At 46.6% G+C, this 68,444-nt stretch overlaps 2 protein-coding genes and 1 long non-coding RNA gene across 3 annotated transcripts in view; 1 reads left to right on the forward strand and 2 right to left on the reverse strand.

The window, feature by feature from the left end:
* The window catches only part of LOC133141633 (fibrillin-2-like), a 115,497-nt gene extending 101,859 nt beyond the window's left edge, over positions 1-13,638 (reverse strand). Inside the window, 5 exon segments of the mRNA XM_061262197.1 lie at positions 6,995-7,090; positions 8,154-8,249; positions 9,031-9,129; positions 11,987-12,069; positions 13,583-13,638. Of these exon segments, the coding sequence (XP_061118181.1) occupies positions 6,995-7,090; positions 8,154-8,249; positions 9,031-9,129; positions 11,987-12,069; positions 13,583-13,617 (409 nt within the window). The 5' untranslated portion in view covers positions 13,618-13,638.
* A 10,094-nt stretch (positions 13,639-23,732) lies between these two features.
* On the forward strand, positions 23,733-31,159 carry hint1 (histidine triad nucleotide binding protein 1). The gene is made up of 3 exons (XM_061263519.1): positions 23,733-23,886; positions 25,737-25,841; positions 30,400-31,159. Exons 1-3 carry the CDS (start codon positions 23,776-23,778, stop codon positions 30,562-30,564), a joined length of 381 nt encoding a protein of 126 aa, XP_061119503.1. The 5' UTR covers positions 23,733-23,775; the 3' UTR covers positions 30,565-31,159.
* Positions 31,160-42,955: 11,796 nt separating this feature from the next.
* LOC133141670 (uncharacterized) lies at positions 42,956-56,323 on the reverse strand. The gene is made up of 3 exons (XR_009710116.1): positions 56,225-56,323; positions 44,171-44,279; positions 42,956-43,125 (listed from the first exon to the last, which is right to left on the reverse strand). It is a non-coding gene; the product is annotated as an uncharacterized LOC133141670 (long non-coding RNA).
* Between the last annotated feature and the right edge of the window lie 12,121 nt (positions 56,324-68,444).

Here is a 68,444-nt window from a genome sequence, read left to right on the forward strand (position 1 = left end):
GATTAGGCTGATTGGAGAGTCTAAATTGCCCATAGGTATGAGTGTGTGAGTGATTGGTGTGTGTGCCCTGCGATGGACTGGCGACCTGTCCAGGGTGTATTCCTGCCTTTCGCCCCAATGTATGCTGGGATAGGCTCCAGCCCCCCTATGACCCTCTTCAGGATAAGCGGGTGAAGATAATGGATGGAATGGAATGGATGGATTCCATTTAGTTTGCTACCAACGCATTTTTTTTATACAAATGGATGTGGTGGAGGCCTAACAATGTCAGCTAGCTCATCAGCTGCATACCTGGGTAAGAACATATTACACTGATTAAATATGATTGATTTACTACATTGATTAATAGAAGAATATTACATGGATTTAAGTGCATTATAACAGCCAACTGCCAACTCTTAGCACCATCCCTGTCGACAGCCATCTTCGTTCACCGCGCACTACCTTTACAGACCGTTAGAAAATGTTAGCTAACGTTTGTAGCAAAACAGAAGAGCTCGAATATGTTGGTGAACATTAGCATCTTGAATGCACATCAGGCTACGTACACAATACATACCCTGCCGTTCATGTGTAATCTAATGCAGCACTGCCTTTGAGTAAACGAGTAAAGCACTTAACCTGAATTTCTCCAGTAAATAAGTGTCTCTATAAATGGACCATTTGTAAAATGAGTCAAGCTGCCTGTGTAATTTGCTTTGGACAAGAAAGAAAAAAATGCCCAAAAAACAAACATCATGGAATAATCGTCCAACAAATTTAGCTAAATCTAATATTGGGAAATCTAATATTGCTGCAAACAGGGCCAGACACTGAAGCCCTCATTGTGGAGTTTGAGGTCAGATCCTGGAGTTCAGCTTCTCAGACCACAGCAGGGCCGGGACTGAGGATCAGAAGGTCTGCATTTTAACAGTAAATTAATAAATAAATTAAACATAAATAACCTCCACTAACAAACCTTCACTCAGCTCCACCATTCCAGAGCAGGGGCGTCACATGAATTTTAGGCAGTTGCAAATAGTTTCTGGGACGTTTATTTGATTCATGATTCAGAGAAGTCTGAATCATGTCTTCACTCATTGAAAACACATTAGTGAACGCATGGTTACACAAACTGGTTGAAACAGTTTTGTGATTAATCTCAGGGATGTTGTCTGGTAACAACATCCAGGTGAGACACAGCTGGAAGCTACAAGCATACCTCCTCACACACACACACACACACACACACACACACAGGCATGAACACACATGCAGATGCACATAATTACATACATACGCACATACACACACCGCTCTGCTGTACTGCATTTATAGCAAGATGTTTAATACAAAAGTACTTATAAATAGCATATTTTCCATATTCATTAAAGCCAAATAGTGTACAATTTAGGACTTAGATCAAAGGTCCTATGGAAAACCTGGCCTACTGCACAGAAATGGTGTGATAGTGTGATCGCATCAGACCGTACACATCTACCAGAATACCACGGCCCTGCACCTCCCATGTGTTCACCATAATCACCATCTATCCATATTCAAATCCAAAAGTCATAAATTACTGCATTGAAATAAACATAACCAACGTCACACCAGCAGAAAACAAACTATAACGGTCACCGAATTTGACAATAATCGAAAGAGAACATACAGGATTAGTGTATAATGAAGCAAACAAAGAAAGAGAGGGGGGCATTATCCTCTCGGTACCGGGGGGGGGGGGGGGGGGGTGTTGGGGGGGAGCGTATCTTGGCGTACGCCGATTGCCATGTGCCCTCGCAGCCCCTCCAGAGAAAACAAACAAGGCACAGAATGTCCTCTTAGGCGGGCGCCCATTAACACAAGTATCAGGCGATTGTCCAATAGCAGGGCTCCCTCAGATCCCCCGGGGGGAAAGACCCCGTGTTAAGCCAATGGCGCTTGGAGAACGCTATAATAACGTTAATTTAATCTGCGAGGTTTCCAAAGACAGAGAGGGCATTATACTCTAATACACTAATGTGATTAAACAGTGGGGGTGTTGGTTACCATCTCAGCAGATTGAAATAAATTGACAGAACATGAAGCACTAACAGTTGCAAGGACGCATATTATAACATATTATAATAGAACGAGACGCTACATCACTGGCACAAACTGCTGCTTGTTACATTACATTACATTAATGGCATTTTGGCAGACGCTCTTATCCGGAGCGACTTACAGTTGATTAGACTAAGCAGGAGACACCCCTCCCCTGGAGCAATGCAGGGTTAAGGGCCTTGCTCAAGGGCCCAATGGCTGTGTGGATGTTATTGTGGCTACACCAGGGATCAAACCACCGACCTTGCGTATCCCAGTCATGTACCTTAACCACTACGCTACATGCCGCCCGATACGCTTGTGTTATGGTCATCAGTATTGAGAACGCAAATGTGGCTGTCTGTTAGCATTGCGTATGAGCAGATTAGGCAACTGTATGTTAACAGGCATGCAGTCTGTTATGTAACAGGCATAAAATATGCGGTAATAAAAAAAAAAGATTGCTTAAACTGTGGGGGTACAATGTGGAAGTTTTGGGGCCAAAGTCAATAACGGATGTTTGTCGAGCCACATTGGTCGACACGGATACCTCTCATGTTTTACATTATAGCAAGAGCACCAACAATAACCACGTCTCCACACACATCAGAAGAACTCCAGGTGGATGAGCACAGATGCCAACACATGAAGTAAGTCTAGTGAGCTACTAAGATTTATTGTGAGTTTGGCAGGTAAATATGATCTATTTTTAATATTTCTGAGAACATTTTCACTTAACAGCATCAATAGTGCATCAAATGCGTTCGCTCATATCACATTAGACTAATTTGGCAGACTCTCTTTGCTGTACGTCGCTCTGGATAAGTGCAAAGTGCATACCCATAACCAGGGACAAGTGCGCTGAAAGACCCTAGAGGGAAGTACAATTTCAAGTGCTAAGAATACAACAAAGATCAGGAGCTGGAACTTGTAGATTAATCTCACAAAGGATTATATGTATGAAGCCGTTTTCATACAATACAACGCTAAAGAATAATAAAGTTTACACTTTAAACAGCTTAAATAGCCTGACAAAAGTAGCAATAAAATCATCCTAGTGAACACAACTTATATCAGCTATAATGACAGTATCAGACTGATGCCAATGAGTTATCAGCTATTGCCTATATGACCCCAATATTCCCGAATCAAAACATGTACAGCAATTCTAACAAACCTAATTCAGGGAAAGATGAAAACAATTAAACAAGAATATGCGTTGTCACTGTGTGTAAAATCCCCATAACAACAACAGTAACAAATAGCAACCGTGCAACGAACACAATAATTATGCAATGGGAACACAAAATGGCAAAATAAATACAGGGTTTCCAAAATACATTTTCACATGGCTAAGATTACTGAAGCTGGGTCAAATTTATTTTGTGTATCAACAGAAGTTTGAGCCAGAAAGTTATGGAGAAAAAGAAAAAAAAAAGAAGAAGAAAAAAAGACATTCCTTTCTCTGGGTGGAAGTTTTGAAGATAGAGAAAGTGGTGCACACCTGCCACACACCTATCCCTGAATAAAGAAACACAAACGCACTAAACCAGATTTCACTGAGCAAAGAAGAGCTTATAACCAGCACTCCCTGACTTTCCCCGAAAGCAGAAACTCTGGTCCTCCAATCAAAATCCAGCCCTGGTTCTCTTTTCTCCAAGGGAAGTAATGCTACTGATTGGCCAGACTGGTAAAGGGAGGGTGAACACACCTGACTCCCAGGTAAAGGGAGGGTGAACACACCTGACTCCCAGGTAAAGGGAGGGTGAACACACCTGACTCCCAGGTAAAGGGAGGGTGGACACACCTGACTCCCAGGTAAAGGGAGGGTGAACACACCTGACTCCCAGGTAAAGGAGGGTGAGCACACCTGACCCCCAGGTAAAGGGAGGGTGGACACACCTGACTCCCAGGTAAAGGGAGGGTGGACACACCTGACCCCCAGGTAAAGGGAGGGTGAACACACCTGACCCCCAGGTAAAGGTAAAACTAACAGTTCTCAGCCCTCGAGGATGGCAGTTGCTGATCTCTGCCTGACAACAGCCCTCCAAGAAAAGCTAAATGTCCCATATGGCCTGAACATTCCTGACTATCCTTGTTATGATTTATGATCATTATGATGAATTGGTCCATTAGAAATCGGCCAGAACACGGATACAGTACACCAGGCCCTGTGGCACAGAAGACCAATGACCTCATGCAGCGGAGCACCACCGCCTCGCATCCCATAGTGTGGATAATTGGTTGGCTCTTCTCTCTCACGAGTCGATCGCGAAGCGGCACAGCAGTAGAAGTTTGCTCAAACGAAAGAGTCCTGCACACAGACCCATCTGTAGGCCTGATTTCATTCTCCCGCAGACGTTCGCTTGCCACTGGAGCAGAAGCACAATGGCGTCTTTGTTCTGGTACTAAATGGCACCAGATATCTGTGCATTGCCTGTTTGGGGCCTCTTGATTACATATCGCTAGGAGCCCAAAATGTGTAATTTCAAGAAAAACAGACTCCCTTTTGTTCAGCGAACGCCTACCATGCACTCCAAACAGCACAAACGGAACATTGGATCTTGCGATGGACTCGGGCAAACAGTGAGTATAAACTAAGGAATCTGTGATGTCATCACAGGTAAGTTTCAGGCAAGTGTTTAGAACCTCCTGCCACCTCCCACAACCCCAAACCCACCCTACACACCCCTCCCCTCCTGCACAACAGACCAGCTCCTCTGGTTTCACCTCCAACCCCAAACCCACCCTACACACCCCTCCCCTCCTGCACAACAGACCAGCTCCCAGCACATGTGCTCCTCATTAGGCCAGACTCACAGTGCATACGTAATGAGAGCGGCAAGCATGACCAGAACCAACAACTCACTAACGTCTTTCAGATGGGACGCTAAGCCGAGGTCCTGACTCATTAAAGATCCCATGACACTCTTCCCAAAGAGTAGGGGGTTCCCCAGTGTCCTGGCTAAATTCTCAATTCTGGCTCCTTCAACCTGCCATCTAATCATCCACTGATTCAATTGGCTAAAAAATTTAATAATAATTCTCTCCCTCTCCACCTCAGCTGGTGTGTGGTGAGCGTTCTGGCACAAAATGGCTGCCGTTGCATCACTCAGTTGAATGCCGCACATTGGTGGTGGTTAAGGTGAGCTCACCCTCATCACCGTAAAGCATTTCATGTGAGAGAAAACTGCTATATAAATGCAAGAAGCGATTATTATACCATTTAACAACCACAACCTTGAATCATTTCCCCTCCATTACCTCCTTTTGATCAACTCCGTGTGCAATCTCTTAAGATCGCCAACGACGAGATTCTGTGAACAGCGTCAGCACTTCTTTTAACTCCTACTTCATTACTCATATGAATCAAGAACATTTTCATTTGATCATTTACCAAAAATAATGTGTCATTCCCTGATAAATTCCCAGAAAGAATTCCACAAACGTACATGAGACATAAACACGTGTCACTGCATACACAAACATTCCAAGTCCCTTTCTTTTTTCTTCATTTTCTCATAATAATAAAAAAAAGACAGGATATGATTCACTGTGTTTTGCACGTTGCCATAAAGATCTCTCGACTCGTCCAAGTACAACCTGTATTTCTTCTGACCATTTTAGAAGCATCCAAAATGAATAAAACCTGACCTACAAGCAATTGATGGTGCTGGAAATTTAAGCACTCTGAACTGTAGACTCTGTTCGCCATTTTAGCACTGAAAGAGGGGACGGCGGGGGTGGGGCGAACAGATTTGATTGTGGAAGCTTAAGAGTTTAAAACAGAAGACGACTCTCTTCCTTAGAGCAGCTGTTGGAGGTTTAGACTGAAGAAAGTCTACATTTATTGACAACATTATTTTGGCAGGCGTGGCCTTCGCATACCCTTTGACACAGAGACAATAGAGAGAGATTAAAGGAAGAACAGGTCAAAGACGAGACAAAATCACAATGACCAATCAGAGGCACCCTAAAACACTGAGTGACCAATCAGAGCCAGGAATGGACCCTTCCTCAAACATGAAGGGGTCGGTTGGCAACGTTTTCTCGGGAGAAAAACCAACCCCCTCCATTAAACACAGAGGCTCCCACTGAACCTACTGTAAGGTAATAAAGCAATAAAGGCCATCTGAAGAACATGAGCTTCCCCAGAGCCCAGAGACCAGGCCGCGCAGGGTCTGAGGGGGGGCGATCGGAATCAGCTGAACAGACGTTTAATCATCTCAGGGGCTCGAGAGAGAGAGACTCCAAAAGCATTCCTCCCGGTCTGATTAAAGGGGATCTGCTGACAGACTGCTGAGAGATAGAGTCCTGCTATTACCAGGTTACCCCCGGACTCTGAGTCCATGGATTCTACTGGCCTGAGAATGGCCTGTTTAAGGATGCTTAAACACTCCATACAGGAGGGCATTCAGTAAAGTACACGGCACAAAAGATCTGATGATCAAATGACAATGATCGCAAACAGAGGGGCAGAAGGTTTTTACTAGACTAGGGCTGCCCAACCCTGTTCCTGAAGATCTACTGTCCTGTTGGTTTTCATTTCAACCCTAATTTGGCACACCTGATTCTACTAATTAGCAGCTCGATGTGATTGCCTGCTGTTGAATGAGGTGTGGCTTTGTTTGGTTTGGAGTGAAACCCTACAGGACCGTAGATCACCAGGAACAGGGTTGGGCAGCCCTGCTCTAGCTGTGAGTGAGCTGTGCTCTGACGGACAGACAGACAGATGGGTGTTGAGTGTGCTGTGCTCTGACAGACAGACAGACAGACGGGTGTTGAGTGAGGAGCACTCAGACAGACAGACAGGTGTTGAGTGAGGAGCACTCAGACAGACAGACAGACAGGTGTTGAGTGAGGAGCACTCAGACAGACAGACAGACGGGGGTTGACTGAGGAGCACTCAGACAGACGGACGGACGGGTCTCACCTCTCTCGCACTGCGGCCCGGTGAAGCCGTAGACGCAGGCGCAGCGGTTGGGTCCGATGCAGCGCCCGCCGTTCTGACAGCCATTTTCACAGATGGCTGAAACACAAACGCAGAACCGCCTGGTCACCACAGAGGAAGACAGAGAGGAGAAAGGCCTCCACAGACACCAGCAGCAGCTCCCAGCCCTGAATCTATTCACTCTCAGCCGTTTCTTACCCTTTTCACGTTGTCCTTATTCCGGGAATACAGATTTTCCTACATCTTAGGCATGGCATATTTTTAATGTTCAGATTCTACTGCCAGGATCACGTTCCTGAAGGGAATCTGCTCACCCTACACCCATGGTTACCTTCTCCTGACAGTTTCTCCATGTCTGACTGCGCTCCTGTGTGAACCACACGGCAGCCGACGCCCACTCTGTTGTGACACAGGGACGGCTGCAGTTTGCTAAATCAGCGGGTCAAAATCCCCCCCATGGCACCCCGTGCCCACGGGAATATTAGGAAGCTTCTGGGAGCTTGGCACCTCCCTGAGGGGCTACAGCGGGCGGTAACACAAAGGATCCACTTGAGATAAAGCAAACAGCTCAGCTCAGGGGGGCTCAACACTCACCGAATGCTAAGCTAGGTCAACACAATCCCTGACGTCTAAGCAAGGAAAACACCCACCGAATGCTAAGCTAGGTTAACAGGCAGAGACGGCTATGCAGAAAAGGCAGGCTACTGTATGTCAGCAGTCAGAACATGCTAGATCAACAGCACAACACTGAGCAGGCCAACACTTAGTACATACTAGGCCATGATGGCAAGCTGGTTTAAGCTAGCTTTAGCTGTGTTTTCCACCTGGTCATAGCAGGCCTGTGGCTGGTCAAAGCAGGTTAAGCTGGTAGAGTAAGCTTGTGGTCAAACCGGTGGACTAACTGATGATATGGGCTCAGCTGGTGAACAGCAGGCTAACCAGTTAAAACTGTCAAAAACACAGCTTGACCAGCTTAAAGTGGTTGAAGCTGGAATTTTCAGTAGGGTCGTTCTCGTGTGGAAAAGTGTAGATACTGAAAATGAATTCCAACAATACAAGTTTATTATTTCTTTTTAAAAACACCACCACACAGGGTGTGAATGTGTGTGTTTGCAGGCGTTCAGTAGAGCGCAGTACTCACGCTGGCCACAGTACGTCCCGGTGTAGCCCTTCTGACACTTGCAGTGATCCTCCACACACAGGCCCCCGTTCATGCACCTGACGTTGCACTGCACACCTGCGGCACACAGACCGAGCACGCTCAGCAACCATCACATCACATGACATCACTCTGCATCACATGACATCACTCTGCATCACATGACATCACAAACTGTGTCAGATGCTATCAGGTTCCTGAGACCATATTTCTAAAACGATTAAGACCACGGCATTACAGAGTAGCAATAGACTTCCACACAGTGTTTGCAGTGTAGGACAGTCAACCACGGAAAGGTCGGTGGTTCAAGCCCCGGTGTAGCCACAATAAGATCTGCGCAGCTGTTGGGCCCTTGAGCAAGGCCCTTAACCCTGCATTGCTCCCTGGGCGCTGCACTGTGGCTGCCCACTACTCCTCAGTAACTAGGATGGGTCAAATGCAGAGAATAGATTACCCAACAGGGTTCAATAAAGTATATCTTCTTCTGCTAAGATAGTAAAGGTGGAGTTCTGTTCCTACAGTGTTTGGGGCATGTGAGAGGCATTGTGTGCTGGGTTAATTACTTATTTTGCCTGAGCAGTGAGGGGTTGTGCGCTGGGTTAATCAGACTCGTTTGGGCGCACAGTGAGGGGTGTTGTGCGCTGGGTTAATTACTGGTTTGGGCACACAGTGAGGGGTGTTGTGCGCTGGGTTTATTACTGGTTTGGGCACACAGTGAGGGGTGTTGTGCGCTGGGTTAATTACTCGTTTGGGGGCACAGTGAGGGGTGTTGTGTGCTGGGTTAATCAGACTCGTTTGGGCGCACAGTGAGGGGTTGTGCGCTGGGTTAATTACTCGTTGGGTAAATCGGGGCACTCACCGGATTTGGCCCCACAGCTGGGGGCGATTTGGCCGCTGGCGCACGTGCACATGTTGGGGCGGGAGCAGAACCCGTCTCCACAGCTGTTCCGGCAGATGGCTGCGGGGAGAAACAAACTTTACGGTTTCCTTAAAATGATTTAAATCTGACTCTTAAGGAACAGCCATTAAGAAACCGAACAGGCCAGAAGACACATCATTAACTGACTAACTGATACCAGCATTTCTTAATGTAAAAGTGCTGTACAGTACTGTACACATTAAAGTACTACAAAGGAGTGAGCTAATACCTTTATGATGCTCAACATCTCCACGTTTACCTGACAGGACCTCATGGATTACTTTCCAGCGTTACACAATATTTTAAACTTTGTACTTTTTAAACTGCAGTGTTTTGGATCTGCGTGAACAGGAAAGTCTAAATATCTCACTCAATTCACCCAGACAAGCCTTCCAGCAGGACAGGAAGTCTGTCGAGTCCTTTGAAAGGATGAATATTCAAAGTGACAGTTGTGCTATGCAAGTATGCGAGTACAACAGCACTTCAGTCCTAACAGAGAAAGACAAGTGAGGAGCTTCCTGCTCTGTCTGGGCAAATAAAGATCTGATCCCCCTGCCTCTTACACAACTAACAACCAGTCACACTTTACAATGAGGCCACATGCACTAAACCATGCAGTTGTTACCCAGGAATTGATGATTACAAATACATTAAGGAAGCTCTTTCATAAGCTACTGTATATGTTAACTACCAACTAGTGTATTTTTCTAGTCATATTTATACATTAAGGGATAAACGTAAGATTAGTTAACCATTAACAATAAATACATTTTTTTAATTCCAATTTGAATTGGCATAAACTAATGTAGCTGTTAACATGATTTATTGATGTACAAATACATGAACCATGAAATTGACTGCTTAGTTAATGTATTGGTTAACTTCGAATTCATTACTTGCATGAATATTTATACATTAGAAAACCAAATGATAAACTTAATTAGTTAACCAATAACAAATACATTAACTATTTTTTTCAATCCAATACAAATTGGCAATAACTAATGCAGCCGTTAACATGAATTAACCATGTACAAATACACAAACAAAGCTGTACATATTAACTTCTCAGTAGCAGTTAGTCAACAGCTACATTAGTTAATGCCAGTTCATGCAATGTTATTGTAAAGTGTTACCCAGTAATCAGTGGTGTCACACAGTACATAAATAAGAGTAAAAGGGGGTTTTCTTTTACTGCTCCTGGATGGTGTCCAGAGCCTGCAGTAACTCAAGACCCAGGGCAGCTCTGGAGGGTTGGACCACACAACTCAGAGGTACTTTCTGCGTATTAAATATCCAGCGTGGACTCGTGCTTACCGCTTCAAAACAGGGCTCGGAAAACCCTCGAAGGGGGACACGTTTAAGGAAACAATCTTTTATGCCGCTATATTTCAGGTCAATACTGTCGAATGCACAGTGCAGACCGTAAGTACTTGGACAGTGACGCTGTATTTTTTTTTTAAAAGGCCTCCACGGTGCACACGATGTAGATGTAAAAGCCCACAGATTAAAGCTGAAAGCCTCCACTTTAACCTCGTGTTCATTGTTTTCAAATCCAATGTGCTGGAGAACAGAGCCAAAAAAGCAGGAGTTGTGCCACTGTCCAAATACTCACGGAATGCACTGAGTGTGTTATTTATCATGGAGTCCAGATGTGAAATTTTAGAAAAAAACATTGCTTCCATGAACCTCGAGAAGCACGATCCGATTAGTGACATGGTATGAGAGGGTCTGCACCGGTGGGTCCTCGGGTAACTTCCAAGGGGGTTGATTAAAATAATGATTTTAATAAAATTAAACCTGAAATCCATTTAGGGGGGGGGGGGTCTGAGGGCCTGCCCCCTGGAAGATTTTTATATATTTTTTAAAAGCAAAGGGAAAATACTTCTGACTACTGATCAGTACATCCCAATCGTAACATGAAAGCCCTATATTATTAGAGGGGTGGGGGGTCATTTGGGCTGTTGTAATATCGGGGTTTGTACCGCCCCCGACCCCTCATAAGTTGCACCCATGGGTGGCACTAATCTGTGGCATCGGCTGGGGTACGTTTGGGATACGACCCAGACTACCACCGGCTCACCTCCCACAAGTCGTTCTGGCTGCAGGAACATTCCAGATGGATTTGTAGACCTCCTATAATCAAATCAAGGTTCCGGAAAACCACACGTGTGCTGGTGGTTTTGGTGGCAGTTTTAGGGAGGTGGAGTGGGGAGGGGGGCTGGTTTCCTTGTGAAATTTCCCTTTTTCAAAGCCAGTGGCTGTAGGAAGACCGCATCGCTCACTAACACGGCACAGATCGCAAATGTGAACCAGCACCCCCTGCTGCTGCTGTGTAAACAGATCACAGTACATGCTTCTGCACTGACCTGCCAGCAGCCTGGAGCCATGAACAGGGCAGCCTGTAGCCTAGTGGCTAAGGTGCCTGTAGCCAAGCGGCTATGGTGCCTGTAGCCAAGCGGCTAAGGTACATGACTGGGGCAGCCTGCAGCCTAGTGGCTAAGGTACATGACTGGGGCAGCCTGTAGCCTAGTGGCTAAGGGACATGACTGGGGCAGCCTGTAGCCTAGTGGCTAAGGGACATGACTGGGGCAGCCTGTAGCCTAGTGGCTAAGGTGCTGTAGCCTAGTGGCTAAGGTGCTGTTGCCTAGTGGCTAAGGTACATGACTGGGGCAGCCTGTAGCCTAGTGGCTAAGGTGCTGTAGCCTAGTGGCTAAGGTACATGACTGGGACCTGGAAGCACGGTGGTTCAAGCCCCAGTGTGGCCACAGTAAGATCAGCACAGCTGTTGGGCCCTTGACCCCACACTGCTCCAGGGGGCTGGATAAAGGCATCTAAATAACGGATGTAAGGTAAATGTAGTGTTAACATAATGAAAGATCTGCGCGGTACTTACGCACGATGCACTGGTTCCCCCCGGGGAGAGTCTTCCATCCCGGACAGCAGTAGGAGTGGAAGCGGGATCCGCACACATTCGGGCTGCGTGAGGGGGGCAGGGTGCGACCACACACACAGACATCAACAGGGATCCACACACACAGACATCAACAGGGATCCACACACATTCAGGCTGTGAGCACACACACAGATAAACATCAACAGGGATCCACACACATTCAGGCTGTGAGCACACACACAGACATCAACAGGGATCCACACACATTCAGGCTGTGCTCACACACACAGACATCAACAGGGATCCACACACATTCAGGCTGTGAGCACACACACAGACATCAACAGGGATCCACACACATTCAGGCTGTGCTCACACACACAGACATCAACAGGGATCCACACACATTCAGGCTGTGACCACACACACAGACATCAACAGGGATCCACACACATTCAGGCTGTGATCACACAGATAAACATCAACAGGGATCCACACACATTCAGGCTGTGCTCACACACACAGACATTAACAAGGGATCCACACACAGACATCAACAGGGATCCACACACATTCAGGCTGTGATCACACAGAACAGTCAGAAACATTAACACTGGGTTTGAGGTACATGAACACCAGGACACACGACTTCAGCATTTTGTGTTTTCCAGCTGATCTCGGGGTTATCACACATTTCCGTCCAAGGCGATCAGTCAAGAAGAGGAAGCCGCGAGTGAGCGCTGTTAGATAGGGATTAGGCTGAAAAAAAACTTTTTCGTCATGAACTGATTCTCAAATATTTAATCAATTAATTTTTAATTTGGATATTAACAAAAACTTGCTTCCCAGAAATTATATTGCCGAGTGTGTGAATGTTGCTATTAATTCCATTAAAAAAGGGTACGGACGTGAAAACAAATTGCGAGATTACGTTTCTTTTAATATTCTGGCATGCAATTTGGAGCTGTGCGTAATATCGCAAATTTGATTTCCACAAAGGAGAAAATGACGTAGGAGTAGGTGTGTCGGAAGAGAATGTGTAGTGTCAACAGAAGCCATAAAACGCAAGAAATCGTGTCACAAATTTCAAATTTCGTTCAAATGATCGCAATATTTCTACAAATCCACGGTGAATTGCGTTTATTTTCTAAAGATAGGCAACATCCAAATTTGCCTTCAGCTATTTTGTTTCCAAGATCAGAAGGGAATGACAAAACAGTTGGAATCTGACTTTCTTACAAAAAAGTTATTTTGGTAATAAATGAGTTAATAAGTCATTTCCAAAATATCCCAACTAAAGTTGGTACCAACATAAAAAAGAAAAAAGATTGTAAACCTACACTAGGTAATTTCGTAGGCTAGAGCCTGTCTATGCAGACAAGTTACAACCGAACTTATGATGTACGTAATAACATGGGCCTTTTTAGTTTATTTACAGTAAATATAATTATGATATACTGTAATTACACATAGTCTTCTTTAAATCACATATGTTCACGTTTTAAACATATCTACGTGTATTCGTTAATTATCCCTATTGCGTGGAATTCCTTGCATATTGAACATGTCAGAGAGCCAAACTCGTTAGTCCCTTACCCTCTCAGCTGGTCCTGTCGCCCCCGTCTCCGCATCCTGCTGGACACGGCGTGCGTGTCCTCATTTGTCTTATAAGCGCTTCTCCCCTGATTTCCAGGAGCCTGTCCGGTCACCAGGACGCTCAGTAACGCCACACAGCCAACCGCGCACCGCACGACCCACAGAGTCCCCATCACACAAGCAACACGTTCACCTTCGCGTTGTAATCCTCGGGTTAAAAAAAAACACGTTTTATGGGTTTACTGGCTAAAACCTGCGCATTTCCTGCGAGGTAACACAGGTAACCGTAAACCGCGAATCAACGAAATCCCTTCACGCAACAGACGTTGACGGCGCTGAAAATGTACTAAAAACAAGGGGCTCGAAACTTTTACAACCCCCAAAAATAAGCTGACCATCCGGTCATCTCCAGCGGAAGAAAGTCTGCGAAGGGGACGGCTAAGTGGTGAGAAAGCGGACTTCTGCCTGAAAAGAAACACTCCCGAGCAACGCGGAGCAGCGACTGTGCGCTGAGCGGCTGTTCGCGAGGTTTTGCGGCGGCTGCCGGTCAGAGGAGGCGAGTCAAGCCCCCTCAGACACACGTGGATGGTTATTGTACACGGGGCGGCCGCGCCGGACGAGTCCCTGCGGAGTTCACCGCGCGGTCTCTCTCACCGATAAATTGTAGGTGTCCATAATTACGCGGCGCTTTTGCGCGTTCCAGGAAAATGACATCATACCGGAATTGAATGTTTAAGTTTAAAAGAGGCATCCCCAGTGACCAAGGCCAAATATTGTGTTAAATGTAGATTTGACACAATAATGATGATTTAATTGGTATTGCGCCAAATTGGTAAGGAATTCACTGTGGGTGTGCATGTGTGCGTGCAAGCATTCACATGCCTATCATGCCTCTGTGCGTGTGTGCCTACGTGTGTGTGTCGATCTGCATTTGAGTGCGTACTGCACTGTGTGTGTGTGTGTGTGTGTGTGTGTGTGTGTGTTACCCGAGATGATACAGGAGGAGTATGTTTATACTGTAGGAGGATTTGATGTCCAAATATAGAAAGAGTGTACAGTGCAGTCAGGAGTACAGGCAGGGGCGATGCCCAGCTCTGGGCACTGCTGTAGTGTTGTGGTATATTTCATTATCAGGACAGAGTCACATCTTCAGTCTCACCCTGCAGACAGTCTCTCTCACACACTGCCCCCCAGGGACCGGGGCTACTGCACATGGCGCAGAGCAGGCTGTCCAATCTTACCCTCCGACTGGGGAAATACACAAACCTGCTCCCACATTAGCCTCTGATAACACAGCAAAGCCCTGGGACAGAGAGACTGCCCCCTACTGGCCCGCCAGTGTAATTACTGACACCATTAAGCCCTGCACTGCAGGGACATGTGTCATATAAGATTTACTGTTTTTGGCCTAATAAGATCTTAAGATCTTTTTTTCTTCTCTCAAGTAGAAAATATTAGCTTGGTTTAAGTTAATGTTCGCTTGAAGTGAGATTCTTACCCCATTGGCAAATCTTGACATTGGTCAAACTCAGTGGCAATATTTTCATATTCAGAAATAAAGATTCTCAATATAATACTAAAATACTTGCACTTTTTGGGGGGTTTTGCAGTGCGCAGATCAAAAAGCAAAGTTCAAAAGCAGAATGAACAGCAAATGGGATTTTATTTCTCTCACAAGGTTGTTTATAAGTAAAACCAACGTAACTGCGCATTGTGCTCGTCCATCAACAGTTGTGGAGTTGTTAGGGCGGCCTGTAGTGTAGTGGTTAAGGTACATGACCCTGTAGTGTAGTGGTTAAGGTACATGACCCTGTAGTGTAGTGGTTAAGGTACATGACCCTGTAGTGTAGTGGTTAAGGTACATGACCCTGTAGCGTAGTGGTTAAGGTACATGACCCTGTAGTGTAGTGGTTAAGGTACATGACCCTGTAGTGTAGTGGTTAAGGTACATGACCCTGTAGTGTAGTGGTTAAGGTACATGACCCTGTAGTGTAGTGGTTAAGGTACATGACTGTAGTGTAGTGGTTAAGGTACATGACCCTGTAGTGTAGTGGTTAAGGTACATGACCCTGTAGCGTAGTGGTTAAGGTACATGACCCTGTAGTGTAGTGGTTAAGGTACATGACCCTGTAGTGTAGTGGTTAAGGTACATGACCCTGTAGTGTAGTGGTTAAGGTACATGACCCTGTAGTGTAGTGGTTAAGGTACATGACTGTAGTGTAGTGGTTAAGGTACATGACCCTGTAGTGTAGTGGTTAAGGTACATGACCCTGTAGCGTAGTGGTTAAGGTACATGACTGTAGTGTAGTGGTTAAGGTACATGACCCTGTAGTGTAGTGGTTAAGGTACATGACCCTGTAGCGTAGTGGTTAAGGTACATGACTGTAGTGTAGTGGTTAAGGTACATGACCCTGTAGCGTAGTGGTTAAGGTACATGACCCTGTAGCGTAGTGGTTAAGGTACATGACTGTAGTGTAGTGGTTAAGGTACATGACCCTGTAGCGTAGTGGTTAAGGTACATGACTGTAGCGTAGTGGTTAAGGTACATGACCCTGTAGTGTAGTGGTTAAGGTACATGACCCTGTAGCGTAGTGGTTAAGGTACATGACTGTAGTGTAGTGGTTAAGGTACATGACCCTGTAGCGTAGTGGTTAAGGTACATGACTGTAGCGTAGTGGTTAAGGTACATGACCCTGTAGTGTAGTGGATAAGGTACATGACCCTGTAGCGTAGTGGTTAAGGTACATGACCCTGTAGTGTAGTGGTTAAGGTACATGACCCTGTAGTGTAGTGGTTAAGGTCCATGACTGTAGTGTAGTGGTTAAGGTACATGACCCTGTAGCGTAGTGGTTAAGGTACATGACCCTGTAGTGTAGTGGTTAAGGTACATGACCCTGTAGTGTAGTGGTTAAGGTACATGACCCTGTAGTGTAGTGGTTAAGGTACATGACCCTGTAGCGTAGTGGTTAAGGTACATGACCCTGTAGTGTAGTGGTTAAGGTACATGACCCTGTAGTGTAGTGGTTAAGGTACATGACCCTGTAGTGTAGTGGTTAAGGTACATGACCCTGTAGTGTAGTGGTTGAGGTACATGACTGTAGCATAGTGGTTAAGGTACATGACCCTGTAGTGTAGTGGTTGAGGTACATGACTGTAGCGTAGTGGATAAGGTACATGACCCGGTAGCGTAGTGGTTAAGGTACATGACTGTAGCGTAGTGGTTAAGGTACATGACTGTAGCGTAGTGTTTAAGGTACATGACCCTGTAGTGTAGTGGTTAAGGTACATGACCCTGTAGTGTAGTGGTTGAGGTACATGACCCTGTAGTGTAGTGGTTGAGGTACATGACTGTAGCGTAGTGGTTGAGGTACATGACTGTAGCGTAGTGGATAAGGTACATGACCCGGTAGCGTAGTGGTTAAGGTACATGACTGTAGCGTAGTGGTTAAGGTACATGACTGTAGCGTAGTGTTTAAGGTACATGACCCTGTAGTGTAGTGGTTAAGGTACATGACCCTGTAGTGTAGTGGTTAAGGTACATGACCCTGTAGTGTAGTGGTTGAGGTACATGACTGTAGCATAGTGGTTAAGGTACATGACCCTGTAGTGTAGTGGTTGAGGTACATGACTGTAGCGTAGTGGTTGAGGTACATGACTGTAGTGTAGTGGTTAAGGTACATGACCCGGTAGTGTAGTGGTTGAGGTACATGACTGTAGCATAGTGGTTAAGGTACATGACCCGGTAGTGTAGTGGTTGAGGTACATGACTGTAGCGTAGTGGATAAGGTACATGACCCGGTAGCGTAGTGGTTAAGGTACATGACTGTAGCGTAGTGGTTAAGGTACATGACTGTAGCGTAGTGTTTAAGGTACATGACCCTGTAGTGTAGTGGTTAAGGTACATGACCCTGTAGTGTAGTGGTTGAGGTACATGACCCTGTAGTGTAGTGGTTGAGGTACATGACTGTAGCGTAGTGGTTGAGGTACATGACTGTAGCGTAGTGGATAAGGTACATGACCCGGTAGCGTAGTGGTTAAGGTACATGACTGTAGCGTAGTGGTTAAGGTACATGACTGTAGCGTAGTGTTTAAGGTACATGACCCTGTAGTGTAGTGGTTAAGGTACATGACCCTGTAGTGTAGTGGTTAAGGTACATGACCCTGTAGTGTAGTGGTTGAGGTACATGACTGTAGCATAGTGGTTAAGGTACATGACCCTGTAGTGTAGTGGTTGAGGTACATGACTGTAGCGTAGTGGTTGAGGTACATGACTGTAGCGTAGTGGATAAGGTACATGACCCGGTAGCGTAGTGGTTAAGGTACATGACTGTAGCGTAGTGGTTAAGGTACATGACTGTAGCGTAGTGTTTAAGGTACATGACCCTGTAGTGTAGTGGTTAAGGTACATGACCCTGTAGCATAGTGGTTCAGGTACATGACCTTGTAGTGTAGAGGTTAAGGTACATGACACTGTAGCGTAGTGGTTAAGGTACATGACCCTGTAGTGTAGTGGTTAAGGTACATGACCCTGTAGCGTAGTGGTTAAGGTATATGACTGTAGCGTAGTGGAAAAGGTACATGACTTTAGCGTAGTGGTTAAGGTACATGACTGGGACCCGCAAGGTCGTTGGTTCAATCCCCGGTGTAGTCACAATAAGATCCGCACAGCCACTGAGCAAGGCCCTTAACCCTGCATTGCTCCAGGGGAGGATTGTCTCCTGCTAAGTCTAATCAACTGTACATCGCTCTGGATAAGAGTGTCTGCCAAATGCCAATAATGTAATGTAATGTTCCGGCAATAATTTAAAATGCACTGCTGAATATGGCCTCCATATTTTACAGAGCTAGAACATAACAATGTTTTTATGTTCAATAAGTTGTGGTGAGTGCAGGAGAGGACACACAACCAAACGCATCGTTCTGGGAGCTGTCGAACACATCTGGGTTAAAACAACAAAAGTGCATCAAATACTCCCGACCTGAGAGAAGAAGCAGCTGCTATAATTCTAAAGTTGTTCCATGACGAGGCTTAAAGTCACACTGTGAAAAGCGCTATGGAACCATTCAAAATGACATCCCAAACGGTATACTGTAAGACAGTTTATTCTTCTTACTAAAAATGGCCGCAATCTGTTGTGACTTGCCCTCATTAGTGTAGAGCCTTTCAGCTCAGCTGGTGAGTCTTTGAAGTTTGAAGTCATGGTTCTTCAGAAAAAACAGAAAGATCATTCATATATGCAAGTACTTTAATTACACAAAACAGTGATACATCCACACAAAACAGATCTTATGCACCCCTCCCACCGTAAGATCTATAAAACATTGGACCTTGCATTAGGCATTCAAACAAATTGTGGGATAAAAAAGTCCTTGGATCTTATGGTGCCTGTGAGGAGAGATTCTCAGACTAACCTCTAAATGTAACACATGGGATGTGTCACAAGCAATATTATCAGCTCAAGGTTTTCAGTTTTATAAATTATAAAGCCTCGTCTATTCACAGATGTGCCCACAAACGTGGCACAGAACACTGCAGCAAGCACAACACCTTCCCAGCATTTAGACTGAACCAGTGGGTCAGTGTCAATCTCTAATGCCGGGAATTCCACTGGCATATTTAGAGAGAGAGAGACTTATGCGAAAACGTCACAGACGCATTGATGCCCAACGCGATCGATACAGCGACATGCAACATACGTTAGAAACACCAGAGGCCCTCTCGTGTGCTTCAGTCACCATTCAGCATCGGTTAGCATGAGCTGAATCTGATGGAATGAAATGACCTCGTAAGAGAGACGTGGAGAGAGGGAGACAGATAGGCATAGCGAGAGAGACAGATCCGATAGGCCCATGTACCATGTGGCATTTACAACCTTGTCTGAGACGGTTACTTTGCGCCATAGTACATATGTGTGTCCACAGCAATCAGGGAAAATGTTCCTCTTGCTCGCTGAAGCCTTTGAAATGAAAGCGCGGATTCATAATATCCACCGGCCTACTGAACAGAGAGGAGACCGTCTGGATGGGGTTGTGCTGTGATAACCGCCAGATGTTCGCTTATCCTGCCCGAAGGAAGCACTCCTCATACTGTCAGGCTTCTTCAGGGAAGGTAAGGTACTGTCAGCAACCTTTCATCACTGTCAAACGATTATATAAAACCGTTTATAGAATCCATATTGCCCATGATGTAGATTTCAAACTACTAAAATCTAAGTTATTGGATTTTTCTTTTTTTTTTTTGGTACGGTAGCGTAGCACTCAAACTCTGTAAATATGTTTTCCATTCAGTCCATGCGTCTCTTGGGTCATTGTTCTTATTGATTTCCGAACAATCACATTGATGTAATACATAAATAATGCGGATGATCGTGATAATTAGGCTACAACGAACAGCCTATGATGAGAGGTCTTTATCGGTGTAAAACAGGAATTCGCAAAGGATGTAATGACATGAAGTAGAGACCGCTTCCTGTAGCCATGCAGGTAGAGCTCATATGGCATAATGGAATTCTCAAAGGAATGCGTGCAATATTGAGTTTAGCCGTTCCAGAAATGGACAGGCTATAGAGACCAATTTGACGGAGGCCCCGTCAGTACAGTAAGGCTCGCCTTTAGCGCTGTCTTTTTTACGGAGAGATAGAATTACCCACGCACACGATTCTCTCGTTCTTCTGCGATCTTCCACCGATGTCCCTCGTCGTTGTTCACGCGCCGCAGCACACCGTTCTAAAGACTGTGAGCACAGATCGCTACTAGCGCCTGCAGCTATAGCTAAACAAAAACATTACTTCCTATTGACAGGCATATTTGGCTCACCAAAATATACACTCGACGCAAGGTATGTTTAAGACTGTATATTGAACAGTTAAATGACGGATACAGTCATGGCTCTACTATTTACACTAAGCGGAAGTAGTTTTTTTATTGTTAACGTTGAGTACACTGAGAATTTACCAGTTTGTGTGTTTCTCATATGCATTGACCTTTAAAAGACGATCACTAGACAGTCTACCTGCACAAGAGAACCAATTCCTGCAGCCCATATTGAGTTTGTCCTTCCCGACTGAGTTTAACTGAGAAAATGGGTGCTTGACTGCCCCCTAGTGCACTTGAGTCATACGCACAACATATCCAATACAGTCCTGTGTTTCCGAGCAAAGATATTTATGCATTTTTGAAGCTCATTAATGTCGTCCGAGGCATGACGGATTGTCTGCAGAATGAATTCTCACAGACTCCAAGCAAGTTGCAGCGCTATCAAACACGCTGTAGTATTCTCTTTCTGTCTCTAAGTTATTGTGCGTCGATATAAGTTTCTTTAAAGAACACCAAAGGCCTGTCTGCTGGTCTCTCTCTGCCTACAAATCTCTAAAAACAATCGCTTTTTTAAAATCAAATGATGTGCAAATGCATTAACAAAGCTGAACAGATGAACTTCTCAGTTATTCGTTAACAACATGAACAATTATGTGAGCAATGTCATTAATGTTATCGTAAAGTGTGATCAGCAGCAGGATGGGATGGAAGTGCTGGTGAAGCCAGGGTGGAGGCAGGTCGTGGCAGCTCACGTGCACCTCTCTGACCGGGTCACATCGGTATTCCCGACTAAAAACAGTTCCCCCGAGGAGCACGGTGGAATTCCGCAATATTGCCCTTCTGGTGCCGGGATGTCTGGACTGGAGCATCCAAGGCCCCCGACTCCCAGGTCGTTCCCGATGCCAGGTTTGGGAATTATGACCACGGGAATGTGTCCGTGTGGATCAAAAGGCTTTTTCTGAATCTGAAGTCCATCAAGGGCCACAGTCTCTGCCGGCTTTAGCGACTTTTCTATTAGCAGCCAGTTTCGGCTTTGAAATCAAGGTGTGTACACTTGATTTTTGTCACCGTATTAGTCTCCTTTTAGAGCATATTCACAAATCCAATTCTCAAAGTTCACCGATGTGCTGATTTAAAGTAAGCTCAACATTTTTACAAAATTAAGCACACATTAATGAGATGAAGTTTACTAATAAGATAATGTGGCAAACCCACAATAAATGCCAATTATTTAAGCACTTAACATGCAGGGACAATAACCACCAGACACACCAGCACCCCAGGATTTCAGTTTGAGATCACTGGCTTATAACCATAGTATATTATGGTGATACAGCTACATGTTGTAGCGTCCGTTGTGGACGAACTGGCTGGGGTTTCCCGGCATGCTTTGCACAAAGGACAGACTTCTGGGTCGGCGAAAAGAGAAAAGTTAATAAATCTGCAATTTAACGGCTAACTGCTAAATTGTCTAAGTTAACGAATGTTGTATTTCTGTTACCATACCTGTGTTGTGCCATCCTGAGTGGGATCGGGGGGCCATCGGCCCGGCCGCCATTAAAACGTGTAACTGCTTGTGCCTGAATTCCTGCTTGTGTTCATGACTAATAAAGTTGTTGAGTTTCAATTCCATTGGTCGTCGGTTTCCTGATGGAACCCTGTCACACTACATTGGTATCAGAATTGGGATTGAAGCGGATTAAACAGATCGAAGAACGCTGTGCGTTGGGGTGGGTGGTGAGCTGAGCACCATGACTTCTGCTTGGCCAACATTGAAGACCCATGGTAGCATGATAGGGCTAGACCTGCTCACCCGCCTGGAGGCACAGCTTGATATTCCTGTTTCTGCCATCCACCTGGGGAAGACTGGCATCGGCCCTCCTACGGGGCCTTTCTCAAGGCAGTAGAGAGAGAGAGAGAGAGAATACGTACGCCCCCCGACTCACCTGGTGTTAGCACAGCCCCCCGACTCACCTGGTGTTAGCACAGACCCCCCCCCGTACGCCCGCAGGACTCGCCTGGTGTTAGCACAGCCCCCCCGTACGCCCACAGGACTCACCTGGTGTTAGCACAGCCCCCCGTACGCCCACAGGACTCACCTGGTGTTAGCACAGCCCCCCGTACGCCCACAGGACTCACCTGGTGTTAGCACAGCCCCCCGTACGCCCACAGGACTCACCTGGTGTTAGCACAGCCCCCCGTACGCCCACAGGACTCACCTGGTGTTAGCACAGCTCCCCGTACGCCCCCCGACTCACCTGGTGTTAGCACAGCCCCCCGACTCACCTGGTGTTAGCACAGCCCCCCGTACGCCCCCCGACTCACCTGGTGTTAGCACGGCCCCCCCGTACGCCCGCAGGACTGCCTCTTGGAATCGAGGGCCGTCGGGGATGACAGGCCCCTCCAGTGGGGGGCAGTGTAGCGTCCGGGCTGTAGTGGATTAACACTTAATAAGTTAATAACGCGGCAATCCAATTTAACGGCTAACTGTTGGTCTAACTAAAGTTCATGAACGTTGTATTTCTGTTACAAAACATGTTCATGTGTTGCGCTACCCTGTTTGGGATCAGCAGGCTGATATCGACCAGGGCGCCATTAACATGTGTCACGGATCGCGTTTCACTTCCTGCTTGTGTTCCTGACTAATAAAGTTGTTGAGTTTGAATTCCATTGGCCGTTAGTTTCATGATGGAACCTCACCACAGTGCAATATGAAATGCACATTTATAATTTATAATGTGCATTTATTGCAGGTTTGTCACATTATCTTAAAAATGTTGAGCTTACTTTAAATCAGCACATTGGTGAACTTTGAGAATTGGATTTGTGAATACGCTCAGCAAGGAGATTAATTAATACGGTCACAAAAAAATCTGGTGCAATCTAATGATTGCACCATGTCAAAGTATTAGATATGATCTTCCTTGGAGTAATATGCCTGGTAAGTATGAATTCAGCCGAAAATGTTGATTACGTGTTAATTCCATTAATTTGTTGGGTGTATCTCACGCAATATTTAAAATGTTGGAATGTGGAACACCTGGCCCTTTAAAAAAAAAAAAAAACAGCTTTTAAAACCAAACCTAAATTATATTCCGGTTTCATACTCATTGCACAACTGAATCCCTTTCCAAACCCCAGAATTTGATAAGATAACTCTGAAGTCCAGTTCTTGACTAGACAGGACTGGTATAGGAATTGCGTCATTCTTTTGAACGCGCGGATCCAAGGGGCGGGTCGATATTGACTGACTTCTGTCTCCACCAATAAATCTTTAGTTTTCGCTTTCGAAAAAGCCTTTAGCCAATGAGGTTCCACTTGCTAAAGCGCAATGCCATAAGAAGCCCGGTGACGGTGGAGCTGCGGCAGCCTGCACGATGGCGGACGAAGTGGCGAAGGCACAAGTTGCAAAGCCGGGAGGCGACACGATTTTCGGGAAAATTATACGCAAGGAAATTCCTGCGAAAATATTATACGAAGATGAACAGGTGTGCATCTATTATTTAATGAACGGAGCATTCACGCTAAAAATCAAACAAACAAACCTTTCTTTCACTAATAAGGAGCTGCAGCTTGACAAGTAGGCTAACGAAGTTAGCGGGCTTTCGTCCCGCATTGCAAACTTATGATTTGAATCAACTCACTAAGCAATGCAGACAATAAGCGACATTGTTTGCCTGTGCAACTGTTATTGTGGAACAGTGACGGTAGGGTTCTGTTTATTATACCCAGCCAGATAATGAGCTACGGCTCGCTTGCGTGCCCCTCATTTCAAACGTCAGTTAGCTACCATTAGCTAGCAATGGTTAGCTGAACGTTTACTTTGCGCTTGTTCAGCTAACGCTAGCAGTCGCTAATATTGGCAAGTGGCAGGTATTGCCGTGAATCTGCTAAACGCGTCCATTGTTTGAGAAATCCGCAGAACTTGAAGGCGCAGTCAATCGGATATCTTTCGTGGTAAGCTGGGTAATAATATGACTTACCACGACTTAAAGCAAATGGGAAGTGGTTGCAGCTTGAATTACCGTTGAGTAATATGACTGACTTAAGGCCATACAAATTACATTACTTATTGTACGTATTTTAAAAGAAAAGGGAAAGATTACCTGATTTGGATTTTGCAATACCAAGACTGGTGTAGCGAAGCTACATTCCTTCAACCTGTACAAATGCGGGTCCATATACCAACGTGCTTTTGACAACCAGCTTCAATGTCCAGCCTAGGTTGATGCATACAATATTAGACATTATAAATGTTCTGCTTCTATGGGGCGGCCTGTAGCGTAGTGGTTAAGGTAAATGACTGGGACACGCAAGGTCGGTGGTTCTAATCCTGGTGTAGCCACAATAAGATCCGCACAGCCGTTGGGCCCTTGAGCAAGGCCCTTAACACTGCATTGCTCCAGGGGAGGATTGTCTCCTGCTTAGTCTAATCAACTGTACGTCGCTCTGGATAAGAGTGTCTGCCAAATGCCAATAATGTAATGTAATATGTGAACATGAACAGATTTTGTCATTAATTATGACAAAATATAGGCCACACGTCTATATATATACCGGTTTGTGTTAGTGTCCAGGATTTGACTTGGACTATCTCCATATATCCATACGTCAACCACAAACCGGTTTACCAAGTTGGATAACTGCATCCTGTGTGCAAAATTACACCGAGAAAAATCTGGAACATGGACTAAAGGAAAAAAAAAGCCGTCCATGGTTTTAATCGGCACAGTTATTGAGCTGTAACTCGGTAGGCCTGCTTCTCGATATAGGCCGCTGCACTCGTTAAAGTCCCAGGCCGTGTTCGAAACCGCATTCTAGACACGTTTCAGGCTAATCTTTATTGAAATGTAGCACGAGCAGTCTGCGGTTTCCAACCCAGCCTCAAACTCCGTCTGCTAGCTCAGAGGTTGTCACTCCTGGTCCCGGAGAGCAGGGTCTGCTGGGGTCCTCACTCCTGGTCCCGGAGAGCAGGGTCTGCTGGCTTTTGTTGTTACTCTGTACTCTGTAAGCGGGAGACAACCTCCCCCCTTGGAGCAATGTGAGGATAAAGGCCTTGCTCAAGGGCCCAACAGCTGCTCTGATCTTGTTGTAGCTACACTGGGGCTTGGACCACCAACTTCCCGGGTGTCAGTCGTGTACCTCAGTGCTGTAGGCTATAGGCTGATCCCGGGAGGTTTAGCCACAGCAGCTGCGGCTGCACTAGCTAGCCGGGCAGAAAGCCCTGTTCTCTTGTGGGCTTTTATGCATTTCTCTGATGTGAAATGGTTCTCAGTGGTGACGGGGTGTGTGAATGGGTTTATTAAATGTGGGGGTCGGTCCCCGTTTTCTGTTTCAGTGCCTAGTCTTCCACGATGTGGCCCCCCAGGCCCCCACCCACTTCCTGGTGGTCCCCAAGAAGCCGATCGCTCAGCTGTCCACGGTTGAGGAAGGGGACGCCGCTGTAAGTGTCAGTGCCTCAACATCACATCACCATCCTACATCACATTCAACTGCATCTGCATCCACATCCACATTCAACACCACATCACATTCAGCAGACGCATTTATCCCAAGAGACTTACGGCAAGCACACAGTAATGACAAAGGTCATTACTACAGAACACAAGTCGGATCAGGTACAAATTATATGAACAACATCAGATGTAGTTCACATGGTAAATGTAGGCCAGGTCAGTGGGCGTGTCAGGCTAGATGCAAGGAGATGATATCAGATATGGCTAACAAATGCAGCACCAAGACGAATACACATTCAGCGCAGAGTGACAACAACAACCAGCGCACTGTGGCTGCAGGTGTAGAAAGTCTTCCAATGAAAATAAATTCGACAAAAGTGAAAAAATATAAATCAGATTCACACAGTTAAAGCAGAGGGTGTGCAGTGCATGGAAAAGTTTCAAGATACACAAGCACACGGCAATTAAGAGCACTGAGTAAAAAATGTATTGTATTGTACATATGGAAATGCACGCAAATATTTCGTTTGAATAAGCAGTAAGTGTGGTTAATTGCTGTTTGCTCAAGAATGGAATCACAATTTATGTTCAGCAATCAAATGTGAGTTGGCAAAATCGTTTTTTGTTCCCGAGTCGGATACGTTTTAATTCAGCTTCAGAAGCAGGAGTGCTTGCTGAGGAATAGAGCAGCAGAAACCGTCCCGGAACACCAGAGTCCCCACGACCACAGTGTCGCCCAGCCGGTAAAAACGGCCATTAGCCGCTGGTCTGGATGCAGGAGTGAGAATCTGCTCCTGGTCTGGATGCAGGAGTGAGAACCTGCTCCTGGTCTGGATGCAGGAGTGAGAACCTGCTCCTGGTCTGGATGCAGGAGTGAGAACCTGCTCCTGGTCTGGATGCAGGAGTGAGAACCTGCTCCTGGTCTGGATGCAGGAGTGAGAACCTGCTCCTGGTCTGGATGCAGGAGTGAGAACCTGCTCCTGGTCTGGATGCAGGAGTGAGAACCTGCTCCTGGTCTGGATGCAGGAGTGAGAACCTGCTCCACAGCATTTCAGCACAGAGCTGTGGCCTCCATTACGGCTCTACATTTCTCACTCACCCAGGAGAAATCTAACCAGGGGCCGCCAACACCGTCCTGTAAGCCAGGGATGGGCAACTCCAGTCCTGGAGGTCCGCAGCGTCTGCAGGTTTAACTCCAGTCCTGGAGGGCCGCAGTGTCTGCGGGTTTAACTCCAGTCCTGGAGGGCCGCAGTGTCTGCAGGTTTAACTCCAGTCCTGGAGGGCCGCAGTGTCTGCAGGTTTAACTCCAGTCCTGGAGGGCCGCAGTGTCTGCAGGTTTAACTCCAGTCCTGGAGGGCCGCAGTGTCTGCAGGTTTAACTCCAGTCCTGGAGGGCCGCAGTGTCTGCAGGTTTAACTCCAGTCCTGGAGGGCCACAGTGTCTGCGGGTTTAACTCCAGTCCTAGAGGGCCGCAGTGTCTGCAGGTTTAACTCCAGTCCTAGAGGGCCGCAGTGTCTGCAGGTTTAACTCCAGTCCTGGAGGGCCGCAGCGTCTGCAGGTTTAACTCCAGTCCTGGAGGGCCGCAGCGTCTGCGGGTTTAACTCCAGTCCTGGAGGGCCGCAGTGTCTGCAGGTTTAACTCCAGTCCTGGAGGGCCACAGTGTCTGCAGGTTTAACTCCAGTCCTGGAGGGCCGCAGTGTCTGCAGGTTTAACTCCAGTCCTGGAGGGCCACAGTGTCTGCAGGTTTAACTCCAGTCCTGGAGGGCCGCAGTGTCTGCAGGTTTAACTCCAGTCCTGGAGGGCCACAGTGTCTGCGGGTTTAACTCCAGTCCTAGAGGGCCACAGTGTCTGCAGGTTTAACTCCAGTCCTAGAGGGCCACAGTGTCTGCAGGTTTAACTCCAGTCCTGGAGGGCCACAGTGTCTGCAGGTTTAACTCCAGTCCTGGAGGGCCGCAGCGTCTGCAGGTTTAACTCCAGTCCTGGAGGGCCGCAGTGTCTGCGGGTTTAACTCCAGTCCTGGAGGGCCGCAGTGTCTGCGGGTTTAACTCCAGTCCTGGAGGGCCGCAGCGTCTGCAGGTTTAACTCCAGTCCTGGAGGGGCCGCAGTGTCTTCAGGATTTTGCTGCCACCAGTGACCCTGGCCCAATCAGCCAATTAGCCATATGCACCATGACTGATTCACTCGTAAATCAGAGCACAATAAAATGCTACAAGACAAGAACATTAAATCACCTGCTGTTTATATCACAGAATGTGGCTATAAATGACAGACCACATAAATGATTGGGCTAATTAAATAATTAAGAGCAGAAGTTGGTCTGAAATCCAGAAACGGATACGGCCCGCTTTGCCCATCCCTGTAGTAGGCATATCTTTAATATTATCCTTTAATGTAACACAGATTAATTCAATGACAAGCACATAAATTTGACATTAAGGTGGGTGCAAGCGAGGTAACCAAGCAATTACCCGCAGGCACTACACCCAAACAGCCAAACGCCACTTTAAGTGAATGTCCTGTTTAAGATGGGTGAGCGGTTGTGGGCTGGAGCGGTAATCTCAGGCTCTCAGGCCCAGCTCTGCCACCCAAACGGCCCAGCCCCCCGGCCGGCTCCAGGGGAGTGTGTCGCGGTTCGCTGTCCCCCTCTCTCGGAGCACATAAACCCCTCTCCTCCCCTCTGTCTGTTTGGCCAGTGTCCAGTGAGCGCTGCCGTCAGCCTGGCCTGTTGTTCAGTGCGCAGCGTTTTTACCATTCCCCCCGGGAACGAGCTTATCCCACCTTGTGTTCCGCTGTTTACATTTTAATTAATCTGTGAATTTGGAAACCCCGGCTAACAGCCCCCAGAAAGGGGCGGTCTGAAAGCGGTCCAGCGTCTAAATTTAGCCGCCGTTTTATTTACTTATTCACCGTTTTATTCCGAACATTCGCCGCGGTGCAGCTGTGTCGGGAGAACTTTGGCAGGCTTTTTTTTTTTTTTTTTTCTGGGGGAGATTTCGCTTTGAACTGCGAGAGTTGAAATTGAGTGTAACTGAATTGATAAATTCAATTCAGCAATGGCACCATTGTTAAATATGTGCTCAGGCCATTTTAAAACTTCCATTTAAAAAGAAAACTTGGTGGTAACTTCAACTGGGGATTTTAAGTAACATGGTTCATCTCAACTGAAGTGCCCTCTGATCTCCCCCCTGCTGCCACTAGGTGGCACTGTTTACACAGTAAAAGCCACTGTAGTCTTATACAATCACGGCAGGAATTATGCAAGAACACCAGCGAAGGTATGTTAACTCATAATTACGTCTATAATAATCATGTACCGATCTGTGCAAAGCCATTACTGCGTCCATCTCACGTTAAGTGCTTTAGACTGGCTGAAAGGCTGGGAAATCAAGCCTGTGAAATCCGCACTGGAAGTTGGAACATATTCAGAGGGGAAGCAGCATGTTTCATTACATTACATGTTTCATGCAGTTTTCCCTCTTCCTGCTCCAGTTGATATCCAGGTTGTGTTGATTCTTTGACTTCTGCCTACAAATTGAGTTTAGTCCCATTTTCCAAAATCCAGTTCCAATCATGACAAAATTTTGGGCCAAGCAGTGGGAAGTTCTGGTCCAAGCAGTGGGAAGTTCTGGTCCAAGCAGTGGGAAGTTCTGGTCCAAGCAGTGGGAAGTTCTGGTCCTGGATGGCCAGTATGGAGGTTTTTGTTTCCACCAGTTACCTCTGCTAATTGAGCTAACCATCTGTACACACCAACACGGACTCACCGGTGAATTAGGTGACCGTAACGCTCTCATACAAGGAAACAAATGGTCTTCATGTGTCATTCATAAGGAAATTTAGCCAAAATGTCAGATGGTGAGCAATTGAGGCCAGAAGTTGACATGAAATCCAGGCACAGACCTGAGGGTATTTCATGAAGCAGGATTACGGAGTTCGCTGGATAACTGTGCAGAGTAAAACCCAGAACAGCTTGTTACTTCAGTCCATGTTCCAGATTTGGGAGGGTTCCGGGTTTTACTTTGTGAACGCAATCCAGCTAACTGGGTAATCCTGTTTCGCGATACACCCCCCCGGTCCATGTCTCCAGTTAATGTCAGCTTCTGGCCATAATTACGGAATTACTTATTAACCCCCTGCTCCTCCTCGCCCCCTCTGCTCAAAGTCTGGAACCGCACTTTGATTTCACCGTGTTACACGTGGGCAAAATGGATGCGTCCTGACCGCCATTCACCCGCTAACCTGCCTGCTTTTTGTCTGACTGGAGAATGTTTGAAAGGTATATCCACTAGGGGGCAGATCAGGGCTGATTCACATGATTCTGCCTTTCTAGCGTCGGTACAGTCTATGGTCGCATCACGAGGCACAAGATGTGTACTGCCCCCTGTGGTTCACAGTGGTATTGCACCTTCTGGACCGGTGGTGATAATGTTTGAGGACGAACACTCTGAAAGACAGCAGGAGACGCGTGGCAGCCATTTTGTGTCTGCATGCAGGGCGTGTGAATGCAGTGTTTGAGCTGTGATGTCCTCCTGTGCCCGTTCTCCCTCAGCTCCTGGGGCACCTGATGCTGGTGGCGAAGCAGTGTGCGGAGAAGGTGGGGCTGCCCAAGGGCTACCGGGTGGTGCTGAACGAGGGGAGCGACGGGGGCCAGTCCGTGTACCACATCCACCTCCACGTCCTGGGGGGCCGGCAGATGGGCTGGCCCCCCGGCTAACCGCCCAACCGTCCGCCCCGTAACTCCTCCCCAAACCAACCCAGCTACCCGCCCAACCGTCCGCCCCATAACTCCTCCCCAAACCAACCCAGCTACCCGCCCAACCGCCCGCCCCGTAACTCCTCACCAAGCCAACCCGGCTAACCGCACAACCGTCCACCCTGTAACCCCGCCCCAAATCACCCCAACTATCCGCACAACTGTCCACCCCATAACCCCACCCCAAATCACCCTAACTATCCGCCCAACTGTCCACCCCAGGCCACCCCAGCTAACCACCAAACTAACCCCCCCTCCCATGACTCTCACAGTCTCCTCCTGGTGAACCACCTGACCCCCAATACCCCCAAACCCCCCCACCCACACAACACCCCCAAACCCCCCGACCCACACAACACCCCCAACACCCCCAAACCCCCCAACCCACACAACACCCCCAAACCCCCCACCCACACAACACCCCTAAACACCCCCCACCCACACAGCACCCCCAAACCCCCCGACCCACACAACACCCCCAAACCCCCCGACCCACACAACACCCCCAATACCCCCAAACCCCCCACCCACACAACACCCCTAAACCCCCTGACCCACACAACACCCCCAAACCCCCCCACCCACACAACACCCCCAAACCCCCCCACCCACACAACACCCCTAAACCCCCCGACCCACACAACACCCCCAAGCGCGACACCACTCATTCTAGGCGGAGCCTGGATGTCACCACGTGTTTCGATTGTCTGTTCGGTTTACAGATCGGGAATGAAAGACGAATAAATGCACTTACCGCACTGCTCTGTGTGTGCCGCTTGTCTCCTGATTCAGGGATAACCAAATCACGGTCCTCGAGGGCTGTGAACTTTCCACCCACCATTTACAAGTCGGGTGTGAAGACAGTCTGGCCAATGAGCAGCACTAAATGTCCGGTTAATTCCCTGGGAGGAAAGAAACCCGCTGGCAGGATTTGGGTTCAAGCTCCAGATTTGATGATCCCGTTATAGATCGGAAGGGTGGGGTGAAACAGTCCACACACCTGTTACACCTGAAACAACCACGCAACATCTTTTCTGTCAACTGGGGTGTGGGGCCTATTTCAAATCTCACGTCTGGTCATGTTAGGGAAGAGTGAAAAAAGACAACAACCGTATTAATTGATTCAAATGACCCTGTCCACTTTATATTCGCCCCTGAAAATCACGCTTAGTCACGGTGAGGACCATGGTTAAGAGCTGAAGCAGTCGTCTCAGGCTCAGAGCTGAAGCGTGGTTGGGCTGGTGTTCTGTATTGTTCTGGTGCAGAAAGCCTTCAGTCCCCTTATCTGCAGGGCATGCAAAGCAGAGTTCAGGCTCTTGGTCGTGTGCGTCGGATTTGTAAGAGGTTTAGTGAAGTGCTTTTTTGTTTTTAAACGTTTTTCCAATAATGCTTTTAGCACACAGTTTCAGAATAAATTACTTTGGTGCATAAAATAATTTTATGAGAACAAACTGATATGGTTGCGGAATATTCGTACATCTGAATTAATTTGGCTCTAAACTTTAAGCTCTTTTCCGCAGAATTTGTTAGCTGGTTGTTTTAATTTGTGTTCTGTGCAACGTATGGGGCAGGACAGGGGAGGTATGAAACTACCAGACTGACTGGTGAATCAGAGTAATTTGCTGGTGCTGTTAATGTCCTGCTAAAACATCTTGTGTTGGATTTGAAGGCATTGAATAAGCAGATCGTATCGTACTGGCATTTATGTGGCAGATCACATGCCACCACCAGTCTCTTCCATGTCCTGAACAAGCAAATACATTTAGATTTCAGTCCGTGTCTGTATTTCCCGGTTTATTGCCTCCACTAATTATTCTTATATTCGGAGTGAAAATGATGTGCAGCTAAAAGGACTACGTTCCGAAATGGGAAATATCAGGAGGTCTGATCTGAATTTTATGGAAAAATGGAAAAAGATCCATAGTCTCAGACAAGCAGCCAGCACTCTCTTATGCACCAACAACCGCGTGTAAGAAAATGCACACGCACCAACAACCACGTATTAACCAGCCTCCATCTACCTGAAGTGGAGATTGACTGGAGAAATGGTCTGAATTTGGTCACATTAACTAGATGCCATTTAAAGAGCTTTTATTTTGAAACTCCACGTCAGATCATTGTATTGTTTAAGTGGTGCTGTGAGATGGTGAACCATTTTGTCTGCACTGGAATGCGTTTCTGGAAACTGTTTCATGTTTAATTCCAATCTGAATCTGCCCATGTATTCACTCTGCACCCGCATGCATAGCGCATTCAACAGCCAGACGTACGGTCGCGCGTGCGACTCGCCTAGTTTCTGCACGTGGGAGTGTGCCACGCCGTCAGGGAGCGAGTCAGCCGGGAGGTGTGCGCGGATCGCGCCTCCCTCTCCGCTCGCCTCGCTGCTAAAAATAGGACGGCGCGTTACGCTCACAGGCCACGGGGGGGCAGCAGTCAGCCGGACTCGGAGCCACGGATCGGCGCGAAGGCCAGCGTGGCGCTCAGCGGCGAGGTGGGCGTCCCGAATCGCGCGTTCGCGAGCCGCCGGCCCGACAGGCTATTAAAATGCTAATTCTCCTCAAACTCACCTGTTGCGCGATCTCATGAGTCATTTAGCCCACGCGCAAATCCACAGTCTGCATTAATGACAACTGAGGTGTCAAATGGCATTCTGTATGGAAAAGGGCCAGCTCTTAAGTTTCTCGCGATAAACACTAAAACAGAAAAATAAATAAATAAAAGATCAGGCACTCCAAGCCACACTTCTGAGGCTGGTTGGTGCTCAGCTGCCTTTGAGAGCTCTCCAGCAGAGGTAACAAAAGGAGCCTTTTCATTTTCAGCTAGATGGTGGTTTATAAATCCACTGAAAATGACTGGTTGGACCGTTTAAATATTCATTTGTCTTTCTAGACTGCAGTGTGTGTGCAATGTCAATTTTCATTTTCAAATACAAAACGAAGTTTAAAAGGTAAAAATGGTTATTACATTTTTTTTATTTTTTTTAAACACAGGCAGAGCCCATGTGCATACAGGCCTACTATTGAGTACACGAGGTAATTAGCACTAAAATACTTTCTATATGTTGTATATTTGCTTACACTTACAGGGATAAAATGTGACCGAGCTTCTGCAGCTAGACATCTCTTTTTACAGGTAGAGTGTGTGGAATATTCTCAGGGATGATCAATTAAACAAGCAGCAATTTTATTATTATTATTATTATTATTATTATTATTATTATTAATTTAATTATAATTTTTCATTATTAACAAGAAGCTATTTGCAATATTTTCCCTGGGTAGGGTATGAAGGTTCCAGGTGGTTTAAATGATGCAGTATCATTGACTAATTATCGCTTTGCGTTTTACATGCTCAGCACATATGGCAATTTATATTGAAGGACGCAATTCAAACTTTCCCAAATGTAAGTGGAGGAGAGAATATTTAACGGCTTTCCAGATGGTGTACAAGAATTTAGAAAGATGACCGTAAAAAAAATAAAAAAATAAAATAATAAATCAAACATCATTCTATGGTTATACAAAACAGTTTGTTCAAAATAGAAACTTCTGGAATAAATTGCTGTTTTTCAGCGAATGCATCCATATCCATGTAATTACAGCTGCATTCATAACCGCACCACTGTGGCCACACCATCTGTGTCCTGTCAGAGACAGAGGAACAGGAGGAGGCTTTCCGGAGAGTTTGCCTGATTATAATTGAGTGCCTGTTTTTGCTTCTTTTCGGTAAATTGGATTTATGGATGGAGTAGCAACAGTTTTGTTCAGCTAAAACCCTCTTCTGATTTCAATCACATCAAGTGTTCGGAGTCAGGAAAATCATTATTAATTCACTCTCTCCCCGGGTCCGGATGAATAAACCTCAATATAAAATATCTGAGGATACAGCAGCCTCATTAAATACATCATTTCAAAGATTATCGCTACGATTTAATGGAATGCTAAATAAATTAATCGCATGCTATGCATATTATCATCTCAGTTATATGCAATCCAATTAATGAACCAGGTATTGTACATATACATAATTTCAAAGATTCAGTATGATTTGATGAAATGCTAAATTAATTGCATGCTATGCATATTATTGTCTCAATTATATGCAATATAATGCTGTATATTCCACAGCACATGGAACCGCGGCAGTGGAGAACTCTGGGAACCACTGATCTAGATGATAGTGGCAGAGAAGTGGCAGATTATTATGGAAAGGTTTGGGTGCAAAAACTGTGTGTGTCCCGGAGTATCTCTGTGAGCTGGGCTTTCCTTCCAAGCACAACTGCCATCTCAGAATTTGAACATGGTGTGAATCTCTAAATCTCTACAGGGATCATCTTTCACCTTAAACCACATTATTCCAGAAATAGCTTCGCAATGGCTCATTATTAATGCTTATTGCACCATCCTGCCGACGGCTGAGGTAATAGATACAGCTGAAGTTAATTAATAGGCTTCCAATTAGGTAGTTGAACACGTTTTGTTTTTTTTTCTTAAACGTATCAATACAGTGCAGGTTTGCCTTGTTATTAGCAGCTTTGCCTTTGAAAGCATTATCTTCTCTCATTATCTTCCAATATTTTTCGTTACGGCCAGGTCTGCAAACTTTCCCCAATTAGGGACCGACTGATTCACCTTATCTGATCAGTTAAAAATAACTTACAACTCTATGCCATTTCTCTGCAAATGTGTGCATTTTTGCAATATAGCACAATAGGAACATTAATTGTATTCTTTATGGTATGCATACAGTGTAGCCATCTGACAAAATGTGGTTTAAGAGGGTAAATTAATCCCTCTAAACATCAAGTGCCTAATTAAGAAAGATTAACCATAAAAATTCTTAGCTGACAATTGTGGTTGGAATGAAAACCAGCATACACAGGGGTACTCCAGGACTGAGTTTGGGAACCACTGATCTGCAGTAGAACAGTGGTCTCCAACCCTGGTCCTGGAGTGCACCTGGTTGTGTGAGGTGAGTTAATTAAACTAGAGCAGTTGATTAGTTGCGTGCCGAGGAACAACGAAAACCAGCAGACCCTGTAGCTCTCCAGAAGCAGGGTTGGAGATCACTGATATAGAGGCAGACAACATGTCTCTCCCTTCAGAGACAAACCAGGCTGAAAGAAGCTGGTGTAAACATCCGACATGCTACGGCGTCGACCGAGACAAAGAAGACAGGAAGTACTAATTACATCACAAGCAGGTTTACTCAGGCCATGGGGACAGGCAGTCGTCTAATCCAATCAGGTCGTCAAACAAACACAGGTTCAGAGACCAATCGAAAAACATCCTTTCAAAGCTATTTGAATTGAGATTTTACATCATCGTGTTTTACATCGGACGTGCACATCGGACAAATTCTCCTTTCCCCACCAAATCAATATCCTTTTCACATCCTCATCTGACATCAAATAGACTCCTTGCCCTTCAAAAAGACGCACAAAAGATCAGTTTCACTCGTGCCCGTCGCCCCACTTCAGTTCCAGCTCGTTTATCAAAAGGTTTCCTCAATTCCTCCCCTTATATCCTCGAGTCCTTCTGAACATGTAACAGTGGAGTGGAGGGAAGGAGGAGATTAAGAAATGAGGACAGAGGAACATTTTCAAAAGAACACCGACATCCTTGTAAAGTTAGGAAAGTAAAACTTTCCTGTAGTATCAAAAAGCGATGTTTAAAAACCTTAATGCCGTTTGTTACCAGGTGGATCGAGGGGAGGACTTGAGTGCAGATACAAAACAGACCAGGTAAACCATGGAGAGAGATGCAGCAAACTGTCACACGGGCAAAAGGGCCGGTCCCGGGAACTAAATAAAATGGCTACCATATAAACAGACAGGAACTCAGGAAAACCGAGGCTCCAGACCCACCCAGGAAATAAAACCGCAAGACTGAGCAACAAACAGAGCAACCGGGGCAACCGGCACGCGTGCCAGCAATGAGTTTTGATTGCGTGTCTCTGGACTGTGGGACAAAACGGGAGTACCCGGAGGAAACCCACACAGGCACGGGGAGAACATGCAGACGCCACACAGAGGGGCCCTGGTCGGAATACGAACCCAGGACCTACTTCCTGTGAGGCGACAGTGCTACGCAACCTTTGACCCGCGATTGTGGTTGTGGTTCACAACATGTGTCCGCCTAGTTCTGCATCGGTTCTGAGACGGGCTTTGATAACAGTCCTTCATATCCAGCTTCGGAATAGAAAAGCTCCATTTAGTTCTTTGTTCTGTCTGGGTCAGTGTGGAGTTGGTCCACTCCAGATCAATGTGTTTATTGGGGCAGCCTAGTGGCTAAGGTACATGACTGGAACCCGGAAGGTTGGTGGTTCAAGCCCCAGTGTAGCCACGATAAGGTTAGTGGATCTGTTGGGCCCTTGAAGAGCCCTTGAAAGGCCCTTAACCCCACACTGCTCCCCGAGCACTGAACCGTGGCTGCCCACTGCTCCTAAGTAACACGGACGGATCAAATGCAGAGGACACATTACCCCACGGGGCTCAATAAAGTAAATCTTTCTTCCATTTGCGGGAGAACTACGGTGCGGAGCTGCGGTCCACTCCAGTTTAATTTGAGTCGGTGGGGTGTGTGATTCTGCGGCACGGCTGTAATTCCGCTGGGCGAGCAGGGCAGAAGAGCAGCCTCGGGTTCTGGAGAGGGCAGAAAACAAGGCTTATTAGCTCACAGAAACAACACGGAGCTCATGAATAACTAAACGTCCTGAACAAACCTTTAAGGTTAACACACATCTGTAAACACAAGAAGCTGCATTCTGGGACTCACAGCAAATCTAAAAGGAATAATATTTAAATGATATTTTGTAGGGCAAAGAATAAAGTCTAAAAAAGTACCGATCCAACATTGCAATTCGAGGCCCTCACAGCAGAACATGACTAATATTTCTGCGTAGACATAGAAAATGTGAAAAATGTAAATACCTAACCTGAACCAATTACTTCAGCCCTGCTGAATGTGTGTCTCAGAGCTGAATGTGTGTCTCAGTGCTGAATGTGTGTCTCAGTGCTGAATGTGTGGCTCAGAGCTGAATGTGTGGCTCAGTGCTGAATGTGTTAAATCTCAATGAATTCAAATAAACCAGAGAACAGGCCTGGAGGAGTGGTGGAGAAACGAAATCTCCGGAGGAACCAGGTTTAGAGAGGGAGCCATCATCTCTGAATGGGGAGAGTAAAGTTTGGCCAGGTTTAGAGAGGGAGCCATCATCTCTGAATCGGGAGAGTAAAGTTTGGCTAGGTTTAGAGAGGGAGCCATCATCTCTGAATCGGGAGAGTAAAGTTTGGCCAGGTTTAGAGAGGGAGCCATCATCTCTGAATCGGGAGAGGAATGGCTAAATGGAGCAGCTCCCAGACCAATAACCAGAGTGGCTGTGCAGCAAAATGTTCAGCCTTAAAATAACCAAATGTGTCCAAAGGGCCAAAGTCCCGATTGGACTCATATACTGTAAACTGTTAGAGTCGAACATTTTACTGCTTGGACAAATCACAGGAAGCTGTAAGCCAGCTGGTAAAATGGACAGTCCAAGCAAAGACGTGTAGCCAGGCAATGTATCCGGGGTATTTCACAGAGCAGGATTACTGAGTTAGCTGGATAACTGCACTGAGTAAAACCCACAAAGCAGGATTACTGAGTTAGCTGGATAACTGCACTGTGTAAAACCCACAAAGCAGGATTACTGAGTTAGCTGGATAACAGCACTGAGTAAAACCCACAGAGCAGGATAACTGAGTTAGCTGGATAACTGCACTGAGTAAAACCCACAAAGCAGGATTACTGAGTTAGCTGGATAACAGCACTGAGTAAAACCCACAGAGCAGGATAACTGAGTTAGCTGGATAACTGCACTGAGTAAAAGCCACAGAGCAGGATTACTGAGTTAGCTGGATAACTGCACTGAGTAAAACCCACAAAGCAGGATTACGGAGTTAGCTGGATAACTGCACTGAGTAAAACCCACAAAGCAGGATTACTGAGTTAGCTGGATAACAGCACTGAGTAAAACCCACAAAGCAGGATTACTGAGTTAGCTGGATAACAGGACGGGTTAATCAAACACACTTTATGTTCCTACTTCTGTTACTTTCAGACACATTTTGTGTCATAGTTACCAATTCTGTGTTACAAGAATATAATGCATGCGTTACAAATGGAGACTTTTTAAACAAAGACTTTCGTTGAAAGTAACAGAATGTGTTGTCCTCAAATAGACATGGAGGTGCGTTTAAAAAATGACGCTATGTGTCGATTCTAACACGTTAGAGTGTGATGTTAATTCTGGCGCTTGTAGAGATCTGAGTGTTGCACAGAGAAGCCCCAGGGTGCACTGCGGTGGAAGCACATCTAAAAGGGAAGAAGAAGAAGGGGTGATGAGATGAAGGGGGATGGGGCTCTACACAACCATGACAGCACACACGTGTTCAAGACGGTGAAGGTTCACGGCAAAACTAAAAACATTTTCTTTGCAGGCAACAGTTATTGTGGAATCATTTTAAATTAACATTTAGTTCACCACAAACGCCTTTCTAATACAAACGGATGTAACACGCAATAAAACATGAGGCGTGTACAAAGCAAAGACATGTAGGCTACTGCAGGGATGAAATCAGACTCCCAGGTAAAGGGAGGGTGGACACACCTGACTCCCAGGTAAAGGGAGGTTATTCCATAAGACCGGAGCACTAACACTACTCTTGAAACACCAGCTACCAGCAGTTTCAAAACCTAGCTTGATCTGGTCAAACCATGTTGAGTATGGAGCTGGTCTAACTGATCGACCAGCTACCTGTGGTTTCAAACCCAAGCTTGAGCTGGTTTTTCCAGCAGGGTTGTGCAACCACATCTGAAAGCGTAACAGAAGTTATAAATGCTTATGCATGTAGTCATGCAGGGATAAAATGTGACTCTGAAAAAGGCCCATTTTGCGATGTTGTTAATCTGAGCCAGAAAGGAAAGGTCTCCAGACACGCCAAGGTTTTAACAGTCACTTTGGCTGTGACAGGGAAGCAGTAAAACTGAAACAAAAATGTTCATTTTTATCTCCGAGAGACTGGGAGCTTAAGCCTGGAGGCATATTCTTAAATTGAGCTCCTGAAAATGTTATGTTTCCATTAGAGATGCACGGGCACTGGGAAATATTCAAATATGAAATGTCAAGCATCAAGGTAGGAATATATCGTAATGTAGAGTTAAATTGTTGATAAATATAGCGCATGGAAAATGCCATTTTTTCTTTTGAAGACAAAATGAAAAATTCTGAATGGAGATGCATGCCGAAAGTACAGGTGATGCGATTGAATATGAAGTTGAAATATCAATAAGTATTCATACGCATTGATCGTCCTAACAGTGCATTGTGCTGTCAAACCAGTATTCAGGGAACCATTTCATAACGAGTTCAGCCAGGCAGTCAGAGTGCAGGTTGTTAAAATGGCGTTAGAAGCAGTGTAGAAGAGGACGGATCACATCCATATTTAGCCTCCCCTACACAGCATTTCTCTTAACATAAGGGACATTCAATAAAATAATACATTTTCACTGCAACATGTTTGACATCAAAGACACTTGCGTTATGTCAAATCTGAAATGCTTCACCTCCTGATACCCAGTCGAAAAAGTTTTACAAAATCACATTTAAGGAATACAATTTGCCGAAATAGGTTTTAAAAGAAGAAATCCTTCCAAAGTTCAAATGTCCCAAGGTTTTTATAATAAGGCATGGGGCGTGAGTGACTTTCCCTGGATTTCTGAGCCATGCGCATTCTGCCGGTTACACAGCATCAGCCTGTGTGTAAGCTGGAGTAAACAGGAACTGGGCGCATTTTAAATTCAGCATGAAACCTCTCACCCGGCCAAGGTGAGCAAGGAGAGGAAGCGTTGCTGCAAACTGAGCGTTCATATTTTTATGGGGCTTAAATTATGTGATTTAATTATTTGAATCTACTGCTAAGAAAAGCGTTCACATTTCACAGGTCAAGTGCTGTTCCGGCCTTCAGATTTTATGAGTCTATTTTTGTTCCAGCACCAAGGTTTTTGTGAAAGGACATAAACTCAGATGTTTTTCTGCAAGCAAGCCTTCAGCAGCTTCCTTGCATCTCACCTTTGGCTGGAAAGGGCAGATCATCCTGCCTGCAGATGAATGTTTAATCCTGTGAAATTAATGTTTTATACAGCACATGGACTCTCCGTTTGCATATTCCTGCCAACTACCTGCTGCCAAGACTTAAGTAACCCCCGCACAATTCCTGGCCATTACTAAATCATAAATTATTTACTGAAGACGCACACACACTTACAATTTATAGTGTGTGTGTGTGTGTGTGTACACACACTATAGTATAAAAGTAGTTAATTGAATACATTCAAATACTCACCAAGCACTTTATTAGGTATTTATCAGACTTTTTTTAGACTTCCTCTGCTGTAGCATAGCCACTTAAGAGTTATGATGTGTTATGTGTTCAGAGATGCTCTTCTGCACACCACTGTTGCAATTTGTGCTTATCTGTGTTACTGTCACCTTCCCATCAGCTTTGACCAGCCTGGCCCTTCTCCTCTGTCTCATTAACAAGGTGTTTCTGTCGGCAGAACTGCTGCTCGCTGGATCACATCAACCATTCTGATGGTTGATGTGAACATTAAGCTCCTGACCAATATCTATATGAATGTTTGCACTGCACTGCTGCCACACAATTGGCTGATTAGATAATTGCATGAATAAGTAGGCGTAAAGCAAAAATGTGCTTGGTGAGTGTACACATTGTTTGTGTATGCAATATGTGCACCTGTATGTATGCACACTGGGTACAGGTAGGTACAGGCAGTGCATTATAGCCCCACAGGTTCTGTGTGTATTTAAACAGGACACACTCTCACACACACACACTCTCACACACACACACTCTCTCACACACACACTCTCACACACACACTCACTCACACACACACACACACACACACACACTCTCACACACACTCTCACACACACACTCTCACACACACTCTCACACACTCTCACACACTCTCACACACTCTCACACACTCTCACACACTCTCACACACTCTCACACACTCTCACACACTCTCACACACTCTCACACACTCTCACACACACACACTCTCACACACACACACACTAACAGGCTCCTTCAGCTGTGGCTGCACTACGTGGGCTGGAAGTAAGAAACGGTCAAACCACAGAGAGAGACCGTAATAACAGGGTATCTACACAGCAGATCCCCAGCTGTAAACATGTTTGTAGGCCTGTTTAAGTGACCCATTTTAATCCAGGCCATTATTTCAGCACTTATGCCACTGACTCACACGGCCAGTCGTCTGACAGTCGGAGGGGTGAGCAAGACCCCTAACCCCCAAATGCTCCTGATGAGCTGGTTAAGACCCCTAACCCCCAAATGCTCCTGACGAGCTGGTTAAGACACCGAACCCCCAAATGCTCCTGACGAGCTGGTTAAGACCCCTAACCCCCAAATGCTCCTGACGAGCTGGTTAAGACCCCTAACCCCCAAATGCTCCTGACGAGCTGGTTAAGACCCCTAACCCCCAAATGCTCCTGATGAGCTGGTTAAGACACCTAACCCCCAAATGCTCCTGATGAGCTGGTTGGCGGGTTGCATGGCAGTGTGTGTATGAATGGGTGAATGAGAAGCATCAATTGTACAGCGCTTTGGATAAAGGCGCTATATAAATGCCAACTGTTTACATTATTTTGCTTGAATCAAGTTGGATTAAGTGTGTTCTGCTGCCCTATGAAATTGGGGGGAAAAAAGAAAAAGAAAAAAGTGATCTCCAGTCCACTCTGGTCCCACCCCAGCCCTGAGTCAGAATACACAGCGTTTCTCAGATCCCCCATCCTCCACGTCGAACGGACGTTTCGAGGAGCGAGGACATTCCACTCGCCCACTTCACGCTCTCCATTTCCCCGACTTCTCCTCTTCCTGGCCCCTCCCAATGGGTGGAGCTCAGCGGCAAGACCAGGAGCACGGACAGGAAGCAGGTGACAAACGACAGGGAAGAGCCCCAGGGGTCCCGTCACCGGCTGCTCCTGTTCAGCGAGGGGAGCCGCTCCACGCCCAAGGGTGGGTGGAGCCACGGAGGGGGGAGGGGCCACAGAGGGGGGAGGGGCCACGGAGGGGGGAGGGGCCACGGAGGGGGGAGGGGCCACGGAGGGGGGAGGGGCCACGGTGAGCAGGACAGATCAGCCGTGCAGAAACACTCCAGCCCACAGCCACGGGGAGCAGGAGAGATCAGCCGTGCAGAAACACTCCAGCCCACAGCCACGGGGAGCAGGAGAGATCAGCCGTGCAGAAACACTCCAGCCCACAGCCACGGGGAGCAGGAGAGATCAGCCGTGCAGAAACACTCCAGCCCACAGCCACGGGGAGCAGGAGAGATCAGCCGTGCAGAAACACTCCAGCCCACAGCCACGGTGAGCAGGAGAGATCAGCCGTGCAGAAACACTCCAGCCCACAGCCGCGGACTGGAGCTGGCAGCCCCCGATCTGGGGACAAATGGGATTTTCACAGCCCTGCCATCCCTGCTCGTTACGTGCGGCGCTTGTGTTCCCATCCATTCCAAATCTCAACATATTTTCCTTCACGAGCGTTTCTGTGATTCTGTTTGTCAAGTGTCCTAACCGCCCCCCCACCCCCGTTAGCATAGCCCGCTATTAATATTTATTCCCCTGATCTGGGACATAATCCTGTTTAGCGGTTAGCTACCCCGGTGATGAATCTCTTCTCAGAAGCTCCAACAGTGGCAGCAGCTGCTAATTCAGTTCCTGGGGAGAACGCAACATCATGTTTAGAATACTAATAATGCTCACTGCAGTTAGCATTTCCGCAAGATTCACTCTCAACATCTCCTACACATACATACAAACAAACAAACACACACAACCGCATGCAAACAAACACACACACACACAAAGCATGCTAACAAACACACACCACTGTTAAGATGGTTAGAATAAAATAACTCCGGTGTGTGTGCACAATCTTCAAAAAGATTAAGTCTAAGTCTAAACTACTAGACAGTTTAAAATTTTATTTTAATCAATTGAATGTTTAGTTTGTTGAATGTGTGAACGTATTGGATGAATTTAAGCTTTGACCACAACTGACCAATTTGCAACAGACTAAAATTGTACAGGGGGATGTTTTAATTCCTGCTTTCTTGGGGGCTAAAATAAAATGTTATTTTAAACAGAAATGTTTTCATCTTCAAAATGCATTTCCCTGAGGAACTTTCAAGAATGGTCTTGTTTAATGAGCCTTTTGTTATTTGATGTCTGTTTTACGATCTCTTATGCGAATGGATTTCCTTTTGAAAAAAATGTATTCATGACAAATTGGAGCCTTATTCTAATAGACACGATGAGAAGATAAGTTTTAAGCAGCGTAACTGCAGAGTGGGTTATGCACGAGGAACAGAAGGCCCTCTAAATAATTACACATGCTGTGTTTAAGGGCATTTATGGGACCTAGCACTAGCAATTAGTACCAAGTACAAAAGCGTTCGTATTACCAATTAGGCACCACAATTACCTGGATTCAGTCAACATCCGTTTGTAACTGACTGGAGAACAAATTCTTGTTTTCCTCTTCACTGACAGTTTGCCGTGGTAATTTGGGGGATTTTGCTCAATTCACCAAACTGCATCAAAGAAGATAAAAAGCAACACATGCTCCTTAACGAGCTCAATGTTGCACTGTAGGTACAGGGGCAGTGGTGTATGGGGGTGGGGTACAGGGGCAGTGGGGTATGGAGGTGGGGTATGGGGGTGGGGTACAGGGGCAGTGGGGTATGGGGGGTGGGGTACAGGGGCAGTGGGGTATGGAGGTGGGGTACAGGGGCAGTGGGGTATGGGGGGTGGGGTACAGGGGCAGTGGGGTATGGAGGTGGGGTATGGAGGTGGGGTATGGGGGTATGGAGGTGGGGTACAGGGGCAGTGGGGTATGGGGGGTGGGGTACAGGGGCAGTGGGGTATGGAGGTGGGGTACAGGGGCAGTGGGGTATGGGGGGTGGGGTACAGGGGCAGTGGGGTATGGAGGTGGGGTATGGAGGTGGGGTACAGGGGCAGTGGAGGTGGGGTACAGGGGCAGTGGAGGTGGGGTACAGGGGCAGTGGGGTATGGGGGTGGGGTATGGGGGCAGTGGGGTATAGGGGCAGTGGGGTATGGAGGTGGGGTATGGGGCAGTGGGGTATGGGGGTGGGGTATGGGGGCAGTGGGGTATAGGGGCAGTGGGGTATGGAGGTGGGGCACAGGGGCAGTGGGGTATGGGGGTGGGGTATGGGGGCAGTGGGGTGTGGAGGTGGGGTACAGGGGCAGTGGGGTATGGAGGTGGGGTACAGGGGCAGTGGGGTATGGAGGTGGGGTACAGGGGCAGTGGGGTATGGAGGTGGGGTACAGGGGCAGTGGGGTATGGAGGTGGGGTACAGGGGCAGTGGGGTGTGGAGGTGGGGTACAGGGGCAGTGGGGTGTGGAGGTGGGGTATGGGGGCAGTGGGGTATGGGGGGTGGGGTACAGGGGCAGTGGGGTATGGAGGTGGGGTATGGGGGTATGGAGGTGGGGTACAGGGGCAGTGGGGTATGGAGGTGGGGTACAGGGGCAGTGGGGTATGGGGGGTGGGGTACAGGGGCAGTGGGGTATGGAGGTGGGGTATGGGGGTATGGAGGTGGGGTACAGGGGCAGTGGGGTATGGAGGTGGGGTACAGGGGCAGTGGGGTACGGGGGCAGTGGGGTATGGGGGGTGGGGTACAGGGGTGGAGGTGGGGTACAGGGACAGGTTTATAAAAATGCACGAGAGCTTGTTTTTCCTCAGCACAGTGGTTTCTCGTGAGGGTGTAAATCAAAGGATTTCCAGGACAAGTTAAAGGAAAGAAAACAAACAGAAGAGTTGAGGTTTATATTCTCGTGGGCTTAATCCTGTGCTCTGGAAGGGAGCAGAACAGTAATGTGCAGGGTCATGCAGGAATGATATTCATGTCAACAAACGCTTTCTATCCATTCCAACTTACCATACAATTAACACCACATGTTAGAACCATTCATTATGGGGTTCTGGAAACTTAGCATTACTAAAAGATGAAACATTTAAAAAAAATACATTACAGCCATGAGCTAATATAATGGATAGTTACCAATCAGAGAGTCAAAACCCCCCTGGAATAACACATAACATAAACAGCAGCTTGTTGAGACAGCTCAACATTGAACATTACACCCCCTGAGGTGTACAGTAGATGGTCCAAACATCAGGCCCTGTGATTGGTTGGAGCGGAGCGTGCACAAAACCAGAGAGCCAGTCCTCCCCAATCCCAACGAGCCAGGGCCCCGCTCTAACGCTCTCCGTTACTTCTCTCAGGACTGGGACCGGGACTGGGACCGGGACTGGGACTGGGACTGGGACTGGGACTGGGACTGGGACTGGGACTGGGACTGGGACTGGGACTGGGACTGGGACTGGGACTGGGACTGGGACTGGGACTGGGACCGGGACTGGGACTGGGACTGGGACTGGGACTGGGACTGGGACTGGGACTGGGACTGGGACTGGGACCGCTCAGGAGGCCGTTTGGCCCGGCGCAGGCCTGCTGATGAGCCCCAGACTCTGGCTCCAGAGCCGCACAGCACCCTGCCCTCATCACAGCGCCAATCCCCTGCCAACTTCCCCTTCCCAGAAACGCAGAAAACCTCACTAGAACACCAATCACTGTCCAAATTCTGCCGCTGAACCCATTAAAGTGCTGGCGCAACAATCTCTGAACACAGATATGTAAAAAAAAAAAAAGAAATAAATAAAAAAAGAAAATTTAACAAGTGAAAGCAATTATAGACGGCCCAAGATTAGACACACAGCCGAACAAGTCACAATTACTCAGACGTCACCACCGTGTGTCTGAAGGATCGGTCAAGCCCACATCAGCGGTAACGCACAGACGGGGCCTCACAGATGACGGTGAACGGACTGTCCGCGGCCAGAGAGACGGACGTGTATAAACGCGGCGCGGGAAACCCAACAGAACCATCATTCACACGAGCTCTGGCCGTTTGCCGGCGCCGGCGTTGGCCTCGTCACGTTCGGTGTTGGTATTGGCCGGACAGCGGAGCGGCGGGGCAGAGAGCAGAGCCCGGCGCTGATTGATGAGGCCAGGACCCAGTGCGGCGAGAGACTCACACGGGATGAGGGATCCAACACAACGCCATGGCCCGGCTCCAAACGAGAAATCAGAGCTTCAGAAAGAAAGGCCTGTTCTTAAGGAGGAAGAATCACGTCCCTGCATCTTGAAATGATCCTTTGTCCGCTGTTTATTTGTCGGAAAATTCCTGTAGTTGACTCATAGAATTACAAGTCACTATTTTGGTTTTGTTGTGGTGACACCGGGGCTTGGACCCAGACCCCAGCCATGCACCTTAGCCACTGGGTTACCTGACATAACATAAAGGGTGAGGATGAGAATGTTCTCACGGAGTGCCAGAACACACAGGTGTCCACACATCGCGAGTTGTCCATCAGTAAACACCTGGAGGACACACAACTTCCACTGAATGTGCTCAGCCCTCTGTAAGAGACGTCTCCCCTCCAAACACTGATGCTGCAACACAAGCCCTGAGATACAGGAGAAGTATGTGTGCAGAATATAGTTTCTATTCCACAGGCCAAATGAAACCACAACAGATGAGTCACACAGCCTGGACTGTCAGGGCAAAGCCGGGGTGCTCTGCAGTGGACTACAGAGCAGAACATTTTCACGTTTGAGTAAACAGCTCCGCATGTCGATGTCCAGGAGGCTACGTCTCGCTGCTGCTCTCCAAAAATGAAGAACAGAACCAGCCCTGTGTAGAATCTAGCCATTCGCTGGTCAATTAGCTACCAGTGGTTTCAAAACCTGGCTTGAGCAGGGAACATAACAAAGCAAGGAACAACTGACGGCAGCAGCAGAAGTCCCTGACCGCCCTGACCTATGCCCTGCGCTACGCCCTGCACTACACTACTACGCCCTGACCTACACTACGCCCTGCGCCCTGCACTACACTACTACGCCCTGCCCTACGCCAGGCACAATCAGCCTAATGAGCTACAGACCAAGGGCAGCATCCAAAGCAAATGGCAAATGGTTGGCATATATTTATCCAAAGCGCTGTACAACTGATGCTTCTCATTCATACACACACTCACACACTCACACACCAACGGCGATTGGCTGCCATGCAAGGCTCCGACCGTCAGGAGCATTTTATTTTATTTTATTTTATTTTTTTATTTTTTTTGGGGGGGTTAGGTGTCTTGCTCAGGGACACTTCGACACAGCCCGGGCGGGGGATCGAACCGGCAACCCTCCGACTGCCAGACTACTGCTCTTACTGCCTGAGCCATGTCGCCCCCAAAGCAGACCCCAGAGAAACCAAAAGGAACTGCCACAGGCATCTACTCAATAAGCTGTACATATACACAGCAAAACATTCAGCGCAGAATCCATCCTTTACAGAGGAGGCTGCATGTGGTCCCAGTTGTACTTACGCACACTGTTAAAGTTGAACGGTTTTACTGTGTACCACAGCATGCTACTGTAAAACACGACTGCGTTTCCTCCCCACCCCTGATGTTCCAGAGTATACAGTATGTACGGTACGTTGAGTTTTATATCTGTCATATAGCATATTATACGTCTACAATGTCATACTGGTTGTGTGCATAATATATCACAGAAGTAATACATTTCCAGTGGAGTATATTTTGCAATTCATATGCACACAAATCAAAAGTGATAAAGACCAAGAACAACCGGGTGTACCACAGCAACATGACTACAGGAGCAACCTGCGGCATGCTCCACAGAGCCCACACAACACCGTATTTAAAGTCTTACCAATTTCATACAGACCATCTAATACTCAAGCACAACTGATCGAACACATGTAATCCCTAACCCCTTGCAAACTCATTTAGTAATAGTAATAGTAAATTTTACAGTGTATATTCAGTCATTGCATTGTGTAATTGAAATACATATTTAAAGGTTTAATATTCACAAAGTACACCTCCGCTGTATTAATAGGAGAATGCATTAATATACCCAGGTACATTCCAGGCTATGTTTCTGCATGCAAGAGGGGCCTGGAAGCGGTTTGAGCCTCTTACTGCAGCAGCGTACAGTAAACACACTGCAGCAGTATACAGTAAACACACTGCAGCAGTATACAGTAAACACTGTGCAGCAGTATACAGTAAACACTGTGCAGAGGACAGTAAACACACTGCAGAGCGTACAGTAAACACACTGCAGCAGCGTACAGTAAACACACTGCAGCAGCGTACAGTAAACACACTGCAGCAGAGTGTACAGTAAACACACTGCAGAGCGTACAGTAAACACACTGCAGCAGCGTACAGTAAACACACTGCAGCAGCGTACAGTAAACACACTGCAGAGGACAGTAAACACACTGCAGAGCGTACAGTAAACACACTGCAGCAGCGTACAGTAAACACACTGCAGAGCGTACAGTAAACACTGCAGCAGCGTACAGTAAACACACTGCAGGGCGTACAGTAAACACACTGCAGAGGACAGTAAACGCACTGCAGCAGCGTACAGTAAACGCACTGCAGCAGCGTACAGTAAACGCACTGCAGCAGAGCGTACAGTAAACGCACTGCAGCAGAGCGTACAGTAAACACACTGCAGCAGAGCGTACAGTAAACACACTGCAGCAGAGCGTACAGTAAACACACTGCAGAGCGTACAGTAAACACACTGCAGAGGACACGCGTTTAATCAGACTCCTCAGCGCTAACGCAGCGGGCTGTTAGCCTGCGACGCCTTTCAACGCGAGCCGCTTTCGGTCTGTCGGAGCGAGACGCTTTCGGTCTGTCGGAGCGAGACGCTTCCGGTCTGTCGGAGCGAGACGCTTGCGGTCTGTCGGAGCGAGACGCTTTCGGTCTGTCGGAGCGAGACGCTTTCGGTCTGTCGGAGCGAGCCGCTTGCGGTCTGTCGGAGCGAGCCGCTTTCGGTCTGTCGGAGCGAGCCGCTTTCGGTCTGTCGGAGCGAGACGCTTTCGGTCTGTCGGAGCGAGCCGCTTTCGGTCTGTCGGAGCGAGCCGCTTTCGGTCTGTCGGAGCGAGCCGCTTTCGGTCTGTCGGAGCGAGCCGCTTTCGGTCTGTCGGAGCGAGACGCTTTCGGTCTGTCGGAGCGAGACGCTCGGGCGGGTTTACCTCCCGCGATTCTCGCTGTGACGTAAAACTAGCAAACCAAGCGGTTCAGCAGGGAAATGAGCCAATTGTCAGCCTCCGATGGACCACAGTGAGCGACTGTTCAGCATAAACTGTTCATGTGGCAGTGGCTACACTAAAGATGGAGGCAGGACTCACATTATGTTACCTGTACACTGTAGGCATTTAGCAGACTCTGTTCCAGAGCAACAGTCACAGATTTAGCATTTCTTACATGGCATCCATTCTATCACACTACATATCGGCTATACTGAAGCAATTCAGGATAACCCTGCTGAGAATACCATCCTAAACCAGACTAAGTTTCCACAGCTGGAGTTTAAGGAAGCACCTTGCTCAGTGTGGTACTGAAAATCAACCCTGAAACCTTTGGCTTACAAGCCCAGTTCCATGACCATTGCACCATACAGGGGCGGCCTGTAGCGTAGTGGTTAAGGTAACTGACTGGGACAGGCAAGGTTGGTGGTTCTAATCCCGGTGTAGCCATAATAAGATCCGCGCAGCCGTTGGGCCCTTGAGCAAGGCCCTTAACCCTGCATTGCTCCAGGGGAGGATTGTCTCCTGCTTAGTCTAATCAATTGTACGTCGCTCTGGATAAGAGCGTCTGCCAAGTGCCAATAATGTAATAATGTAATACAGAAGATGTACTTTACTGAACCCTGAGGGGTAATGTGTCCTCTGCATTTGACCCATCCTAGTTAATTAGGAGCAGTGGGCAGACAGTGCAGGGCCCAGGGAACAATGTGGGACCAAGGGCCTTGCTCAAGAGCCCAATAACTGTGCAGATCTTATCCTGGCTACAGTGGGGCTTGAACCACCAACCTTCCCGGTTCCAGTCATGTAACTTAGCCACTAGGCCACAAGCTGCCCGGTTCCCAGAACAGCAGATCCTCTCACGGCTGCCCAAGAGCACTCCGCACTCCGCACATTTGGTCTGGAGTCTGCGTTTCACTCTGGAGGAGGGGTGCCGATATTGCAAAAGGAAATGAAAAAAGGTTTCCATTATACGCAGGCACTGAGCGGTAACCGCGAGGAGCAGAGTTCTGCCACGTCCTCCAAACGTCTGTTTGCCCTCTGCTTTCAAAGGCCATATTAAAAAGTGAGTGAGTGCACCTTATTCCAAACAAGAAGGCCCGCTTTCAAAACACACACAAGCAATAATGTCGTTTCAAAAAGGTTTTTCTTAAAGAACACAAGAAAATAACAAAATGCCACGCAACGGTTCTGTGCAAGCAGGACCAGACTGCCAGCAGAATTCGGTTCTGCTGTTTTTTTGCCTCAACTGGACCACCCTACACAGAGAGAGAAGACCGCAATCATGGGCCCAAGAGGGGCTGGGTCGGCCTAAAAGTGGCCCAGGATCTCAAGTGGACCAGCCCATCTGGCACCCGACCAAACCTCCGGTACGTCGTTCTGGATAAGAGTCGGCTAAATGTAATGTAGTGTAGTGCAATGAAGGAGGAATGCCTAGAAAATCCTAGAAAAGTAACTGAATCCAAAACAATTACGTATTTGACCAGTCATGAAAGAAGATTAAAATACAGGGGATAATATGAAAAATAAGACATGGCACAAAGATAATAAATAAGCAATGATAAAAGTAAGATTTTGAAAAATAATTCTTTAGACAAGATTTGAGAGAAGAGTTGCTGCAGAAAAGTACAGGTTTATAGGATCCCTGATGGCAAACACCTCGCCTCTTCTAGCTTTTACTCTGACGAGGGAAGGATTAGGAGATTTTTGGATCCAAGTGACTGTGCAGGATCAGTAGCTTATTGTAGCATATGAGGGAGTTATTGATTAGGAGGGAATACAGATGCGCACACGCACACGCACACGCACACGCACACGCACACGCACACGCACACGCACACGCACACGCACACAGGATCACCACTTACAGCGTAGCTAGCTTTGATTAAGGAGAGCGAGCACAGGAAAATGAAGAAAGAAAAAAAAGGGAAAACAAGATTTAACAAATTATTCCACACTGCAAGATGACCCTTTTAGTTCATTTTATAGAACACACATTTAGTACACAATTTCTGCTGCTCAAGATAAGCTGATTGGCCATGGAGGAGAGGAGTTTTCTGCTTCAGCACAAGTTCAGAACAGCTGTGCAACGATTAAAGACCTGCCAGCAGGACATGTCCCTGGAAGAGGCGGCTTTGAGAAACGCTTTGCCATTAAAATTATATTCATGTTCTCATTATTTTTTTCAATTACCGCTGCCTGGTGTTTAACATTAAAATGCGAGTATGAGGCTGAAAGATTGAAAAGTGGATTTTCTTGGCACATAAGATGTTACAGAACACTTCTATCTGGGTCAGCAGAAATAACCATATAACAGTGATGCCATGTATATGCATGTCAATGTTTTAAATATTACAGTTATTTGTATATTAAATTGTACATTTCGCCCATGATCTCCTCTGAAAGCCGGAGATTAGCCTTGTAGCCTAGTGGCTAAGGTACATGACTGGGGCAGCCTATAGCCTAGTGGCTAAGGTACATGACTGGGGCAGCCTGTAGCCTAGTGGCTAAGGTACATGACTGGGGCAGCCTGTAGCCTCGTGGCTAAGGTACATGACTGGGGCAGCCTGTAGCCTAGTGGCTAAGGTACATGACTGGGGCAGCCTGTAGCCTAGTGGCTAAGGTACATGACTGGGGCAGCCTATAGCCTAGTGGCTAAGGTACATGACTGGGGCAGCCTGTAGCCTAGTGGCTAAGGTACATGACTGGGGCAGCCTGTAGCCTAGTGGCTAAGGTACATGACTGGGGCAGCCTGTAGCCTAGTGGCTAAGGTACATGACTGTAGCCTAGTGGCTAAGGTACATGACTGTAGCCTAGCGGCTAAGGTACATGACTGTAGCCTAGCGGCTAAGGTACATGACTGTAGCCTAGCGGCTAAGGTACATGACTGTAGCCTAGCGGCTAAGGTACATGACTGTAGCCTAGTGGCTAAGGTACATGACTGTAGCCTAGCGGCTAAGGTACATGACTGTAGCCTAGTGGCTAAGGTACATGACTGTAGCCTGGAAGGTTGGTGATTCAAGCACTGGTGTAGCCACAATAAAATCTGCACAGCCGTTGGGCCCTTGACCCCACAATACTCCAGGGGGGGATTGTCTGCTTAGTCTAATCAACTGCAAGTTGCTTTGGATAAGAGTCAGATAAATAAATGAGAAAGCAGCCAAATCAGGAACATCCTCACATTCAGGACTTTACCGCATCAATGCAGGACAGTGGAGGACTCATCCATCCCATAATGCAGGGCTGTCAACCCTGGCCTCGGAGGGCCGCAGGGTGTGCTGGCTTTGGTTGTAACCTCAATCAAAAGCAGTCGATTAAAGTTAACTCGCCTCACCTGGTTTCTTGGGTCTCATTTGAATGCTGATTAAGGTGAAAACAAATCAGCAAATGCTGCAGCTCTCCCGGACCAGGGCAGCCTACCCCCGCTAATATTATCGGCCCATTTCCCCAAAGGGAAAGCAAAGTTCAAACGATCAAAGTGCTAAAAATGTAAAACCACTAAATCAGTAGGACACCAATTCATAGTAACCCTCTTGTTATTAACCAATCAATTAAGCAGTCAAGCAGTGAATGGTTACATTTCGGGAATTTTTTTAGATTCTCTAAGCCAGCGCGAGTTAGGATGGCAGGAAATACTGCTAGTCTCAGGGATACAGAAGAGCAAGATCAGCAAGAGGGCAGGGAAGAGAAGACTGGCCTGGAATCAATACGTGACCCAGTGAGTTACAACAATCAGCAGTAAACACGACGTTCTGCATTCATTAAAAAACAAATACCAAATGCGTTTTTATTGTGCATTATGTCTGATCACAGAATTTTATTTAGCTGTACTCTTCGTCAATTATAAAATATTATACACCTCTACAGGATTTTCCAGTTAAAGGATAAAGAAATGTTAATACGCATTTATAATCAGTCATTACTCATCTTGTACAGGGCTAATTAGAATCAATGTACAGTAGACATCCTCTAATTCCAAAGAGAATAAAAACAAAAATGTCAAAGATGTAACATCATAGCATCCGTTTAGCAGGCAGGACACGGCGGAGTTGAGCCTGCAACCTCCAGGTCACTGAAACCGGCACAGCACGTCCGCCACAGACCGACACAGCACGTCCACCACAGACCGACACAGCACGCCCGCCACAGACCGGCACAGCACGTCCACCACAGACCGGCACAGCACGTCCACCACAGACCGGCACAGCACGTCCACCACAGACCGGCACAGCACGTCCACCACAGACCGGCACAGCACGTCCACCACAGACCGACACAGCACGTCCACCACAGACCGGCACAGCACGTCCACCACAGACCGGCACAGCACACAGCACGTCCACCACAGACCGACACAGCACACAGCACGCCGCTGAACATCAGAGGCCAAGAACTGCTGGGGTAAAAAAAAAAAAAAAAACTAAACAAAAAAAACAGAGGCTATTCGCACGGGAGAATGGTGTAAAATTGCAGGAATTGCATGACATTTGCAGAGGGGCCACGCAGGGGGGCCAGGGGCCACGCAGAGGGGCCACGCAGGGGGGCCAGGGGCCACGCAGAGGGGCCACGCAGGGGGGCCACGCAGGGGGGCCACGCAGATGCTGGGGCCGAGGCTATTGAGCGTCAGCAGGGTGATTACCAGAACTGCGCCGGCCTGACATAAAATAACTGGAGTTAAAAAATAAATACATTTCCACAAAAAAAAAAAAGCTACAAGGAGACTTTGGGGAGTGGGTGGAAAATCTGATAGCACTCAGGATTTCAAATGGGATAAACATAAAACAGCTTCTCAGCCTTGTGAAAAAAATCCAATCTCGCAAAAGAAAGGAGAGAAAACCTTTCAAATTAAGAATGCGCAAAGTCGCATGAGGCTAATTGAGGATGAGTGCCATCACACAAAAACGTTGGCAATTGCGAACTGAAATGGCTGATCGGTGTCGACGAGCACAGCGGGTAATACAAATAAAAGGGACACTTATGAGACTGAAAATGGCCGCCATAGGGTGCCACGCCCCACGTGGGCAGAGATGAGTGGTTCTGCGTTTAGCTCGTGGCAAAAATGTTGTTCCCTCCCTCTCCACCACAGCTGAGAAATGGCTGCCGTTGTATCTCTCAGGTGGGTGCCAGGTGGTGGCTGAGGTGAGTTTCCCCCTCATAACTGTAAAGCTGAGAGTCTGGAAAAGCTACATAAATGCAATGATCCATCTAAAATGTGAGCAATATCCTGTGTATGGAACGACGCATTTCCATGGGAATTATCTGCAGTGGGCAAACCTGGGGATGACCAGGATGGGAGAAAGCAAAGCCCAAAACGCTAATGCTGCTCAGTTAGCCATCAGAACAGATCAATAACCCAGACAGGCACTTTCATCTGTGTGGGTTAGTGCATTTCAGCACACGCAACACAACAGTGATGAGAACAGGCCGTTCAGCCCAATGATACACACCATTTTCCAACAGCTAAAGAGTACATAATGCCTAGTACATCATTTACCTAAAGGCTAGATCCCATCTAGCGCCGTATCAAGCCTGGTCTTGAAAACTCCCGTTGTCTCCGCCTCCACTTAAAGGACCGGATAAGCGTTCTGCGCAGCAGATTCAACAGTAATTGCGCATTCACGCGCAGCAGCTTCAACAGTAATTGCTAAAATTCTGCCACAGTTCAGGTTTATCACAGGGCCATTACAGCCAGTGCTGTCACTGGGTGACACTCAGTGTTTCAAACAAATAGACTTAAAACCACGACATTCACAGAATCATCCATTTTGGAAAATCTAGACAGCCGACTTCTAGGGAAATGGGTCTACAGTTTCTTCCCATTGGCAAGTAGTTGTTTGCACCATCCCCACCCACACCCACACAGGAAGTGTTAATGGTTTCACCTGTGAAGCAGTAAATATTTCCCACAATGCAAACTTCATGGAGAGAGGTCTGCATTGCTCATTAACCATAAAGATAACTTGTTTGTGCCATTAATGCACAGCAATATGAATTGACTTTAACATTAAGACACTGTAAAATATCATATAAATTAATGAGTGACTAAACAGCAAGTATATTGCACGAGTAGCATCACAATACACACATTTATACTGGGAATTAGAAAAACAGTAAATTGCAAGATTTTTACATTGCAAGTCAGCAAGCTAAGTTGCCAGGGAAGTGACAGTTGGCTTGATATGGCGAGTTTTACAAGGCAACTCAAATATCTTCACATTTCCTACGTAGAAAAGAAGGGCAATACCCGCCAAATTTCACCTAAAAAGAACATCGTGAGGCATCCGGGCAAATGAGAAACTACGGCGACAAAGACCAAACAAAACGAACGCACCGCTTCTCAGCTTTTCGTTGGGCAGCTTTTCAGCTGCGTTCCTTTCGCGTTGTCCCGCTTTGACAAACTGCCGCGCTCTCTATCGGCGTGCGCGCTCCCGGTCTCATTGCGCAGCGCAGAGAGGAGCGCGCCTTTAAGCACCTGCGCTGATTAGTTAACAACGCAGCCCAGGTGCGTGTGCGCGATGCGGGCGTGGCTGACACAATTCGGAATCGACGACGCATGGATATTCTGCGCAGATCGTTTAAAATTTTTTTTTTTATAAACGATCGTGCATGGTAATTATATGCAAGCTGGAGATGTGTTCTTATCGGTTGGTTTTGTATAACCGAGTGATCCTTTAGAAATTTAGCACCACATTGGACACGTGGGTGAAGTCAATAGGGTCCGACAGCGCGAGCCTGGGTGTATGCTGTCATGTTGGAGCCTGACGAACCTCGCAGCAATTAGCTGTCCCTCGGGTAAAGTTTTTTTTTTTTTCTGTGATTTTGACTTTTGAAATGAATTGATGAGGCGGGTACCTGCTGAAACGGGGGAGGGTTGTTCCGCTGCGCATACTAACCCGCTTTCCAAATACATGAATAAAATATGAATAAAGCTGTCAGGATCGAGGTGAGGACTCATCTTTCAAAGATAAGAACACCTCCGACCTTGCAGCAGCGTAGTTATCTGGAAGAAATTCCCCATCGGGGCTCAAAGCGACTTATTTCACACCACCATTCTGCTGGCTATTTGAGTAATTAGTTTAACCGGTCTATTTTATCAACGCAAACCTGTTTCTTTGATAAACGTAATCTGATTATTCTCCCGTTATAATCTGACATATGGAAATATGAGCTATGCCACTGAAGACGTTGTTCTCCTATAGCAAAGCGTTTTACAAACTGCCTGCGTTGCATTTTACAGCTTAGATATTGTATCTTGCACAGATGTTGAAGGTAATATAATGTCCTGTAAAAGTGAATTTAGAAAAGGAGTGCTCTCTCCTGTTGAATCTCAAATATCATCTCTTCACTTCCCACACAATGACATGTTCCCTTTAGGTTTGATTTAAGAGGGACTGACACTCAAGGACGCCAGAGTTTAACAACCTTAAGTTTTATTTGCCCATTCTTTCAACACTCCCTGTTAGTCACAGTGTTTATCTGAAATGCAGAGTGCATAGAACCCATTCCACAGGGAAACCGGGCTCTGGCTTTTTGGCCGGAACGCCGCAGCCCGGCTAAGAAATTGGGAAATTAATTTTAGTCACCACCGAACGAAAAAGAAAAAGAAATAGCTGATAACCACCGGGTTTATTGCTGGGTGAAGGCCACGTCCGCTGCACAACCCAATCCGCTCTGCTCGCTGCGTCTCGGATGAAACACGAAAGCACACTGCATTACATTGCATTTGCAAAACATTGTCATTATCAAAACAAATGTAGGTGGTAAATGGACTGCATTTATACAGCCAAAGCACTTTACAATTAATGCCTCTCATTCACCTGTTCACACACACACACACACACACACACACACACACACACACACACACACACACACACACACACACACACACACACACACACACACACACACACACACTAACGGCGATAGGTTGCCACGCAAGACACCGACCAGCTTGTCGGGAGCAATTGAAGGTTTGCTGTCTTGCTCAGGGACAGTTTGACACGCCCAGGGTGGGTTCGAATCCCAAATGTATTAAGATGAACATATTATTATAATCAGCTTATTAAAGACGACCTTCCTTGCCTATATACATACATTATGGCATGGCAGCTCTTAGTAGACCGAAGTAAGGGTGACATGGCTCAGGCCATAAGAGCAGTCGTCTGGCAGTCGGAGGGTTGCCGGTTCGATCCCCCGCCCGGGCTGTGTCGAAGTGTCCCTGAGCAAGACACCTAACCCCCAAATGCTCCTGACGAGCTGGTCGGCGCCTTGCATGGCAGCCAATCACTGTGTGTGTGTGTGTGTGTGTGTGTGTGTGTGTGTGTGTGTGTGAATGGGTGCATGAGAAGCATCAATTGTACAGCGCTTTGGATAAAGGCGCTATATAAATGCCTACCATTTACCAAATGAGAGACTGAACCCACGTGGGTGAAAGGTACATTACATTACATTATTGGCATTTGGCAGACGCTCTTATCCAGAGCGACGTACAACAAAGTGCATACCCATAACCAGGGATAAGTTCGCTGAAAGACCCTAGAGGGAAGTACTACGTACTCGGTACTGAAAACACACAGGCGGTGGAGTTAAAACACACAGGTGGTGGAGTTAAAACACACAGGTGGTGGAGTTAAAACACGCAGGTCGTGGAGTTAAAACACGCAGGTGGTGGAGTTAAAACACGCAGGTGGTGGAGTTAAAACACGCAGGTGGTGGAGTTAAAACACACAGGTGGTGGAGTTAAAACACACAGGTGGTGGAGTTAAAACACGCAGGTCGTGGAGTTAAAACACGCAGGTGGTGGAGTTAAAACACGCAGGTGGTGGAGTTAAAACACACAGGTGGTGGAGTTAAAACACGCAGGTCGTGGAGTTAAAACACACAGGTGGAGTTAAAACACACAGGTGGTGGAGTTAAAACACACAGGTCGTGGAGTTAAAACACACAGGTCGTGGAGTTAAAACACACAGGTCGTGGAGTTAAAACACACAGGTGGTGGAGTTAAAACACACAGGTGGTGGAGTTAAAACACACAGGCGGTGGAGTTAAAACACACAGGTCGTGGAGTTAAAACACACAGGTGGTGGAGTTAAAACACGCAGGTCGTGGAGTTAAAACACGCAGGTCGTGGAGTTAAAACACACAGGTGGTGGAGTTAAAACACACAGGTGGTGGAGTTAAAACACACAGGTGGTGGAGTTAAAACACACAGGTCGTGGAGTTAAAACACACAGGTGGTGGAGTTAAAACACACAGGTGGTGGAGTTAAAACACACAGGTCGTGGAGTTAAAACACACAGGTCGTGGAGTTAAGCTGTGAAGTGCGTGTCACACAGCGGCTCTGAGCAGACGCTTTATTGTGCTGTGGTTGTCTCGGTGTTTACGTTGAGGAAACGTTTATTGGGTGACTCTCAATGTCAGCGTAGTATCTCCCCAGACATCAGCAGGACAGACACATAAAATGAGAAAACATAAATCATCAAACGCGTCGCATCTTGAAAGGCAGCCAAGAGGCTTGTGGTCTCAGACACCATTGCCGCTCTGCCCTTGAGTGACTTTGGGCTTCAGCCGATAAGTGATGTAGATGAACAGATAATATGTAAAGCAAAGCGTTGTGTTCAAGGACAGCTAGGAGGCAAGATTTCCCCTTTGCACAACTCTGAGTCCACGAGCCATATTCATAAGATGGCTGTTTGATCAAATTGCATCTGAAACGGTGGCTTGTGCAGAACACTGTTGAGCAGAGGAGTTTCTTACCATATAATGATCAGACACGACCAGGTATATCCAAGAAGAAAAGGATTTTAGCTTAATTAGCTTAATTAGCCGGGGAAACTGGTGGAAGAAAAAACCTGCAGACTCACCGGCCCTAGGACCTGAATGACCCCCAAGGCTCTGTGGAGTTTCCTCTCCTCCTGCCTACAGGGGGCACTCACCCAAAAGCAGTTACTACAAACACATGAGAGAATTTAAACACTACAAAAACACTAGGAAATTTAAACACTACAAACACACAAGGGAATTTAAACACTACAAACACACAAGGGAATTAAAAGACACTACAAACACACAAGATAATTTAAACACTACAAACACACAAGGGAATGTAAACACTACAATCACACAAGAGAATTTAAACACTACAAGCATATGAGGGAATTTAAACACTACAAACAAGGGAGTTTACACCACTGGCCTCGATTGTCCTGTTCCAGGAGAGACGCTGTTAATCTAAAACTTATCCCACCGAAAAAAAGAAATGAAGTTCTCTCAACTTTGAACAGTTTGTTAATCTCACTCACTGTAGTTCATTGCTCCATACCTTATGGGGTGAAAAAGTTAACCTACTCATCAGTTTTGAATTAGAATTGCTCCAAAAGCCAAATGTATTTTTTCATTTTCGTTTTTTATTTTCATGGTTGACTTAGCAGTCCAAACTCAATTTCTTAATTTCACAGGGGAGGATGAAGGTAATAAAAAGTATTTTACAGAGGGGGTGGGGGGCACACTGTTTTGAAGCCATTTATTTATTTATTTATTTATTTATTCTTCTCTATAGTCTAGCACAGTGCAGGGCATAATCCGTTCTGATCTATACAACATTGAATACTACACAGACATTATATGACAGTTTTTTAGCTGACACTTTTATTAAAAAAAAAATTAGTTTATTCCACTAAGCAGGGGCCAATCCCCCCTGGAACAATGTGGGGTTAAGGGCCTTGTTCAGGGGCCCAACAGCCAATCTTATTGTGGCCACCAACCTTCCAGGTAGTATCTTAGCCACTAGGCAATAGGCTGCCCAAGACTGCTTCCTGCTTAAGAAAAACTGGTTTATGGATATATTCCAGATATATTTCATGGATATTTTTGCTCTGAAAGCGGCATCAGCATGTTGGGCAGGTCCGGCCCGTCTCTGGGCTGATTATTGTTCTGCAGTGGGTTGGTTGCATTTTCACTTTTCTCCTGGATTAGTTAAGTATTATTTGTTTGCTTGCTGATTCTAAATTCAGTTTAGTTGTCATTATAGTGTTCTGTTGTGTACTTGTTTGTTTGTTAGCTATTACAAGTGGTGTTTATTTAGATTCAGTGAAACTGGGTTAGGTGTTTGTTTCTCTCAGGTAAGCTAGGCTATTAAGTTAGGCTATTGTTTTACTGGCTGGCAGGCCACAGCTTTTGTTGTAGGAGGAGCCAATACTTTGCACCCTGCTCAGGCTATTATTACTGGCACACCTGAACTCACTTCAGTGTGCATTATTGTTCTGCAGTGGGTTGGTTGCATTTTCTCCTGGATTAGTTAAGTATTATTTGTTTGCTTGCTGATTCTAAGCACGCATCCGTTTCAAGGCCCTAGTGTTGGCATTTCAGGCTGCTAAGGGGACTGCCCCACCTTACATACAATCCCTGATCACTCCCTACTCCCCAGCTAGACCACTCCGGTCTGCCAGCTCTGGTCGCCTTACGGTTCCCTCTCTACATGCACCTGGCGGTCGAGCTGCACGTTCACGCCTGTTTTCCATTCTGGTTCCTCAGTGGTGGAATGACTTGCCTACCACTGTCAGAACAGCAGAATCCCTCCCCCTATTTCGACGCAGACTCAAAACCCACCTTTTCAAACTCTACCTTAGTCCTCCCTCCTGATTTCCCCTGCCCCTCCTTTCTGATATCCCTATCCTTGTCTAACCCCCCCCCCCCCCCCAAAAAAAAAAAAAAAAAAAAAAAACTATGTTTAGAACAGCATTTCCTGTGTATTTTGCTAGTTTCTGGATGTGATGCTCTGACTTATGGTAGAACCTATGCACTTGTAAGTCGCTTTGGATTAAAAGCGTCTGCCAAATGACTAAAATGTAAATGTAAATGTATTAATGGGAGTAGATGTGAATATGACACAGACCCATCTCTCCTGTGCGTTTGCACAAGGACAGAGAGACGGCGGCTTGTGGCTTTGCTTTGATAGGGCTCCCACGGACACGCTCCACCACACAGAACACACACACAGCGCCTCCTCCGCCTGCTAGCCACCGCGTTTATCAGGACCTGCAGCGCGGCTGGAACACATTCCACTGGGAAACGGAGCTTCTGTTCATATTAGTGTGTGTGCGCATATCTGCTGTAGGTGTATCTGTGTGTGTGTGTGTGTGTGTGTTTCTGCTTGTGATCGTGCTTGTATGCTTGTATGTGTGTGTTGTGTCTGTATGTGCATGTGTGTAAGTGAGCGTGTGTGTGTGTGTGTTGTGTCTGTATGTGCATGTGTGTAAGTGAGCGTGTGTGTGTGTGTGTTGTGTCTGTATGTGCATGTGTGTAAGTGAGTGTGTGTGTGTGTGTGTATGTGTGTGTGTTGTGTCTGTATGTGCATGTGTGTAAGTGAGCGTGTGTGTGTGTGTGTGTGTTGTGTCTGTATGTGCATGTGTGTAAGTGAGCATGTGTGTGTGTGTGTGTGTGTGTGTTGTGTCTGTATGTGCATGTGTGTAAGTGAGCGTGTGTGTGTGTGTTGTGTCTGTATGTGCAGGTGTGTAAGTGAGCGTGTGTGTGTGTGTTGTGTCTGTATGTGCATGTGTGTAAGTGAGCGTGTGTGTGTGTGTGTGTTGTGTCTGTATGTGCATGTGTGTAAGTGAGCGTGTGTGTGTGTGTGTGTGTGTTGTGTCTGTATGTGCATGTGTGTAAGTGAGCGTGTGTGTGTGTGTGTTGTGTCTGTATGTGCATGTGTGTAAGTGAGCGTGTGTGTGTGTGTGTGTGTGTGTGTTGTGTCTGTATGTGCATGTGTGTAAGTGAGCGTGTGTGTGTGTGTGTGTGTGTTGTGTCTGTGTGTGCATGTGTGTAAGTGAGCGTGTGTGTGTGTGTGTTGTGTCTGTATGTGCATGTGTGTAAGTGAGCGTGTGTGTGTGTGTGTGTGTGTTGTGTTTGTATGTGCATGTGTGTAAGTGAGTGTGTGTGCACCACACATTTATCAGGGTTTTAGTGCAAGTTGCCTGTTGCAGATGGAATATGTCAACATCCTGCAGGGAGAGTTAAGTATTTATTTATTTATTTTGTATTTTACTTAATTTTTTTTTTATTCTCGCTCAAGGTGAACGGGCTCTGGCTTTCTGGCCCAAACACCGCAGCCGGGCGAGGAAATTGGGAAATTCATTTTAGTCCCCACACCACCGAATGAAAAAAAAGTCTTAGTTTATTTCTGTAATAGCTGATAACCCCCGGGTTTATTGCTGGGTAAAGGCCACATCCACTGCACAACCAAATCCGTTCTGCTCACTGCGTCTCAGATGAAATTAGATAAAGGGTGTAATTCCATTCACTGGAGTGGCTTATTACTCTTTATGTGAATTTAAATGATTTTTCCTCAAAGGCCCTCTGCATAACTTTAGGTGTTAATAGTAGCAGTTAGCATCTGCCTGTGACTTCTAACCTGACCGCAGCTACACCTAATTAACCGCTAATTGTGTCTTACACTTTGCTCTGCATGAGCATGCAACCATTTCATCTCTCCGTAGGCCACCACGTAGACCGAACACTCTGTAATATTCATGATAACTGTCCCAAGTGTGATATTAGGGGGTGCTCTTCTGAATAATTGATGAATTCATTATTAGAAGGTTACGCCCACTGGATGAGATGCTAAACCAAGGTGCTCATGAAAGGTTTAATGGCACTTTTCCAACCCTCCGGTATTAGAACCAAGTAACCACAAAAACTGGCTCCTTACTCGTATACATCAAGTAGGTACCCTATAGGCACATAAAAATGTATCCCATGTCAGGAATATATAATTAACTTCTACGTTTTTTGTAATCTCAAGAACCATATAACTCCACCTGCACTACCAGGGACATTCAGCACAGTTATAACGGGAAGGGGGGTCAGTGCAGATCAATCCAATTCCAAGTCCATTTTATTTCTGCAGTTCTTATCACAGAAGCCCGTCAGGAAGGGCTGAAACACCAACCCTCAGCAGATGAGGTGAACAGATAGCGCACGAGGTAGAGACGTCCATGTTTTAGGTCATATTTTTACAGTTTTATGCAGCCCCTCAGAGGGCTTGTTACTGGTGGATGGAATGTCCTTGCTCCTTCAAACGTCGGTTCGAAGTCACGTCAGACGCGGCAGAAGGGGAGAGGCGGATCCACAGGTCAATTATTTTTTGTAGGTCACCCTTATATGTCTGCAAAGATAGACGTAGGCACACTCGACCGGGATCCTCCTGGCCCCTGGCCTCGAGCTCCCAGAGGGAATGTTTATCAGATTGGAATTTCCGTAAAGATGGCGGACCTCGATGGACTTCTGGGTCAGGCAAAGAACCAGGCGATAGGAGGTGTGGAATAAGCAGTGGTGGAGCCCCGAATGCTGGTCAGAGAAGCGGACTCTAACTCTCTCTAACTCCACCCGGGCCTGGGCTAGGCTGCTGTGAGCTCCGGCCATGCGAATGTCACCCGGGTAAATATACGAGCCTGCCTGCTAACCCTGCTATCAAATCCAGCTATGACCAGCTTGAAATGAACTTGAGCTGGTCAAACGGTGTTGAGTATGGAGCCAGTCTGAACTGGTCAACCAGGGACCACCTGGTTTCAAAACCTAGCTTGAGCTGTTTGGGGTTTTTTTTTTCAGCAGGGAACTTGTGAAAAGCACTCTGCCAAAGCACAACACAAGACCTGGAAAGTGCCTGTATTATAAATGAATGAAGCTGGGATAAATTTAGGGAGTCTGGCATTATTACTGCACAGAGCAAAGCCCTGGAGGAAATTAAAGGGAGTAAATTAAATCAAGGTGGATGGATTTCTAGTGGGGTAAGAAAAGCAGTACTGTGGTTGATAATTATTTTCAGGGTCATTCTGTTTGGGCTCATGGGTAAAAATAAGCTATACGCACAGCACACAATCACTCACACCTAGTGCTTAGCAGTCTGGTGATATTTACAATGCCAAGTCGAGAAAAATATGTACAACAGAAACAGGAAACCAGGCTGACCTTTTTTCACCATAAGAAGTTGAAGTGAACAGTGTTGTTAATTTGTTTTTTTTACTAAGGAATTACTGAAGGATAATTTAGTAATTAAGACATGCTTACACCAGTTGTCTCTTTCAGAGTATATTGTACATGGTCCACGAGTTGATGTTCGTAAGTTGATGTATCCTTCAAGGGTTCCGATTGTATCTGTATGTTTACACTAGGACACTAGGAACCGTACTGTCCTCTCAGGTCCTCTACGCACTTGTCCCTGTGTTTGATCTGCACTTTGTTGTACGTCGCTCTGGATAAGACTGCTAAATGCCTGTAAAGTAATGTAATCTAATGGTCCTTTGGCTTCATGCGATGTTGATGAGAAAAAGACATCAATTTATAAACAGAACGAACTTTTGCCACCTTTTCATAAACAAATGCCCTCAATGCACAGCGAAGGTCTCGCTGAGCTGAAAGCCAAACAGCCCGGGTCAACTAGAGACGTAAATACAGTGCAGTCCGTAAGTATTTGGACAGTCTGTACAATTTCTGTTGTTTTGGCTCGGTGCTCCTGTACACTGGATTTGAAATCACAATGAATATGAGGTTAAAGTTACTGTGCCTATTAATTTCAGGCTATTTATATCCATATCGGGTGATGCGTGTAGGAATTACATCCCTTTTCAAACCCCCCCTCCCACATTTTATGTGACCAAAAAGTAATTGGACGGTTGGCTTCCCGGCTGCTTCTGATTAGTCAGGTGTATTCAGTTGCTTCTTTAGTGCAGGTAAAAGATAAGGTAAACAATAAGGTAAACGATAAGGTAAAAGATAAGGTAAACGATAAGGTAAATGATAAGGTAAAAGAGCAGGTAAAAGATAAGGTAAAAGATAAGGTAAAAGGAAGCTTTCAGTATCTAGTCTTCATTTGACGCTCCTGATTGCCTTTGGAATCTGTTATTGGTGTTTGTCAAGAGTTGTACCAATGACAGTCAAGGAAGCCATGGGAATGTTTGAACAATGTCACTGAAATTCTGAATGCAAAACGGCCTTAATTAATTAATACAGTACTACAGCAAATGCAAATGAATATAGAATTGGTGTTTTTGTTAAATAATTGCTGAATTGTTGATTAATGTCTCAGGGTGGTTATTATTTATGTTGGGAAATAATTGTGTTTGTGTTTTCAGTGTCCTGATGAAAAACAAGGAACCGCTGTAGGGGAATGCTGATTCAGTCTGTCTGTGAGATTTTGCTGATTTGGTGAAAATAAGTTCAGAAGTAATTCTGCTGTGATGTCAAAATTACAGTGGAGGCAAAGAACAGGTTATTGAGAAGACAACGGAACCTCTCTCCCTGAAAGAAACATGTCCTCTAGAGTCATACAGATGATCTCTGACCTCATCACGGACTGATCCGAGATCAGTTAAGCCTCTTCCACTCGCTTCCCTTGGAGTTAAAGTGCTGGCTGGGTGAGCTGATCTGAGATCAGCTTAACAGACACAGTAAAGTGGCTGGACGTTTATATCAATAATTCCCAAAGAATGATCTTTGAAGGAAAAAAGAAAATGGTCGGAACAGCACCATTAATTCCCCTCTGCATAATGAAACGGCTGCAATAATATATGGTAATAAGCCTGTAATGTGTGTATTTATTATGATATTTCACTGTCAATGCAGGAAATGAGATAGGGATTCATTATATATTTTAATGGCTTTCACCCTCCCATTTTCTAATTAAAACCCTGCTTTCCTCCACATTGTGATAACGCCAGGCTTTTAACGAGCGCTCCACGCCCAGCGCGTCCAGATGAGCCGCCATTACACGAACGAGGGCGAGCCACGTTCAGCGAAACAGGCACTGGATCGGATTTTGGGGGTAGTAGCTCCTGCGCTCTGACGACGGACGGCCGATGATTATGAAACGACTCCGCGGGGAACAGCCTCCGCGGGGAACAGCCTCCGCGGGGAACAGCCTCCGCGGAGAACAGCCTCCGCGTTTAACCCGAGATCGTGATTAATTCCGCAGAGATCCGAGGCGAACGCGGTCCAATTCATCACCGCGCGGCACGGTGACCCTGGCGATATGGCAACATACAAGCCTCCATATTAATGGCTAAATGAAGGCACGCACGTCCCGCAGAGAGAAATGAATGAATGTTGTTTGAGGGTTTGGAGAGGAGCTCTCTCACAGGCAGCGGGTTCAGACCCCAGACGGCGGGTTCAGACCCCAGACGATGCGGTTTGAGTGCTGATGACCGGGCCCGGGCGCAGCTGCGTCTCTTTGCCGGAGAGAAAGCGTAACGACAGGGAGGAGATTAAATCCCACTCGTTGACCTTGGGTTACCGGCTCTCCAGTTCTTCATGATGAACGTGCCACAGGCTGATCTTATTCTCTCTCACGTACTCCAGGGAAACCTTCACACTGAGTTTCACACACCGGGAGTCTCACACACAGGGCGTCTCACACACAGGGAGTCGCACACACAGGGAGTTTTACACACAGGGAGTTGCACACACAGGGAGTTGCACACACAGGGAATTGCACACACAGGGAGTCTCACACACAGGGAGTCGCACACACAGGGAGTCTCACACACAGGGAGTCTCACACACAGGGAGTTGCACACACAGGGAGTCTCACACACAGGGAGTCTCACACACAGGGAGTTGCACACACAGGGAGTCTCACACACAGGGAGTTGCACACACAGGGAGTCTCACACACAGGGAGTTGCACACACAGGGAGTCTCACACACAGGGAATTGCACACAGAGTTTCTTGTCACTTATACTTGGTGTAATTCAGGGGGAAGACTGTACAACTGTCACTCTACTTAACGTTGACCTGGTCATGTTTGATGTGTCTTCTTCCAGGAATGGAGGGGATGGATTTAGGGATGGACTGAGGGCAGAGGGAATAGGGGATTTAGGGATGGACTGAGGGCAGAGGGAATAGGGGATTTAGGGATGGACTGAGGGAATAGGGGATTTAAAATAAAAAGAAGTCTTTTCCACATGGGTTTCAGTCACATTGGTGATGGGAGAATTTCAGCTTTATTTTATTTTATGTATCCATCAGGGTCGAGTTCAGTTACATTTCAGTTTAGTCAGTTGTGGAAATTAAACCCATAAAAAATTTTTTTTGAAACGATGTAATGAACTACGGCAGATTTTCCATAAATTAATTGAAATCTAACTTATTCACATCCAACCTCCAACCTGCAGCAATCGAGAAACATCCATTAGCAATCGGAATGTCTTTACACAATGGTATTACTAGGCAGCACAAGGTGTCAGCATTTGTTGTCATTCTAACCTACCAGGAGGCTGGATAAACTGCACTGAGTAAAACCCACAAAGCAGGATTACAGAGTTAGCTGGATAACTGCACTGAGTCAAACCCACAAAGCAGGATTACTGAGTTAGCTGGATAACTGCACTGAGTAAAACCCACTAAGCAGGATTTCTGAGTTAGCTGGGTAACTGCACTGAGTAAAACCCACAAAGCAGGATTACTGAGTTTGCTGGATAACTGCACTGAGTAAAATCCACAAAGCAGGTTTACTGAGTTAGCTGGGTAACTGCACTGAGTAAAACCCACAAAGCAGGAT

The sequence above is a fragment of the Conger conger genome, chromosome 12 (genome assembly GCF_963514075.1).
Source record: "Conger conger chromosome 12, fConCon1.1, whole genome shotgun sequence".
Lineage (NCBI taxonomy): Eukaryota > Metazoa > Chordata > Actinopteri > Anguilliformes > Congridae > Conger > Conger conger.

Excerpts from the sequence above, each read along its gene's own strand:
- hint1 (XM_061263519.1), top strand. The coding sequence starts at position 23,776 with ATGGCGGACGAAGTGGCGAAGGCACAAGTTGCAAAGCCGGGAGGCGAC. Across the intron at positions 23,887-25,736 it reads TATTATACGAAGATGAACAG|TGCCTAGTCTTCCACGATGT; the intron begins GTGTGCATCTAT and ends TTTCTGTTTCAG. Across the intron at positions 25,842-30,399 it reads TTGAGGAAGGGGACGCCGCT|CTCCTGGGGCACCTGATGCT; the intron begins GTAAGTGTCAGT and ends GTTCTCCCTCAG.